We start from the raw sequence: 71,879 nt of genomic DNA, 5'->3' as shown, positions 1-71,879 counted from the left end.
GCTGTGCCAAACAGTAGCCAAGCTGAGCTGTGGTGAATACTATACAGTTCATCCTGCATTGTGTCACCGTCACATGAGCACACACTGCCTTCCATTAGGGCAGGAGATCCTTATGACTCACGAAAACACAAGTCACATGTCACTACACAAATGAACCATGCTACTCAGGCTGCTCCGTTATCCACGGCAAGCTTTTCAGCGCGCCCAAATGAAATCACATCATAATGCATCTCTTCATTAGGAGGGTCGAGACCGAGTGGAGCTCTCCCTTGTCTTCCTCTAGATGAGCCGAACAAGAGCCGCAGTGTCGTGTGTCGTGGTGTTTGGACACAGCAGGGAACGAAAACCTCCGCTGCAAGAAAAAAGTTGCCACGCCGGGGCAGTTTTTAGTTCAATGTAATTTGATTTCATGTTCGATGACTTGCGTGCATGCTTGGCTGTTACTCTCAGCTGCTTCTCATTCAATGAGGAGTTTTACGGCTTCTTTTCTTTTTTTTTTTTCCTCTCTCTCTCCCTCTCTCTCTTTTCTCTCATGTGATCGCCTTTCACACCACCACCAGACATGGCTGCATCACATCAAATAGACAGTAGCACAAGCAGCAGCTCACAGCACACTCACAGAGGTTAAAAGCATGGGGCTTTGAGCAAATCCTTCTATTTAAGTGGAAAAAAAATATCTACAAAAGAGTGAAAGACAACCTTTGAAGACACTCCCAACAAAAAGGTTGGCTGAGGTCAAAGGTCAAATTAAACCAAAGGTAGGTGCCTGAAACATTTTGTGGCTAAAATGTCAACCTAAGGAACCAGAGTGCATCAGAGTATGAATTGGGTTTAGTTTACACAAAATTAGATTTTTCACACATGCACACAGCACATGAAAATATCTGAACATTTTAAGAGTGAGCTGCTGGTGTAAGGAACAAACAGGTGAATTTTTTCAACTCGCCTTTACCAGACTTTTCCCTGCAAACCTCTTTGTAAAATTTGTCTGCAAAGTCGGAGTAAGTCGTTGTGTGAACAGGCAATATTCAGGAAAATTCACGACCAGTGGGCAAGCAAGGGTGATGTCATTTATATAACGTGATCCGTGAGCCACTGGTGCAATCTTCATCCTCTTTCTACAAGCCAGAATTTTCTTTTCCACAAATTTCTTGTTACTAGCCTTTATTTTAAAGTGTGATTCTGCATCAGCGCTGTAATGAAGCTCCTCCATCACTACGTCTTTGTACATTCATATTGATGACGCAATGGCGTGATAATATTGCTTTCCCCGTCTGTGAATTCACATTGCCTTACGGTGTTGCTGAAGCACGATGTGTGGAGAAACAGCAGGAGCATTCACATCCGGGTCGTACGTGCATGTGACAGCAGGAGGCCGTCATGGTCATTTGAAAAAGGATCATGCGGAAGTGTGCGAGTGAAGCAACAGAAGCCGAGGCTAGGATTACAATATTTTTCACAATACTAACAAAAGAGTGGAGAAGGACAAAAACATGATAAAGCAGTTTTCTTTAGGCCTATACGTGATTGCATTTTTCAAGCACATACAGTCCGTGGTCGTGTGCTGGACCCAGGATATAAATATCATCAACTTGCCCCCGCTCTTTTGCATTGAATTTCTCTGAATATTGCCTGCTGCGTTCACACATCAGCTCAAAATTAGCTAGATAGCTAGTGGGAAAAAACCTGGGTAAACTCGGAGTGAAAAACGAGGGCTATTTGCATTCACACATGCAGCTCACAATGAAAATGACAGGACGCTTTCTGGAGTTTTGTGCATGTGTGAAAGAACCACAAGTCATGTCCTGCCTTCTGAGACCCCATCCTCAGCTCCCATCTGACAAGGCAAATGTCACGCTTTGAGGGACATAAGGCCACGCTTACACATGAACGATCCTCTGGAAACATGTTTTTTTTTCTTTTTCTGAAAAGTTCTGCAGCAAAGTTTTGATTAAGTGCAGTGCACCCGGCTACGCTCAACAACTAGAAAAGCTGTAGTTTATATGCCATTACATGCCAGTAGTTGGCAGCGTGACTTTGTAATGAAAAAATATTTGTGTTGGATTGGGGTTGTTACTCCAAGTGACCCTACACTACAAAGACAGTGAAATTCAAATATATGTAGACTGATAGTGAGCAGCACAAGCGGAACTCGGGAGTCCGCCACTGTTGTAAGTCGTCCATCTACTCGCACACGGCTAATGACTGGAAGCGTAGTGTGAAAAAGCACTACTCGTGTATGGCTTTTGTGTGGAACCGTAATAGGCATGTGCGTAAGGTCACTGTTTCGAGCCATTCAACATTCAACAGTGCCATTTTTAATTTTTTTATTTTGCATTCTGGGAGGTTTTCAAAACCTTCTTTTTTAAGGCTCCCAAAATGCTGTTGTCGGCCATCATTTGAAAAAGTTTTTAATTCACTTTTAGAATAAAAACACAACAGCTCAAATCAAGTAAAAACCAAAGCTAAGTTATTTCCTTTCATATTCAAACCGAAAAGTAGAAAATCTCCTTATTTCAATTCGTCATCAAGCTGTTTAAATACAGCTAATATTTGTGTGTATTTGGCTTTTTACACCAGAAGACAAATCCCTCTGAAAATACCACAAAACAGCCCAGCAGTCAAAGTGAGCAGCACTCTCACACACAGTATAAGAGACTATAGGCTTACTATATTAATGTGGCCTATTCCCTCGTCTTGGTCTTTAGAGAACACAATGAGCCCCACTGAGAACTCCAGACTAGAGAGAGACTCTCCATTGATGTCTCCTCAGCTCCCCTCCCCCTCTCTCTATGAGACATCTGTAGCAGCTGCCCCCTTGTGCTCCTGTCAGCAGGGCACAGAGTGTGTTTTTGCGTGTGTGTCGAGGTGGGGTTAGCGGAGAGGTTAGTGCGGGGCGTGTTGTGACACCTCCCCCTTTGGAGGGGTCCGGCCCGCACACTTGTGGACATCACATTTATCAATGGCTAATAGTCACTAGCAGGTCACCCTGAAAACACAACAGCCACCTCTGACCTCTTCTAAGCACAAAGGCTGTGAGGTGGTGACACTAGCCCCTGGGGGTGGGGGTGGGTGGGTGGGGGGGGGGTTAAAAAGTGCAAACACACTCACACACACACCTCTTGTTTTAACATCCAAATCAGAAATGTTTCTTGTCTTTTTCTCGAACAAACTTTGCTTTAACTTAATCCCATGACAAAAAGTTTGGCGTAAAAAAAAAAAAAAGAGTCCTATGTGAGGGTCCTGCTAAACGCTGTCACATGCTCGGCCAGCGAGATATTACAGCACAAAAAGCCCTTTTCATTTAGTCTCTGTATAATCTTACATTCTCACACATAGCAATCAAATTAAGAGAGTATAATTCATCGAGTAGTCTGAAATGAAATTACAAACAGGGACCAATTAAGGGGAAAAAGCTGCATCAGAGAGAACGATGGAGGAATAGAAGTATTTATAAAAGATAAGGCGAGCGGATAAGAGACAAACGATGTTCCACTGTAAGAAAGGCTTTGTGTGGAGACGTGCGTGTGGAAATAGAGAAATAAGAAGTAAAATGTTAAGACATAGACGGAGAAAGCTGCTGAGACGGGTATACTCTTATTTGATGAGATCGTCAGGAGCAGCTCGATTTACCTCAAACATGTGAATTTCAACTCAAATAAAAAGCTCACAGCATCTATACGGCCCCTCTTCTGAACAAAACATTTCCAAAAGAACCAGATCCCATGCAATAACCAATAACCTGACTTGAATATAACTTGAATAACCTCACAGATTTGCACCACTGCACCCTGTGCCCACGATCACTGGACATTTCAATGCGTCAAACTGAGAAGCGGTGTTTTCTATTCTAATGAAATGCTCTTTATTTTTACGGACAGATCAAAAATAAACCAACAACACATTGTTTATGTCTCTTCTTAGTCTTGCAGGTTTTTTTTCTTCCTCACTGATTGCCCAATTCCTTTAGTGTATGTTTTTGTCTTTATTGAGGCGGGCTGCTGAGAGGGATTACTGAGAAGGCTAAACATAAGCAAGATCTAATCCCGAGCATGCAGGGTTACTGAAAGGCCTTGAAGAATAAGTTTTGGATGGCTGACATTAAAGGAGTTATTTTATTTTTTTCTATAACCAGAAGATTGGTGATTTAGGATATTATCTTCCTCCTTTCTTCATCACTAAATATGGTGACAGTTGTGCCGAGAAATGAAGCCACGCACTGCACGAGCAACACTGCAGAATTAATAATCTCCACTGAGACATGGAGGGGAAAAAAATGTACATTAAGTTAAAAAAATACAAAAACGAGGGTGCTTCTGAATCGATAAACTGCGTGCTAAAACGAATCCAGTCACAGTGAGAGACAGGTGTAAGCAACAAAAAAAGGAATACACAAAAATCACGGAAGACTGTTCAACATCCGGACTGCCAATAGACATTTTGTAATTATTTATTATTGCAGCTGCAGTCTAACTTTTTTTGGGGCTCTCAAGTTTAAAATTCTCAAAGTTGCTCAAATAACAAAAAAATCTAACATGGTGCTTCAAAAAAAAAAAATGTTTATGCGTTTATTTAGAGATAGGACATTGGATGGAGTCAGAAATCGTGGAGAGAGAGAGAGAGAGAGAGAGAGAGGGGGGAATGACATGCAGGAAGGGAACCACAGGTCGGATTTAAGCCCAGGGCCGCCCGCTTGGAGGGACCATAGCCTCTGAACATGGGGGGCGCGCACTCACTAGTAGGCTACCGGGGCCCCCCAGCATGAGATGATATTAATTCTATCTGTTACAAATCACACAGAGACCTCTAGGGCTCATTTTATAATCCATAGATGAGCATTAAAAAGAACATGAAGCAGGTTTTCCTCAATTGCACGATTGTTGTTACATCATGCCGTATAAATATCATCATTACGATCACAATAAGTGAGATAAAAATAAAGCACACACTCATTCACAAATGATCCTGAGGTGTCAACTCATTACAGTAAAATCTGAGACTCCATTGTGAGTGGTGTTATTGTGACAAAGACGTATTGTAAGTTCAGTATGAGTTATATAAGTCGCCTGACAAATCCAGTCAATACATAGCTGACTTTGAGGTGATGCTGAAAATTCTATGTTTCTCCACGCCGCACACACAAATATGACAGCATAGTAAATTCATTTTTCTGCAGGGGAACTGTATTATATTCTTTTGCTTTATTTTTTGGGTTGTACAGCTTATGGCTGCTTGCAAGTTCATTGTCTCTTGTTACTTTAAGACAATAGTCACCCCGGATTTTACTAAGACGTATAGCCCTAAAAAAAAAAATTATACACAAAGCCCACATCAAGACTTATGCTGGATCATTTTGCCCCACGTTTTTCTTTAGTTGCACCTTTCATTCTCATGCCAAATCCTAAAGCATTTGTAAAAATTCTTGTGCTGGAAAATATCCAGTAAAGACAACTTTGGGGGACGGAAGACGATTATGTCTCTCTGTGCTGCTGTAAAGTCACAGTTCACTATTTAACAGAGAAAATGTGTAGGCCATTTCAAACTAAAACAGCTCCTGATTAAATACATTAAAGTGTTGATTCTATTGTTATTGAAGCAGCCATTAATCATTTCTACGCACCCTTTCAGATAGGCAAATATTTACAGAGTAGGCTGTTGTCAAGAAGACATCAGCTCTTTGAGTGTTTCATAGCTGAGTATTATTAGAACCGAGATAGCAGCAAAGTATTGACAGATCGGCTGCTTTCATTTATTTGTTTTGACACTCTCATATTAGATGAAAGACTACATGACCCAGCCTGTGTTATCAACAGTCCCACAGTAAATAGCAGAGTTAAAAGAAAACTATAACGCCCACAATATGACAGAGAAAACTGGTTATAACCTCTAAAAAATCCAGACATTAAGCTCCAAAAACAAAACTAATGTATTCATTGTCCTGCTTCTGGACTACAAATTGAAAATCCCCAGCGGAAGTCCCGCCCCCTCACCCCCCCACCCCCCCTCCACAGTCCTCTGTTGCACCTCGATGATGTAACCACTTTCCAAATATAGCGTGTTGCTGATGGCTACGCGGCGCCCCCATTGGCCGCGGCTCGTTGTCAGTCACCGTGACGTCAGCGCGGTCGTGTTATTATTGTAAACAGCCCGCCTGCTCTCTCCACCGACGCTCTGTGCCGACTACTCCATCCAGTCCTTTGTTCATGCAGCGAAAAACACCGACGCGACAAAGCACCCGGAGCCTCGTCCGCCCCAAACTGCGGACCCAAAAAAAAAAACCCTCAAAGTAAAGTTTAACACGATGACAACGCGTCGGTTCCGTACATTTATCGCCGCTACGTTGCCGTAGTTGATCGCCGGGGATGTTCATGCAACCGGCAGACTGCTCCGTGCTGCTGTATGAATAACAACAATAAACTGAGAGCCTGTCAATGCACGACACTTTGTAGTATTTTCTCTTACACTCACCTCATGGAAAATGGTTTGAAATAAGACGGAATAAAGCTAAAAGCACTGTTTTTTTTTTTTTACATTAACAGCCATGATAAAAAAAAAAACCTCCTTATCAATTGCCCCTGAATGTCACATTGTTTATGAAGAGTCGCCTACTTGTCATTTTTGAAAACAACATGCACACCACTATCAAAAAATAAAGGCCTACAACTTATATTTTTTTTACCTCATCAATTCGGCAGTGCTGCGTTCAGGGGACTTTACTTTGTGCCCCTTTCTCGCAGCGAATCCTTTTCCCCAAACGACTTTATTCCGGACACTTCTATTTCTACAAACAAACTGAACTAGCCGCGAGGTCACACGGCAAAAGTTGAAATGACTCCACTGAATGTTTAATGGCACTTACTCGGTTTGCCCTGGGTTGCGTTCCGGAGTGGCTCGCCTGCATCTCTCTCTCTCTCTCTCTCTCTCTCTCGGCTGCTGCTGCTCCGCCGGCCACCGGTGACACCCTCCTCACCTCGACGTTTTTTTTTTTTTCTCTCCATCCAGCCCAAGTTGACAACAAGCTTCCATTCTCCACACCAAGTGCAGTTTCAGCAAAGCTTCAAGGAAGTTGTTTCTTTTGTTCCAGTATTTTTCTGGTTGCGTCAATGTTGCGAAAAGGGGGGGGGGGGGGTAGAGAGGAGGAGGCGGAGCGGTGGATACGAGGCAACAGAGAGCGACCGGGAGAGAGAGAGAGAGAGAAAACACTCACACACACTCACTCACACACACTCACACACACACACACACACACACACACACACACACACACACACACACACACTCACACACACACATCTGAGCGCACTAAAGCCTAGTTCGAACGCCTGGCCATTAAACGCATAGAAACCCCCCCCTCTCATCCAAATCCGTGCGGAGAGGCGCGGATGCATTCGCAACAGCCCGGGCTCCGTAACTTGGATATCCTACCAGAACCACATGTGTGTTTCTTTCTTGCTCTCTTTTTTACCCTTTTTACCTAATCGAGGTAATATATCCAAACGCGAGCGCACGAAGCCTTCCCGCGTTTCGATGAAAAAGTCTGCTGTAGTTCCCGGACGGTGCTGAGTGGTAACGAAACCCCCCCCCCCCCCCTCCCTCCTCCTCCTCAACACGTTACCACCAATTAGCAGTAGCAGTATTGAAACTTAAGCGTTCCTTCATTTGCTTTCACCTGTTTTGATGTTGAATCTTATTCTTACTTTTTTACAGATTGACCTGTCACAAATTCTATAGGCTGCAAAAAAAAAAAGTTCACTCCCCTCTTTGTGGAAGCACATTTTAGTCTAATAGAAAAAGATGCAAAACAAGTTGGAGAGCCATGCAAAAGGGCTAGGTCATTAGATTCCTGCTTCCTGGTGCCAAAGACAAGGACGGTAAAGCAATGCAACAAGTAAGAGAAACAAATGAGGCGTTTTCAGTAACTAAAAGCCCCCTCAAAAAAAACAAAAAAAAAAACAGTTTGATGTTACGCCTATGTTCTCGTGAGTCCAGACGGCTTACTGTGCAGAAATAGGATCACGTTGTTGAGGTTCATCGGATAAAAAAAAAAAAAAAGGTGAGCTCCCTGTTTCCCCCGCCGCTCTTACAGTAGCGTTGCGTCAGGAAGTAGTCTGGTGTCAGTGAAGTCACCATCAAGACGCCCTGCTCTCCATCCAAACCCCGTCGACTGGCTGCATGTGCTAAAAAGGAAGAGAGCGATTAGATCACTTCTATATCAAATGGAAAATGCCTTCAGCCCCCCCCCCCCCTAAATGCCCTTGAGATAGTTGACCTTACTGCACCAGAGGCTGTGACAAGATGTGCGGGGAGTAAGTGGGGTGCATTTTTGCAGGTTACAAGTGGATTATGAAGAGTGTAGCAATTAAAGAAGAGCATTAAGTCAACGAGCTCATCAGAGACTTTTCTGGTGCAACTGCAGGCCTGGAGTTTCTGGCATCCCTCTGTTGCATATTACGCTTGGACAAATTGAATATGAAACGGTAACAATAAAAAAATAAAGGAGAGATTCTGCAAAAATCAATTCTACAATGAGTCAAACCTTACATTCAAGCGGAGTGTAAAGAAGGTAAAGCCTATTGTTCAGTGTAGGAGTAAATTATCTGCGTGCGTAAAAGACGTCATTGAGAAGCATTTTTCAGAGTTTGTGAATTGCAGAGAAAACTGTCTTTAAAAGTCCTCCTTTTTGTTGCATGTAATTATTACTTTGGCTCCCAATTATCCACCTTAATTGTTCCATCTCCTTTTCTCTCAAAGCAAAGAAATTGTTTGCAGCAATTCAGGTTGCATGATTCTGTTATGCAAGAAAAATAAAAGGCGTAAATAACTTGGAATCAAGAACCCAAGAACCTAATTGGGAACACATTAACGTGACACACATCTTCACTGATAAGGTGAGTATGTTGTTACAATCTAAATGAAAGTTTTGCACGTACATGAAATGATTTGATCCATACTGATAGCACATGTTATCCCTATAACAGCAGGTGCAGCAGCCAGTGTGAGGTGTGAGACGCATGGGTGACGTGTGTCTTTACTGTTCTAGCTGTGGATTGATCAGACAAGAAAATAAAAATATCATTATAAATAACGATTAGGGGGAAAACAGATATGTATAAACAGATATGTATCTGTAGATTATGACTTTAAAACATACAGGCGAGTGTATTATATAAAAAAGAAAGAAGCATGAAACACTATTAGTGGTCTTAGACTTGATAAACATTTGTCAGTGCTTGTTTGTGGTCATTTATGTTTCTGAAAGTGCAATTAAATACAAGCAGTCGACATTTAAGTACTGAAGTGGACTTTTTGAGGATTTTTTATAGTACGCATGAAACGACCCCGTTTTGTCTTTGAGAAAGACGGAATCTTTTCCTGAAAATGGGACTTGATGAGCCAATTAGATCATCACTGTTCAGTATTAAAAAAAAGTCTGACAAAAAGTGTGAACGTTAAATCGTCACTTACCAGTTTCATTTTTTTTGAAGTTTGAAAAGAATTTGTGCACGAAATCAAGTTAAAACTAAAGCTGCGAGGTGCTGCAAACGCAGGATGACAAGTTCTAATTCATACATCATGAAAATGTCATGGCTGCTTGCTTTGTATTTATCACTCATAATGCATGTGTTTAAATGAACTTTAGTTTCCCCGCATTCTGTGCGTAAAAAGAAAGAAAGCATGCAGAAAAGTCACCAGTATTGTTAAACGCACTCTCTCTCTCTCTCTCTCTCTCTCTCATCGTGTGTGTTTTTGGGAGTGTCACGCTCACAGTTATGCAGCAGGATTTGAATATCTGCCCGAAGTGTGGGCTGATGCACAGTCAGAATGCAAAGAAGAAACAGTAAACAGGCGCAATAATCTGATGGGCTGCGGTTCTCCCTTAAAGGTCATCGATGAAGAACAAGACTGCGATGAGTGCGCCGAAATAGATGGTGAAGATATTCTGAAATTCCCACTCAGAAATCTGTCCAGCAATCATACTATTCTAAAAACACACACATGTAAGTGAGAAAAAGGTTTCACTGTCTGTGTTTTTTTAATTCTTTGACTTCAAACTAATGCGCATAACACACACCTTTAAAACAGTTTGCTTAAATCCGAGTTGCAAATTCAACTTCTACCCTCTCTTAAAAGTGAAAGAAAACGGGTCGTGAACTTTGCATTTATTCGAAATACAACTCATCATTAAAATAAACGTAGAAGAAAATATCCATCGTATCTAGAAAATGTCCAATATTCGAGTTGAGCAGTCCAATTACAAACGACAGAAAAAGCAACAACTGTTAATTAACTTGTGAAGCAATTGTTTACAAATTGTGCCGGAACCGTTATCTATCTGAAGCAATTTTCAACACGCAAATAAAGCAAAGAGCACATACGGAGTGCGATCAATTATGCAAGAGCAGGGCAGTTAAAAAAAAAAAAAACACATCACACCTTTTGTTTAACTTGGCTCAGATATTTAGAATATGAGCCGCAACTGAAAGGTCATATTGAGTGGGAGGAACCTATATGAGTCAAAATGAAGAACTCAGTAGCTTGTTTGTCTCTCTCTCTTACTCTGTGCATGTGTGTGTGTGTGTGTGTGTGTGTGTGTGTGTGTGTACATGACACACTGATATAATTCATCAGCAGCTGCAGAGAGGTTTTAGGGTTATTAGGTGTATGAAAAGTTGATTAAATTCATACTGTTCTCTTAAATGAAGTGGTCTAATTTGCAAAGGCAATTAAATCACTTTTAAATGTATCGTAATCAATACCTCAAAGTGAACTTTTGCTCAAATTTAGACACCTGTCAGGTCAATTCACTGCATCTGACGGCTTTGGAGTGATTTTCCCGTAAACAAGGAAGTTAGACCTAAGATTGCAAAGTCTTGGACACTTCATGTGACAGCCATGCTTTTTCATTCATGTTATAGACTGAAAATGCACTCCCAGCAAGCAAACATAATCAGTGTCACTCTGTCAATGGTATCCTTGTCAGCCAGGGACGCATCCAAGATCAATGATGTTCACTCAATTAAAGTGATGGATAAAATGCCACAGAGGGTTATATGGATGTGAGTGTGTGAGGCTTGCTTTCTCTGAGTGAATATGTTTACATCCTCAGCTTCTGTCTTTTTCTGTGTGTACGGGGCCCTGCAGAGGAGACCGTGGGTGAGGCCTGTGTGTGTCCCCGTGTCCAGAGCAGAACTAGGTCAACAGAGACCGCTGGTTGGTGAGTTGGAACGATGCGGCTCTCTCACTCACACAGAAAAGAAAAGGAGAAAAAAAAAAAAAAAAAGAGCAAGAGAAGAAAATCCTTGCCTTAAATTGAGGGATAATTAGAGGCTGTTTGACCTATTTGTCCCCTTAAATAAACTGTTGGCCACTTAGTCAGGAGTGGGTTGAGAGCCGAGGCCCTTTTACTGGACCCCTCCAATTAGGCTTTTTTAAACGCAAATTGCCAGACTAGTTCAAAGGTCTCCCTATTCTCTTTTCAATCTTTTTCTCTGTCACGGATTACATTCAGAGATGTTCAGTGTTCAAAAATGCAATCTAAATATGTTTGACGTAATAAAAAAGCAAGGGGGAGTATGTTTAATAGTCCAGCTTCAGCAGAGGCAGACTCAGGCTGTCTGAGGGGGCAGGGGTGAGGAAAAAAAAGGATACCAACTGTATATGATGGCGCACCAGTGGGCAACATGTTTGGAGTGTAGTGCAGCACCGTGTTGAGTTTTCTCCACTGGAAAGGCCAACCTGGAGGTCACATGATCACGATTTTACCACTGGAAGATGACTCTTGAGGGAAAATGATAAAGTTCCCCCACTGGAAGAGCACCCGAGAAGGCCTTTCAAACTTTTCTCCTACAGGGTTCCTCTTTATGTTATCTCTGTTTTAAGAGCACCCTAGAGGTCAGTTTTTGAACTTTGTTTTCTCCTCATGGAAAGTCACCTTGGTGGACTCATTATCAAGTTTTCTGCACTGGAAGGTTGGGATGGGAGACTTTTGTCACATTTTCCCCCTTGAAGGCCCTTCATGACATCTTCTCTACAGAAAAAGCACCATGAAGGATAAGTTATCCCTTTTTCCTTCTACCAGAACGGGCTTTTCTTGCATTGTCTCCAGTTAAAGGTCAACTTAGAAGACATTTTTTTTCTTCTTTTTCTTCACTGTAAAGGCACACTGTGGAAGTGTTTCCACTGGAAGATCACTCTGGGGGGGGGGGGGGGGGGGGAGTCATTGTCTCAGTTTAAGCGCCCCTCAGGAGGGCACGTAATCATCTCTTCTACATGAAAAGAGAAACTTAAGTGATGCTTTATTTATATGTTTTTCTAAACTGGAAGGAAACTTTATCACATTTTACTTGCTGGCTGGAGTTTCATCCTAGAGGGAACTTTATTACATTCTGTCCACTGGAAGGACCGTCTACAGCAGTGGGGGTCGTGAGAGAGTGGGGGGGGGGGGGGGGGGGATTCGTGAGATTCCTTCCAAAAAGCATATAAAAATCCCAAATTAAATATCTTATCCATTATTGTGAAAATATAAACAAAAGAGTAGTTTAAGAGATTACGGGCGTTCTTTTTCTAGCGTTTCTTACAATAAATTACTAAAATAACATGACGTGTTTTGGCTGTTCTAATGCTACTATTTGGATAGATTAAATGTTTTAAACACATCCAGGGACAATGGGGGTCACCACTTGCTGACATCATTATTTTGGGGGTCGCGTGCCAAAAATATTTGGGAACCCCTGGTCTACAGGGCTCACCTTGTATCGTCTCTATTTTAAGGTCATCTTGTAAGACACTTTATGAACATTGCATCCACTAGAAAAGGACCCAGGATGGGACATTATCACATTTCTTGACATGGCATGTTATCGCTTTATTTCTATTTCAAGGGCACCCTGCTAATGCTCGGGGCAACCCAGAGGGTAATTCTCAGGTTTTAGCTGTAAAGGCAGGTTGTTAAGCTTTCTCCACCTGAACTTCATCTTGCAGGACATACTAGTACATATCACTTTTTCTCCACTGGAAAGGCATCTGGGGGGGCTTTCCAACTTTATGATAAAGAGTTCTCGCAGGCAGTTATGATCCCTCTCCATCTAAGAACAACCATCAGAGGGAGTGGCGGGTGGACTCGCAGTTGGCTCGCGCCCCATTTGCGGAGGCTGTGGTCCTGTAGGCGTGCGCCTGGGTTTAAGTCCGACCTGTGGCTCCTTTTCCCCGCATTCCTTACTCTGTCCACTGTACTATCCAATTAAGGGTTAAGAAACCAAAAATAAAAAATGTTTCATAAAAAAAAAAAAAGAACAACCATCAGGACTGTAAAGGGATTTTAAGGCCAATTACCGTCTAATGTCATTACGCCTTAAAATCCATCAGATTAATCTCAATAACAAAGCTTGCATGCAACCCGAGTTAGAGCTCATTAAAAAAAAGAGGTGACGCAGCTGACCTTTGTGGATGTAGACGGGAGTGTCAGAAAAGTATAACGTAACAAAGAAGATTTAACCCAAGCAAAGATGCAGTTATTGAGCCACAAAGGATTGAACCATTTACTCTTTGAATGACAACATTTCCTCCTCGTTATCTGCTGTTACTTGTATGGTTGTGCAATGCAGACTTGCAGACAAGCTGACAGGAATTCACACGTATGAAGACCCTCCATGCAACATGGCTGCACAATATGTGTCCCATATTCATCGAGTGAGCATGGGTCGGTTGTCCAAAGGGACTGCGAGTGTTCCTGTGATCGTTTTCCCTTGACCCGCTCTGTCAGCACAATAGAAATCAACAAGTTACTAAGCGACCTGAGCCAAACAAATAATCTGCAGAAAACTTAATCTCAAAGGCAAAATCAAGACAGTACATGCTACATGCAAGCTCACCTCCAAAGAGTCTTGTACGAAAGTATAACCTACCTGAAGAACCAGAAGAAACGACGAGACCTTCTAACTGAATCCTCTAAATTCTCAGTTGGACTCAGGCACACGTGGACAGTGTGTGTGTGTGTGTGTGTGTGTGCAGGAGTGATAAAGTGCGCAGAGAGAAAACACACGGAAGTGACCAAACATATCTTCTGTTGGAGGGCTTCAGCTGGTGCCTCATGAGCGAGGCCTATGACTAAGATCGGAAGAGAGTAGGAGTGCGGCTCTGCCAATGTTGCCATACCAATACTGCAGGAGAGAAGCTGGGGAAGAGTGGACCGTGATAGGCCCGTGTGTGGAGTGGGATAATAGTGAATCCCTCCCATGTATATGCACAAATAACCCGTGACCCTACATGATACTTCAGCATGTTGTGTGTGTGACAGAAATCAGAGAGTTGTTCATACATTATGTACGATGTGTGTGCAAATGCACGCCTGTGGTTGTACATAATGAACTCATTGTGTTCATTAGATAGCCTGCATGACATGCATTGTACTGTTCCAGTGATGGGATATGCACGCAAGCTTTCAACCCGACTAAAAAGAACACGAAGTGAGTGGACTTAAAGGGGAAGTAATCACTAAAATGGTGCGCTTCCTCTTCTCTGTTCTAAGTATAACTTCTTGTTAAGTAAGATGATTGCAGCGATGATTGCACTTGAAACACAACTTCTAAAGTAATACGTGCAATCGAACATGCACATCCATGCAGCTGTTTCAAAAACATCGCCGTGAGTAATACCCCTGCTTAGAATAGACGTGGTCAGGGCGATAAACCAACAAACAAACAAACAAACAAAAAAAAAAGAAGGAATTTCACATCTTCATTTTTTTTTAATGCCTGACCAAATTTTTTCCTCCATTGTGTGGACTCACACCCTCACATCACGACGAGCCCTCCCTCATTCCCTTCCCTATCTCTCATCCCTGCTCCTCTCTGTCCCACACTACATGCCTCTCTATTTTTACTGTTGAGTCAGTTTGCCACCGACAGCAAGCGAGCGATAAGGAAGATTGAATCATCGCAAGCTTTTCATCTAGCAATGCGCTGTCATTTAAAGGGAACCTTTTGAGTGTCACTGGCAGGTCTTCAAAAAGTCTTTCAAAAGATGTTGTCCAGCTACAAAACGCAGCGAATGAATCATAACCTTGCCTTAGAGAAATAAAGTAAGATTTTTTTTTCCTACAAATACTACATCACTGTATGCCAAAGCGTAGAGTCCTCAGCATCTCCAGCGGCTCCAGCGATGTATCACTCCTGCAGGGATTCTGGTCCATAGGTGTCTGGTTTCAGATGGCAGGCCTGCTGTGAGCACAGTGTGGAGCACAGCACAGCCAAGTGGACAACAATGGAAACACGCAGAGACACAGGTGTCCCTCCTCAGAACCCGAATTTGTGTGAGAGTGTGTTTATTTGAGAGCCCATGTCTGTCATTGTGTAAATATTATGACATGCATATGTTTGTGTATTTCCGCACATGTTTGTATGTGCGCGGTATCTGGTATAGATATTATGATGTGTATGATGGGTTATTACCCAGTATGGGTGTTTGTATATTAGCTCAGTGGTATTGATTCTCTTGCACTCTAGCTGCACTCATGCGTACTTCCCTCAGGACGCTAACACCTGCAAATGGGGATAAAGGATGTACTCCTTAAAGAACGACGCATGATGAATACTGTCAGAAAAAAAGCAAACGATGTGCAGAAAACTAAAAAAATGAAAATCACAGTTCATTGTTCATTCCCGTTTTTATCCTTCCCTTTATTTACAAGACTCTCTCCCTTTAACTCACTGGAGGATGCGAACCCATCAGGTCCCTTGGCTCCCCTCCATGAGATGATGTCATTTTAGATGACATCACCATGCAGTGTAAGTGTGTGTTTGTGCCCCCCCCCCTCCTCCAACACACACACACACGCTCCCCCTCCTCCTCTTGCAGCCCTCCACTGTTCCTTTCCTCAGAGGGAAGGTGCTGTTTGACACACACCCGCTATACCCAAACCATCGGCCAAACCTGCCGCGCTAACACAAGTGCAGAGAGAGAGAGAGAGAGAGAGAGAGAGAGAGCGAGAGATGCCAGGAAGAGAGAAACACTTCCACAATAAAAGAGGCGAGCTGGTCTTTGGAGCAGGGGTGGTGTGTGTGGTGTGAGGGAAGAGAAAGAGGAGTGGGGTGTGGTGGAGAATCAGGGAGGGGATGGACTTAACAGGGGAGACTTTAATTACACAACATTGCAACCACCACAACACCATAAATCCCAGTCATACACTGTCATTAAGATTAAAACTAGTACATGAAGGAGTACCGCAGAAAGTCGGAATTCTGTTTGGCTTCATTGTCTGTCGTTAGCACAAAGACTTCCCAGTGTGGGCCAAAACTATGTAAAAAAATAATAATTAAGCATATGAATAAAGCTAAGGTCATCATTGAGGGAATCAAAAATGATTGAAGATTGATACATCTAATGTCTGCTTGCTAAATAACAGGCTACAGTCTGAAGCGGTTTAGATCACCTTTAGCACAAAGACCACAATCAGAGGGAAGCATATTCGAGTCATTGCTCCAAAGCCGAGAAATATTCCTCTGTACAACATCCTTTAAAAAATAAATCCTTGTGCTGACATTGGCATCTCTGGTGTTAATTACTGAGCTTAAGATGTGCAAGTAGGCAGATTTTAGCCCCTTACAAACCCAGTAACCCCCGCCCGCCGTTACGCCTCATCTGCAATGTGTAACACACTGAGGTGGAATGGTAGGATGACGCCGTGCCATCCCGCATCCGACCTTTAGAGGTAGTAACAGAGCAGTAATGGGGGGGGGGGGGGGGGGGGGGGTAATGTCAGAGCTAGTAGGGCGGATCAGGGATGTGTTTGTGTGTTCATGCCTGAGTGAGTGTGTATGGGGAGCGCCTACTCTTCAGCTGTGTCCGAAACCACAAACAAAATGACTTCCTACTACATACTCACACAGAATATTCTGCATTCTGCCTAGTAATCCGGCGGTTAGCAACATAATTAATTACTGGTAACGCAACGTATTTCCGATCCGAGCTATGTTAGATAAGCTAGTGCAACCACCCGAACAACAATTAACATCAGTTGACTGCTAATGCAACTACGTAGTCATTTATAATTACTTGACAACATATAAAATCTATTTCAGTAATGTTACTTTTAATTGTATGCTGCTAGCTGGCTGGCTGGCGAGCGCCGCCATTGGTTAGTCTTTTACAGTAATCCCTGTACTCGATTACTCAAATTACCTAATGAACGAGTACTCGAGTACCTGTCGGACCGTCGGACACGGACCTCCCGGACCGAAATTGTAGACTTTATGCCTGTAAAATGACATAAACATTCAATATTTAAACATAAACCCTTTTCACACATACGGAAATCTCCTGAAAAACTCCAGAGACTTGTCTACCCGGAGGTTCTTTAGGCTATGTGTGAACGCAAACAGAGTTTCTCCGGCCAGACCTCTAGTATTTTATCCGCAGAATATCCGAGTGAGCTGATGTCTGAACGCGGCAGCATATACTCCGGAGATTTCAATTTGAGCCAATAGAAAGAGAGTGACGTTTATATACAGTGACTGTCTCAAGTGTCTGCACGCGACCTCTACGATCTCCGTGCACGTAGTTAAATGTCTGCATTCCATTGGATTACACATAGCATTGATATAAAGGCAAATATTCTCATTATAACGTCGTGTAGCGGACTCTGTTGCTTCGGTCGCTACTTCCGCGTTGTTTATTTACGTCACGTCTTACCTCGGGAAATACCCCGCCCTGTTATATTTAGTATGAATATAATATAAAAGAACACGGTTTCAGACACAGCCTTTGATGACATAGTCTGCCTCTGGTGCTTCTGAACGCAGGACAATGTGAAATCACTCCCTGGGATTCCAATATCACACCACTGCAGATGCAATGATTACTGTAAGTACAAATGCCCAATGACGGATGAACTTTGTTATGGCTCTGTTGCAGAATTTCTATCTGAAAAGGGATTTCGTGAGCATTGGACGTCAAGCTGTTTCGCATATTTTAAGCTAACCCTAAGCTGTGGTAAACTGCTAATTTACTGTAAATTAGAATCTGTTCCTAATGAAAGTGGTAATAATCACTATACTTGCAGAAGGTCACAGGAGTATTTCCAAATTTGACACCCCTTGACCCCACCACAGAAATTGACGAAGCTCATATTTGGTTAAAATGACGACTACCGGGGCGCTGGTGGCGCAGTGGTTGGTGCGCGCGCTCCATGTGTGGAGGCTGTGGTCCTCTGGGCGGGCGGCCCAGGTTTGGGTCCGGCCTGTCGCTCCTTTCCAGCATGTCATTCCCTACTCTCTCTCTCCCTGGTATCCGGCTCTATCCACTGTCCTGTCTCTCAAATAAAGGCACAAAAAGCCCAAAAATAAATCTTAAAAAAAAAAAAAAAAAAAATGATGACTGCCTTAAAGGTCCCATATTCTGCTTTTTCTGGTTTTATATGCTCTTTAGTGTGTTTTCCAAGAGTCCTGTGCATGTTTAGGCACATCTATGTGCAAAAATTCAAAGTCCACGGAAACGCGGCTTCTCCTACGTCCTCCTGTTAGCTGTAGCATTAGCCGCATGTAACGCTCGGTTCTAGCCCCCCTCGAAAAAAATTTGTCAGTGTGACGTCTTGTCAGTGTGAGATCACTGATCTAAGCCCATTGGCTCGTTGTGGCAAGCCCAGCAGCTCATGTTGCACGCCCGTTAACTTCTGTAGCACGCCCACGATATGCCGTAGCCTGCGGTAGCACAGTAGTGCTAAGGTGCTAATGTTTTTGCTCCCCTCGGAGCCAAAGTGGCTGCATTCCCAATATGGTAAAAGGGGCGGGACATTTACGAGAACCGTGCTGAGCGACTGACCAATTACGGCAGAGCCGACAGGCCGACCAATCAGATCAGACTTGGCACACGTGGGGACTCTGAACGTGGGCACTTCAGAGCCTTAGAGAGACTCAGAAGAGAGCCGGTGCATGGAGCAGCAGTTCATGAAAACAGACACTTTTTTATAACTTCAGCTATTGTGAACATACTTTAGTAGGTACATAGATTAAATATATGAACCCCAAAAAGGGCATGATATGGGCTCTTTAAGCTTACCCTAAGCTGTGGTAAACTGCTAACTTTACTGTAAATTAGAATCTGCTCCTAATGAAAGTGGGTATAATCACTACACTTGCAGAAGGTCACATGAGTATTTCCAAATTTGACACCCATTGACCCCACCATGGAAATTGACGAAGATCATATTTGGTTAAAATGACGACTACCTTAATGTATTGGGCCTTCACCTTCATGTGATCACGATTTAAAACATATGGCTCAGTCTTTGCAAAAATAATAGTTGTGCAGGGTGATTTTTTGGATCTAAATCGCTTCATCCAAACCAATTTTTCTTACCTTCAAGGACTTTGTCGGCCAATAATTACATCACCTGACCCTTTGCTTAGCTGCTTCCATCAATCCTAGTGTAGCATGAACATACGGCGTTTGGGGGTGTATTTTTATTTACTGATGTTGTTACTCTCCTTTGGTTCTTGAACTACCTACAATAGTTTAAGGGTTAAGGGTTAATAGTTTTTTTCAAGGCATCACTCGGCAGTAGTTTATCTTTCTTCGCTCAGCTTTGGACACTTACATTTACTGGAGGTTGGAAAGGATGTTCTTATGTTCCTATATTTACTCAGTGAATGTTGGTGGCGAGAAATACTCTTCTTTTTTTTTTTTTTTTTGGCCATGGCTAATTTAGTACAAGGATCTTCTCACTCGAGCCTTTCATACGAGTCTCGGTGCAACAGAGGCACTCCCACACTGAAACACACGCCTGGGCTTTATTGAGCACAGTTGGCATGGTGTGAGCCAATGATGTCATCTCGGTGAATGGGCCAGCAATATGGGGATCAGCAAGTTTCTGGAATGAGAAACGGTGGGGAAAGACATCATGTGTAGTGGAAGATATTGGAGTCATTCTAGTGGAAAGGTAGAGTTGTAGCATTTTTGTGTTTCTTTTTTTTTTCTTCTCTGCTTCTAAAGAAAGGGACAATTGTGAGCTTTTGGAGACTGTGCTGCCACTAAAGCCGGTCTCAAATTACACGTTGCAAGTCTCAAAATATTGAGGCATGGTTGGAGGTTTTCATTTGGCGCTGCTGAGGAGTTTTGATAAGTGGTTTTTTAGAGTCTGCCAGCGAAAATCTGTTGTTTTCAGCCTGGGACTGTAACATTGAATGACAAAGATTTTAACCATGACTCTGAGGCAATAACACAGTTTGTGGCATTTTTTTTTTTTTTAAAGGCGTGTTTGTGCTGAGTTGGTGGATATCATTATCAGTTCTATTACTAGATTGTGAGGTCCGGAGCTTTTGGTCATGGAGTTCACCCTTCTGTCCCTTGAGTACAGGCCAGAGCCCCCGTCACCTCCACCTGCTCTACCCTCCAGAGGGGATCAGGGCTAAATTTAGTCCAGTGAGGAAGCTCGTCTTTGGACATGAAATGTGCAAAGAGATCCTCCAGATTGTTGGAAAACTGTGTTCTTCACATTTCAGCCAAGCATATAGGGAGGCTATTTACTGCAAATGTATATCATGACTAGAAATTTATTTTTTTGTACATTCTTAATTTTTATTTTTTTTATTTAAATTGTACTGTGTTCACTTTCTGTTTGCAATCTTTGCTCTTTGCTGCTGTAACAATGTAAATTTCCCCATTGTGGGACAAATAAAGGATCTTATCTTATCTTATCTTATTATTTTCTACATTCATATTTTTTTTTTAACACATTTTTGCTTTAGACATGGCCTTCAAGCGCGATTGCTATTGGGATTTCAATGATTGTTCAATGATACTGTTATTTAACCTGAAATATCTCATCAACTGATTACCATTACTTATTGTTTAGACATTTATGGTTGCCAGGTGGTAAATTTCATTTTCTGTGGTGGTCAGGTGACGCACATTTGCACTGTTTTACCGTTGAGGTGGTAAATTTACAAGCCTGCAGCCCCAGAGTGTGTCCAATGGTGGCCTCCACATGAGCTCTTGTTGCCCTCCAGGCCTCTGCGTCAGTCACAAGAGAGAAAGCTATGGATACTGATTTCTAAGAAGATATACTTTCATACAATTTTACCCTCATGTTGTTGAACATGCTACACACACATAGGCTGAAACACACACACACACACACACACACACACACACACACAACAGGATCCTATGGACATGAACTAATGTCGTGATGTCAGAGTGAGAGGGCTGCCCACAACGAGCGCTCCTGAGCCAGTGGGGGTGGGGTCAGTGCCTTGCTCACGGGCTCCTCTCCAGCTACCAAACCAGTTTCCAGAGTTGGTCTGCACCAGGACTTGAACCGGCAACTGTCAGGTTCCTATATCCCAAGTCATTACAGACTGAGCTACTTCAGCGTGGTGACATTTGTTGGATTTGGTTCAACTGAGACAAAGGACACACGCTCAGCAATTGCAGGTTACTTTGCCAAGTGGCCACTGTTGGTATTGCAGCTACAGTTGTTACTGTGGCCCAAAGTAAATTAAATCACAGGCCACTGATATTAAAGAAAAACAGTTCTCAGGAATTGTCCAACAACATGTCAAACACTTCAGATAAGGCCCGCTCTATTAAAACTTTTGGATCCATGAAGGTTATATTTATAAAATTGTACTATGTCAAGGTAACTTCACGTCATCAAAATGTAAAGTTAAATGGGAATGGAAACATGCAACACTGCGTAGTGAGTGGGACACATTTCCTGCATGTGAACCCGGTAAAGCTAGAATCTTTCTGGGTGTGTGTGCCATACAAGGAATTCTTGATGGACTGAAAAAGGCGTCATAATTAGCTTGGAATGGTTTTCAGGCAAAGCTCTTATTAAAACATCGTCATCTTCTTAAAGGCAAAAATGTGTTGTCCTTAGCTAAAAATGACTGCATTTTTCTTATCAATCATCTATGCTAGCAGGAACTATAAAACATACACACACACACACACACATACACACACACACACACACACACACACACACACAGACTCGTGCTGAACTGCATGTGCACTCCTGCCTTGTGTGCACCTGTTGTCTTCTATTGGAACATACAGCTCTCTGCTGAACAGGAGGTAGAACACTCAGATTTTCCACCTGTGTGTGGGAGGTGTGTGCATGCATGTGTAAGTGTGCGTGTCAGATAAAAAAAAAAAGGAGACAGTAAAAGAGGGAGGAGAGCACCTGTGATGTTTTATTAAGGGATGGCTTGAATGAATGTCCTCCCTTTAAACACGCCGTCTTTGACCCACTCCCCTGCCCTTCAGCTGGCTCCTCGTCTACCCTTTCGATCCCCGCCTGCTACACCCCCAACCCCCCACACCCACCCCCCTTTCACCCCGTGGGCCCAAATGTTGCCCTAACATTGACATGTTTTGGGTCATTTCACCTGATGGGATCTCCTGGGAGGAATTAGCATGTGCAAAAGAAAAGTCCACAGTTTTAAAAGCTCAGTGTTTCCAATTTGCCGCCACATGCTTCAAATTAGCCACGTATTTACTAAGGTCAGGCACTGGGCACAGAGCCCGCGGGGGGGGGGGGGGGGGGGGGGGGGAGCCTGTGTACGGGTTTGAGCGAGAGAGACAGAGAGAGAGAGAGAGAAAGAAAGAAGTTACCGCTAAGTTTAAAATCCAACACTGTGACTGACACACACTTTCCAAAGAATCACACAGAAACACAAGAATTTAAACAAATAGTCATCCCAGCAATCAAGAATTAAAGTTAAATTCGAATAATATGGTCATTATAATAATCACACCATAGAACTTAAAAATATGTAGGGGTTGTCACATAAATTTTTTTTTATGACCAACACTGAACTAGCGGTTACCTGCTTCACAGTGCTATCAGTAAAACAATATTACAATTTCTGTCCCCGAAAATACTGGAGCACAAACTTCTTGGACAGCCTGTTAGCAAAATAAACCTCATGGACCTCAAGCCTTATGATTTGTCAAATTTTTGCATTAAGAAGTCACTTAAAGGCTTTATATGCGATTTTTTGATCCAGCAGATGTCGCCCTTGAGCACCAGCATGAAACCAAAACAACTCGCGCTGCATTGTTGTGTTAGCATGCTAATGCTAGCGATCTTTATTATGCTCGTATCTTCACACTGCATGTAAATTTACCTGAAATGAGCGTGATCTAGAAACACAGTTAAGCAGTGAGTACAGTATGTTATTCTTCTTTTCTCTAGTCCCTCAATTAAACAACTTTTATACACGAGGGGAGGAGTCAGCCGGCCGTCTCGGCGATGTAAACAAAGTGAAGATAGGACTCTGAAAACTCTGAAAACATCACAGACAGTGGGACTCGGGTGTTACACCCATTGTAGACAGTCATGACTCACAGAGTTATTTTCAGAGGATATACTTGATTTCTATTATATTTAAGTGAGAAAAATCACATATAAAGACTTTAAATGCATCAACAACACCTAGCAGACAGCTAGCAGCATCCACCTGTCACTCAAAGTGACCACGCCCCTAATACGGCATAACATTCAGGTGAGTTATACTAAAATTCAGCTCCTGTAAAGTTGTCGTTAAATGAGAAATCTAGCCATAGAGTTCAAAACTGGTCATGTACCAGCCTGAAATGATGTTAAATTGGGCATTTTAATATGGATCTTTATGGGGATTGACTCCCTTTAGAAGCTTGCCTCTTATGGCTACATGAGGAACTGCAGCTTTTTTCGGCCCTACATTCAAGGCTTGATCTCTCAGACCAGGAGGTTGCAGCTTGATTTGGACACCAGAGGCACAAAATAAAGCTTTACCAGAGAAGAAAAGAGCTCGGTTGCTTCCTTAACACACTTCTCTTCGAACACTCAAAGGTCCTTTTTTTTTAATCGCCAAGTAGTTTTATTTTTTATTTTGTGGGGAAAATTAACACAGTGGTTACAAGACAATTAAGCTGTACTTTTAGTGGTAGGATTATATTAAGATTCTGATTAGTAGTAGTAGTTTTTTTTTCTCCTGGCATGATAGAATACATAAAGCTGTGGCCTGGCTTCTGTCAGAAACCTGAAGTTTAACAAGCTTATTATTCGGCATTTGTAGCTCTGGAGGCCAAATGACATCCTTATCGCATCTGTTGTGTGCTCGTCTTGTTTATATCACGACTCAGTCTTGGGTGAGGCCCCTCGAGTGGATTTGATGCGTGTGCGCGTGTGTGTCTGAGTGTGAGCGCAAGCCTGTTAACATGCACACGCTTTTGTGTGTGCGTGTGTGAGTGTGAGTGTGAGTGTGAGTGTGAGTGTGAGTGTGCAGCCAAGCCTAAAAGCATTTAACCGGGAATGGGAGAGGGTCTGGAATCCTGGGATGACATCATTGTCCATGATGTCATTTCTGCAGGGTGACTTTGGCACATGTGATGGTTTGGGTGAGGTCACACTTTCACTTCTAACTCAAGTGTAATTGACAATGAAACAGCAGGTCACGATGCAGATTGAGCAATGTCAAATTTAGCAGCCAATTAGGTAGTCAGGACAAACAGTGTTGGAAATGTGTGACTAATTTAATCATCTGATTAAAAGGCATAAATACAATCCTTGTCAAACTCATTGTCTAAGCCCGTTCGCAGCCAAAAGAATTCAATAAAAATCTTGATTTTATATTTAGGAGGAATATTGATTCAATCATTAAGATGTGGATTTATGATGTGCTCTGTGTGGGTCTTTGTTCCCCCTCTAGCTTACTGCTTTTGCACAGTTATTGTATGAAAGTGTGTCAAAATATTCTCCATATGTGAACTCGTAAAAGAGTTCAAAAAATTCTTATCCTTGCTTGCCAACTGTTGCTATAAGCTTTATATAATGGCAATAATTTTCACATTAAATGGTTCAGAAATTAAATGATTTGTCACCTACAGGGCAAAAGAAAATACATCACACCAACCAAGGACAAAGAGGCAAAGTCAAGGATGATTTTCTCCTAAGAAAGGGAAAGCCAAATAAACTTGCCGTCTGTTAATTTTCAATTATATTGTGAAAGAAAACATTTATCGCAAAGGTTTCTTTCAACATGATGTTTTAAGATGTTATTTCAGTGGTAGCTTTTTTTTCCAATTCGAGCTGTTACAAAGCATAGAGGGAGTGAAGTTCATGTTGAAGCCCATAAGCATACATATTTGTCTCAGAAGTCTAAACAGTCTGTCCCCTCCTTGACCCTTGATAACCTGAAAACAATTCCCCCAAAATCCCCTTTAACATGAGAAAATAGGGTTAGTTACCCCCCTTAAAGGTCGCTCTATCTGAAGTCTTTTAAGCATTCAGTTTGCACAATGTGTAGACTCTTTACAGCCCTGATCTCACATGCACAGAAAGTCATATTTCCCGCAAGCCCCCTGGAAGTCCGGGTGAGCCAGTGTGTGATCACTACGGAAGAGGATTAGGGCCACTGAAAAAAAAAAATGTTTTGATTCTGACTTTTTTTCCCAGAATTCGTGCTCAGAAAAAAAAGAGTCAGAATTCTGACTGTTTTTCTCGGAGACAAAATTCTGAGAACAAAGTCATAATTCTGACTTTTTTCTCAGAATTTTGTCTCCGAGGAAAACAGTCAGAATTCTGACTCTTTTTTTTCTGAGCACGAATTCTGGGAAAAAAAAGTCAACAAATATATATCTGACATTAAAGTCAGAATTCAATACAAAAAAAAAAGTCAGAACCAAACTTTTTTTTTATATAATGGAAATTTTACTGTGAGCAACTGGCTGGGGTTGATGACGTTTAAATCACGCGGCAACTGCGATCTTTGTGCACGTTTTCTGTTTGCCTGTAGATTTTTCTCCACACAAAAATATATATTTTGGTTACATTTCATTACATGTAAAAAGAAATTGCAAAAAAACTGTGATCATAGTGTTACACTGTGTTGCTCTTACCTATGACAACCCTAATACGTCATGTCTTGCCTCCTGAGACCCCCCCCCCATCCTCCATGGGGTTTTAATTATTTACTGATGGTTTTGATGTTGTAATCTACATATTTCTTTACATGCTTGCAAATTCCAATGATGTTTTTGGAATAAATTAATTGGAAAAAATAGGACTTTATTTCCTGAACTTACACATATTTTGTCCCCTTGTTGATTTTTATTCAGAACGAGCAACAATGAAACAGTTAAGAAGCTTTAATTTTGTACATGATCAAACTAACTAGAAACCAGAAAAACCCCAAAATACACAACACCTCAGGCTTTACCGTGCAGCTCTATTATGGAAACTGATTATGTGCAAGAGATTGTGGCGATTGCTCATAACCACAATGTGTGAATTTGGAAACCGACTCAACCCAACCGTTGGGTCATGCTGACTGACTCAGTTTACAATGCGTTTCATCTGCTTGTGGTTTAGTGTTGTCTGACTTTGCTTCATGAGGCATTGTCTAAAACAGTGTGTGTGTGTGTGTCGGTGGAAAAATGAATCAGATTTGGTCAAACTTGTAAAATGAAAAACTCATGTTTTCTTTTTGTGTGTCCTCCTCTGGCTTGTATACCTGTAGGTCATTTGCACCACCCTTTCGTGACTACACCATTCAGCCAATAAGGACCAATTTATAACAGCATGTGCACTCCGTCTCTCACACACACAAACACACAGACACACACACACACACACACACACACACACACACAGATAGCTTAAGGCAGGCCATCCATTCTCATTAGTACCCTGTTTGAGTCGGCTGACGGTAAACTGAACGTGTGCCAAAGTCATAAACTTACGCACCCCTCCCCGCCATTACCTCATAATTATGATATCACACAAGTGTCTCATAGTGATGACATCACGCAAAACCAGATTCACGGCCTTGCCTTTTTTTTTTTTTTCGATTACATTACACTCGGCCAGATCACGCCAAGACCCTTTATCCCTGAAAAGCCAAGGACAAAATGCAGACTGTGTCCGGCCGGGAGAGTAATTACCAATTTTACTATTGAGATTAAAGCATCTGGCTCGGCTTTTGTTGTCCAGTTAAAGGAGCTTATTGGTTGAATTTGAAGTTCTTGTTCACACACTCTGAGATAATGATGTTGGCAAGTAAACTTGTCATTACCTATACAGAGTGGAAATGTGCCAAAACACTTACTGTATGTCACATAAATAACGTTTTGGTGCTCCTGGTCACGGATAATGAAGTCATGGGTCTTACACATCGTCTACACATTCATGTCCCTATATAAATATTTGCTGACATACACCGTTTCCATGCATTACTTAAAAGCGATTGTGTTTGAAATGCCAATGTGTTTATTGGACATTTGCATCGGGGTCTCTCTAATTCAGTGCTCTAATGTGAAGTCCTTCAGAGCACATGAAAGCAACAAGGCGAGTCGTTTTAGCTTGGAGGAAAAAAATGACAGTTCTGACATAAAAGCATAGATCCATCACGGGAACAATTTCACTAAAAGTCTGACTAGTTATTTTATGAAGCAAGCCCGGTCAATCCATCTTCTGAGGTAAGTTAAAGGCTACAGACACGACGGGCAGTCTGCCATGCGTTACCTGTCACTGCTGTGTAGACACTCTTTGTCCCTCATCTCATCCAGCATCTGTTTTTCTGTCTGTTCTCAGATTATCTGTAAAAAAAACATGACAGCAGTACTGTGGTATTAAAATCAAAAGTGCCCTCCTAAGCTGATAATATTTCTAAAAACAAGAGAAATTAAACGTCGTAAAGGGAATATGAAAATAACCACAGACATGTCACAGCACATAAACTTACACTACACACATTTCCGTTATGGTCATCTCCACCTTGTAGGTTTAAAAGGAATAAACATAATGATTTTTTTTTTCTCTCCCAAATTATCCAAGAATGCCTGTGGATGATCCAGATGATCTTTTAATGGTCCGAGTTGTCTCATCGTGCAGCTCATAAATCTGGGCGTGGAGAAAGCGCCCCTTGGCAGCTCTCGCTCCACTTGACTGTTTTGTCTCTGACACTGGATCCTATCAAAGTGAAAAGGGAAGCGTGCTACACCAGTGAAGAAGAGGAAACTTTTGGTATTCTCTTTGTCACTGGTATTTTAAATACTTTAAAAAATAAATATACGTGCACATTTGCAAAGCAGTAAGATATTTACAAGAGTTCCTTAAAGAGGTCATATCATGCCCTTTTTGGGGTTCATATATTTAATCTATGTACCTACTAAAGTATGTTCACAACAGCTAAAGTTATAAAAAAAGTGTCTGTTTTCATGAACTGCCGCTCCATGCACCGGCTCTCTTCTGACTCTCTCTCTAAGGCTCTGAAGTGCCCACGTTCAGAGTCCCCACGTGTGCCAAGTCTGATCTGATTGGTCGGCCTGTTGGCTCTGCCGTAATTGGTCAGTCGCTCAGCACGGTTGTTGGAAATGTCCCGCCCCTTTTACCATATTGGGAATGCAGCCACTTTGGCTCCGAGGGGAGCATAAACGTTAGCACCTTAGCACTACTGTGCTACCGCAGGCTACGGCATATCGTGGGCGTGCTACAGAAGTTAACGGGCGTGCAACATGAGCTGCTGGGCTTGCCACAACGAGCCAATGGGCTTAGATCAATGACTCAACACTGGCAAATTTTTTCCGAGGGGGGCTAGAACCGAGCGTTACATGTAGCTAATGCTACAGCTAACAGGAGGATGTAGGAGAAGCCGCGTTTCTGTGGACTTTGAATTTTTGCGAATAGATGTGCCTAAACATGCACAGGACTCTTGGAAAACACACTAAAGAGCATATAAAACCAGAAAAAGCACAATATGACCCCTTTAAAGTGAGATGGAAACTGAGTTTCACTCAATTTTCCTATTCTCTATTAGTGAGATGAAGTTGATTTATTGGTGCCACGTCCAACACCCATAGACTGTAAATATTAATGCACCAAACCTGAGTGACGTCACCCATCTGTTACGACAGGGGGCGCCGGAGGCTCATCGGTGACAGCTGCCATGCTGGAAATCCTGTTTCACCCTAACTTTCAGTCAACCTAACGACATACTCAGAGCTGGAGCTGAGGTGGGTTTTAAGCTGGCTGACAAACTGTTACATTGAGAGTCCTACCGCAGGTCGTTCATACCATCTGCAGTCAGACTGTTCAACAGTACTACCACCTGACTCTAATAATGTTCACAATCACAATCAGTAATTCTACACACTGTGTGTTTTTTTTAATAAGAACTGTCCTCTGTCTTTCCACAAGTGAAAGTGTTTATAGTATAGTATTATTTTATCTCTATTGTAATTTCTTGCTTTACTTTACTATTTTGACTAATTATACTACTGTTTTTGAGCTGTTTATCTTTATCTTTATTGCGGCCACCTGTCAATCAAGTCTGCTACACTACACGCCTAACTATGGTTACCACATATCATTCATGAAATCAAAATTCACCCCCCCCCCCCCCAGTGTGAGCCATGAGGACAATAACTTTCCAGACCTATTTTGTTTTTTTCAACCAGGCTATAAGTGTTCATTTATTCTGTAAAAACTGGCTTTTTTTGAATGTGGTGTGTATGTGACTTCCGTAACTCTCGGAGCCAGCCTCAAGCGGACCCTCGACAAACTGCAGGATTTTTTTCACTGCCGTATTGGCTTCATTTTTCAACACCGCAGGCTGCTTTACAACACCTTCTATCCTTCGAGAGTAGACCAGAAAAGGGAGGCAATAAAAGGGAATCATTCTTTGACAACTGCAACTTCATTGGTTTAAAGAAGCAGTTGACATTTCGAGAAATTATAATTTTTTTCCCCACACAGAAAGTTAAGTTGCCTCTGTTCAGAAGTAACCCGGCACATAAAAACCACCATAATCACAACTTTTAAACTTGTCAACATTTTGAGATGCTGACATCTTGCCGGTTTTCAGTTTTTGCTGTGAGTTAAGCAAACGGCTGTTGGCTGCTGTTAACTACACATTTAGTATACTGTCAGGTGGTTGGTATCAAATGAATTATGTATCTGAAAGAAAGTTAAAAGTGGTGTCTGATTTATTGTTATGGGAAATATATCTCTCCTGTGTGAGTAAAACTTACTAGAATGTTCTGCAGACATGATGCAGCGCATAAATCTCTCTTGATCTGTCTTCACAGCAGAGTTTTAACAGATTGCAAAAGCTAGTTCTAGTGCTCTCCCATCTGGGGCTTCTGAGGCTCCAAGGTGGAAACATAACTGCATGCTGAGTACCAGGGTAAGTTTTTTCATGCTAGCCTTTCTTTGGTGGTAGCCAGGGTGAAGTTGGAAACAGGGGACATGTTATAGGGGCTGTTATACGGAAATGAGTTATGCTTATTTATATGGTTTTGTTTTTTTCTCTGTTAATGTTAGGCTACTTTTAACATTCTTTTAAAATATGATGACTACAAAAACCACACTTTAAAGTAATTAAATCAACACCTCCAACATGTGGCGGGTTGTCAACTAATGGCTTGAAGTAAAGGCCCCGACACACCAGGGAGACCGTCGGCTGGTCGGTGAGTCTTTGCGGTGTGTCCAGCGGTGTCGCAACCGGTCTTTTTACAGTCTATGGTCGGCCCCAGTCGGCCTTATTTTTGGCCGACTCTACGTGTTGAATCGGAGGAGCCGGCGCGGTTGGGGGTAGGAGTCTCCCTGATTGGCTGTTCGGCTAAGCGAAACAGGAGAGCCAGTGCACGAGAAGAAATACGGAAGCACCTCTTCTATTCTTCTTCCACTAATAAAAGACCAACGGCTGACAACGCCAGTGACATTTTCATATTTTTATCAGATATGATTCTCGATTAGAAGTACCTATATTACGAGTGTTGACCAACTGTGAAAAAATTGTCCTCTCGTATCACAAAAACGGTTTATTTATCTGCGTTCTTCTTCGTCCTTTTCTGGTTTCCCCCTTTTTGGAATGACGATCACACACTACCGCCGCCTGCTGGCATGGAGGGTTATTGCTTCTCGTGCATGCGCAGAACGTCCGTTGTTGTTTGGCTTTGCGGTGTGTTCTAGTGCAACTTTCTGGAAGAGACAAAAGACGTTGCCCGCCGACGTCACGGGTGGCCTTTGTCGCCACCAGTTCTTGGCAGTCTGCTTGGTGTGTCAGGGCCTTAACATCTAATAACCAAGTTGGAAAATGTTCCAGTATGATCCAGTGTCATATTATCAACAGTTGGGTCGAGTCTTTAAAACAGCAAACATATTATATTGTTTTGAATTAAGTGACTATTGTAAACTTAAATTAGCCAATATAAGATAAACTAAGCTAAGCTAAGCTAAGCACAGAAAGAGGAGAGTATTGAATTAGATAACTATGCTTTTGCTCATGACAGGAACATGAGGAATACAATACCTGGCGGAGCTAAGAGCTGGTCTCCTCATGTGTACTTCAGAAATCTAAGAAAAGAAAGATTTCACATAGGCCTAAACAAAAATGCAAAACTTAATACCACTTGCACACAGTCAGAATAAGTACATTTTTAAAGCATTAAAGATACATCCTCATTGTTTAAAAGTCTGTCTTAAATACTCAAATGCCCTTTTGTAAACCGAAGCAGGCGAGTTATTAGTCACTGTAATCTTTCCTCCTGTCTTTGCGGGCCCTCAAGAACCATTTTCCACTAGAAAAGACTAAGACTCCATAAGGTAGATGGATAATTCAGACTGCTGAAACCTCACATTAACTTTAATTACACTTTAGAATACATTTCAGCGCAGAACAAGCAGTGTGGATCTCGTCTGCCATCACTTACTTTGGGAGCACTTTAGCAAAGGAATTCTTCACAATCCGTCTGGAGAGGAGGAACAATTACAAGGATCAATAACCCTTTTAAGTCCATATGGGCATGAGGTAGCCTGGCATCAACAGACCAGTGCGTTAATGTGAATTAGTTTGGAACCTCTTCTTTGTTTTTTTCTTTTTTATTTCTTAGGCGTGTTGTCAATTTGGGCTGACTGAAACGGCTTGCAAGACACTACAACCAATCAGAGCAACTAGATCTGTGACAGAGGGATAGGCTTGGCTAGGTGACATTTTAACATCTAATTAATATGGAATCAAAATCAAACAACGAGCATTTTATTTGTCATCATTTAATAGACAACATTTGAAATTAAAGTGAACTGCTGACCAGTTTATCTGACACAATCTTGTAATTTATTGGCTATTGTCTAAATATATTGTGATATTGTTTCTTCCAGTGTGGCCAGTGGATTTTCAGAAAGACAGCAAGAGGGACTTCAAGGCCATCTCAACTTCCTAGAAAGCTAGAAAAACACCTGTGACAGCTGTGGACTTATTGTGCTGCTGACATCATACAAACTCTGTAAATCTGCATTTTCTTTTAGTGGAACGCCGTCCAGCAAACTCTAAGGATCGGAGTTCTTCCCTCTCTTCCAGAGCTTGGGAATTTGATTTTGAACGACTTGTTTCAAACTGTTTTAAATGATCTCAGTGGATTTTGTCACAGATTCTGAGTGTTTCATGTGTTTTTTTGCTTGTTTTACTGTGCTTGTAATCTCGACGACATTGGAAATGAGGGGAAACCTCAGTGTCTCTTTTCGAGAATAAATAAAGGTTTGAAATGAAATGAAATGAAAATACAGAGCCAGGACATGCATGAAAAGGATCTGCCTGGAGGAGCTAACCAAAGCAGTCATTTAACTTACCGATAGAGCGGCTCAGGTTAGCGCGGTCCAGAGCAGAACGGATCCTTGAGTCGGGAATAAGACGCTCAAGGTTGTCGAGGTTATGACTCTTGTGTTACTGTTTGTTAAGTTTCCTCTCAGATCTTCTCCATTACCTCGGCTAATCGGGGGAAAGAATACTTCAGGAGTCCCATTCGTCAACAGAGCTGTCAATCATGACGTCACATAATGTTCTTTTTCACAATAAATAACAAATTCAAACTCAAGTTCTCTGAAAAATTATGAATCACATAAATCACCATGGCTCCCACTTCATAATACCTATTTGAAAAATGGAGGAGGCGGGGTTTATTACCCGTCCTGCAGCCAGTCAGTATTGGAGGGTTTCTTAATCTTTTGGTTTCACTTTAGGGAGCAGCTGTCTCGTCCATCTTTTTATACAGTTTATAGTTTTCACACTGTAGACTGCGTAGAGAGATGACGTTTACTACGGACTTGTTATAAACATATGCAAATGTTTATGTACATTAATAAAGAGCTCAGTCATCATCGGATGAGAGGAACTAAGTTAAGGTTTTGCATTAAGGCAAAAGTGTTCCTCTTCTCTCTACAACCTGTACTCACAGAAACACACGCCGACAGTTTTAATCTACCAACAGAAACCAGAACGCTGCTAAAGCCAAATACTGACAATTGGCCCTGATTAAGAAATGAGTTGGTCACAATAAACAAAACCAACTATATCAAAACAATCAGTGTTGTCGTTATTGGTTTTCTTTGCTTTTGTTGCTCATATGAGGTATCAGTATTCATTTAAGTCTGTTTCATACCCAGCTAAAAACTCCTCACAGGAGCTTTAAAGAGACTAATGCTGACAGGTTAACAGACTGAAAATGTTAAATGTCAGTAACAGCCAGCTTGGTTTTTAAGGAAATGCTCCATCTGCATAAAGTATCTGTATATCAGTCCTGTTACTAATGGCCTCAACAAGTTTTGTTATTAGACTTGAAAATGGAAATGTTCATGTAAATTATCTGACCATCATTACAACGTCATTGTCCTGATTTTGTTATATTGTCTACATACTGTATGTCCTGTTTTTCTCTATTTTTATGTTTTCAATGTTTGTTTGTAATTTTCAATTGGGGTAAATTTTATTTGTGATAGTAAATATTCTTACTTTGTTATTTTTTACTGTATTTTATTTGAACTTTGTTTAATCTCTTAAGGTGAGGTTTTGAGATAAGACCTCACCTGCGCATGTGCTTTATTTTTTATTTGTTTTAATTTTCTGTTTGACTCTTCTGTCAAAAAAATGTGCAAATAAAATAAACTAAACTAAACTAAATGTCACATTTGATACAAAAAATCTCACTCTAAAATATCATCAAACTGACATATGACAGACAACGGTACTCAACAGACGATCAAATACTAGCCTACTCCTAACAGCATTCTGACACAGTCTCTAGTGCACATCCCCTTACATGACCCAATCTTAGAAAGAAGAAGAAGAAGAAGAAGAAGGGCCGTGGAACTCTGGGGTCTCATAAATAAACAAATAAACACATTTCATACACAAAGTACTTATTCTAATTACAGCCCTGGACATGTGCTGAGCAGTCTCTAATTTCTCTCCGAGCGTAGAGACTCGCGGAGCCGTCTGCGGCAGACAAGCAGTCGGCAGATGTAATTACCACATCATCTCTGGTCCCTGGTATAGAAAGAGAGAGAAAGAGAGCGAGAGAGAGGGAGTGACAGAGAGAGCGAGGCATTGATACCAGTAAACAATAATTAGGGTTGGGGATGGTGTATTGTGGAACATCTACTCGGCGGGACAGAGCAAAGAGAGGGAAAGGGAGAGAGGAGACAGGCAGCGATGAGGGGGCACATGGAAACTTCTGAGATAGGATAGATAAGTAGTGTAACACATTTAACTCATCTGTACTTTGTACTACAGGGGCACGCTGAGAGGCCATTGCAGCCCATAGGCCAATAGTTCAGTCTGACTTTGAAGGTTTTTCAGGAGTTGAATTAGATCCGGTCCAAAATGTGATGGGTTCGTTCTTGGCCCAGGCTACAACCTTACATCGAGTTTCATGGTAATCATGCCATTATTCATATTTTTTTGGGATGGGACGGGAACATATGAATTCCTTGGTAGAGCTACAGTGTCTGACTTTCTCTACTCCAACCGTCCTTTGCGCAGTGTGTGTGTGTGTGTGTGTGTGTGTGTGTGTATTGTGGAATCACAGGCAACAGCTAAATAACCCTGTTGAGTGTTTCATCACTTTTTACACTATTTGACCAAAAGGTGCACTCAAAGAATAGTGGTGATCAGACATTTTCAGTTGTAAAAACAATGGCAGCATTTAAAAAAAAAAGCAGTCATAAATGTAAAAAAAAAAAAAAAAAAAACTAAAGCCCAGAGGGATTCTGTTGTTTTATGTATTCACCATTGTGTGACTCTGATGTTCCAGTCACAATTAGTGAATCAACACGAGCAAGGCTACAAAGCCACATGTTGATGATGGGTTCCTGTTTTGTTTGAAACCCCGGCACACCACTGGGGACGAATCACACGCCACACATGCCTGCCGGTGGTTTCACACCATTCCTCTGATTGCGTGTGATGATGATAGTGTGCCAAGTAAAAGTAGCACTGGGCAAAATGAATTAAAGGAAGGAGTAAGACTATAGGGATGGAAAGCATCCTCAAAAAAAAAAAAGATTCATTTTGTATGAGAGGGAAATGCTTTTAACACTTTAAGATAAATAAAATGCTTTTTGGTAACACACTTTACATTCCAGTAAAACTCTGCTTACAAGAAAACACCACTTGGCTTTTAATTTATTTTAACTGAAGGGAATTTAACGTACGACTTAATAAACTTACATGTACTATAAAGCATTTTATATTAAGTAAAATTCATTTTACCAAACACTTTTTTCTGAGATCTGTGTATCTCTTCATTTTGTATTTTTCAGATTTCCCAATTCAAAGTGTATTTTATGATGCAGCCAGGGTAAAAAACGATTATTAAAAGTAGCTGATTGGTCATTCTGCAGTAGTAACCAATCACCAGTGGCCGTTTCACCAGCTCCCATATAAGTTTTGTCTTAAGTTAAGGTGTAAAGACCACACTAAACCCTACGTTGAAATAAGTTATTTTGTTACTTAAGTTGCGTCATTGTTTGGTTGAACCATGAGAAAGCAAAGTACATCTTGACTAGTAGAGCGCAACATCAAAACCATCTCGGGACCCTTCGTCGTCAACAACAGATGGAACAGATGTGAAGTTCTCCGTAAGATCATCAGACATGGGTGTCCTGGCTGTTCCCCGCTCACGGCTCAAGCCAAAGGGAGATAGGGCCTTTTCAGTAAAAGCCCCTAAACTGTGGAACAGCCTCCCTCATTCAATCAGGTCTGCACCCTCTGTTGACTCTTTTAAGTCCCGTCTCAAGGCATACTTTTATATTTTAGCATTTGAGTCCCCTGGTCCTGAATAGACCATTTCTTTCAGGTTCCTTTGTTGCTTTCTTTATTTTGTTGCTTTCTTTATATATTCTTTCTTTTTATTTGTATATATGTATACATATATATATTTCTCTCTTGTGGACGCTGTGATCTGAAGTTGTTTTTTCTTTTTTAATGTATTGTACAGCACTTTGGTCAGCTGTAGCTGTTTTTAAATGTGCTTTATAAATAAATTTGACTTGACTTGACTTGTAAGACCAGTGAAGCCAGCGGTTGGAGTTAAGACTTCCAGACTTCTTTTTCGGTGCGGCAACGTACATAAAGTCATTTCTTGTTCCGTAACATCCCGGAGTAACAACCGTTCATCTTTACGCCTCGTTTCCACTTACATAAATGTGACTCCGTAGATCTGTTAAATATACAGATGATGCCACTCAAGGGGTCTTACTCACTGAATTGCATTTCTTTACGGATGGATAGAAACCTGACAGAGGCTACCTGCATCCAGGGGAGAGGCTAATGTTTGTCACATTTTAACAAACTGATAAAGAGGATGACTGTGTTTCATATCAAAACCGACAAATCTGTCTGTATCTGATATCAAACTGATAAAAACTGTATAAAATGTTTAACCATATTTCAGCTGATTAACATCACACTGATTCACAATGAGATAAAAAAAAAAGTTATTTTGAGTCATATAAACTCTCTTTTCTTTTCTACAACCAAAATCTGAAGCAGCTGAATCGAAGCTAGCAACCTTTTAGCTAAGCGAGCACGCTGTCAAATGGTTCCACCAAAATCCAAACAAACGCACATTCCAGGCCAAAATATTACGGAGGCGAGGAGTTTCACAGGCACGTACGATATCATGGAGATTCCTACGGGAATTAATTGACTTCTGGTGGACTTCTCCATGACTGTTTGGTTGAATTAGTAAGTAAAATGCAGTTTAAGTTGGACAATTTTGGTTATGCTAATTTAAGTTTATGTATTTTGTTGAAACTTTATGTGAACTTAATGATTAAGTATGTATATTGTTACTTTAATCATTACATTGGTTTGAGATCCTAGGTTAATTTGAATGACTTTGTTTGTTTGAGAAACAAGTAACGGTAACATTTATTCTTTAGGAAAACTTTGAGGGAAAATGTTTAGTGGAATTTATTTGAGACTAATGCATGTCTTTTCTGTTTATCTCGAAGGTTATCAACCTATTCCATTCCCTCACATTCCATCATTCTGTTTACGTCCACTGAAACCATCAAACCCAAAACCATCTTCAAGAAAATAAAAATCGAAGAATAAGAAGAATTGAGTTGTCCTTTGCGTCCTTCAGCAGTTGATCAAGCAGTTTTTCAAGTTTGGGCAGAGTTGTGGTCACAAAAACACACAGAACTTGACCAGTTTGCACAAGTACGTCTGTGGTCATCATTGTAACACAACTGAGGGGCGTGTTGTATCACTGCCGCCAAACAGCCGGTAAAACCCTCTACTTCTCATCATCCCAATCCCACCTTTCAAAACGATACAACCAAATTTAATGTTTAAAAATAGTTTGTGTACATTATCCCTTACATTAACAGAATGTGGTATTCCAGTCTTAAATTGGTCGATACGTGGCAGCACTTGATGGGACTTTTAAGGCGACATTTGTAAAAGTTTTTTCGCCCCCGTGTGTATTTATGCCCTGGGGCCGCCTGGCAGGCTAAACTTGCCATGGAAACTTGAAGCTACATGAGGTTACTATCATGTTTTTTGAGTCTAAAGATAAATGTACCGGAGGGATGAGTTAAAGTTCACATTAAAATGTAGTTTAAAAGATTACCACTGTAGTAAATGAAGACGGACATATTTTCTCAAAAAAAAAGGGGAATACAAATTTTGTATTTCAAAGTGCAAGTTTGAACAAAGAGCATACAACAGATCACGTTCAGACTGTTGGATTATTTTCTGCCTTTAGAAGGAAGGTTCAGCTGGAGGCCTCACACAGAGCAACTGATGCTGGGAATAAGGAGTCACCATCCTGTGGGGTGGGTGGGTGGGTGGGTTGGGGGGGGGGATAAGTCTTTACGGGAAGGAATATCTCCTTAGTGACTGGCGAGCAACATGACATTTGTGTGTGTGTGTGTGTGTGTGTGTGTGTGTGTGTGTGTGTAGGAGTGCACATTAGGCATCTGCGCTTAAACTCTGATTTTAAAAACATGCATGTGGGGAATAGTATTTCGGTGATTCTGGCATTCCCGACATTCCATCCCTGCAGATTTCCAGTCAGCATGAGGCTCACTGTTCCAGAGCTGTGACATCATGAGGGGGTTCCACTCTGCCTTCCACATTCTGCCTCCCTCTCGCACACAATCCCACCCATATTTGGAAGTGAGAGGAAGGGAATCCCAGCTGATGACTCAAAACCTGCTGCTGCCAAGGGGGAAAGCTCTCCACATCTGTTTTTTCTCCGTGTGTGCGTCTATTATTAAAGTGTGTCGATGTGTACATTACCTCTTAAAGCTGAAGATGGAGTTTGCACACGGAGGGAAAATGTGACGGCTTAAAATAACAGCCTATGTCTGTATGTATAGGGAAAAAAATGAGTGATGTTGTCTTTCTATTATTAACATCCTCTCTTGGCAGCCATGACTGTTACAATCGACTGTGCTGTGGTGAATGTGTATGCTCCTGAAATCAGTTTTTTTTCCCACTCTATAAATCCTGGAGATAGACGATGAAGTGGGTAAAAATAGTCCCTTGTTAATGCCCAGCACATGGCGGTGACATGACAGCCTGAGGCTGAGTCGATATGTAAGCTGTAACCACCAGTCAGCCCGCGTTGGACCTCCACAAATGAGGCCACAGAGATAGATGGGACCATGGGCAGTTCCAATGTGCTCGGCAGAGTGTGACCGGCCGTCTACAGCCTGCTGGCTGCAATAAACTCCTACCTCCACAGGGAACTTTATTGGAATCATCTTTGAGTGAATATGGAAGAAGGAAAAAAAAAAGGGGGAGATTGAAAGAACAGACACAACTTGTGCTTGTGCTGAAATTCTCTTTGTTGAGGATTTTGGGGTTTTGGAGATGATAGAAGGGTCCAGGACTCTCGGTCTAGGAAGTCATATCGTCGCCTAAATTTAGAACCCACTTTGTTCTCGTCCTGCACGCTGGTGACAGAGGACCGGGCTCTCTGGGGGTCGTCTGCGGTCCAGTGTACCAGAAAGACCGCTGTTGTTCTCCCTGGCAGTCAGAAACACAGACGTTCCCTCCAGCAGCACCCCCCCCCCCCCAAAAAAGAAAAGAAAGAACGCTTTCATGGAATATTCTGTATAGCTGCACAGACTTTTTGTGTGTGATACTCCCGGGACCTATAAAACAAGTAATTTACAGACAATATCTCACCCACGCTCTCTTTGCCACAGACTACAGCAACATAAATCTAACTGATCTCAAGGAGGAGTTGAGACGATGTTCAAAGAGTTTGAAGCATGTGTTGCTCAAATTTTGGGCCTGCAAGGCAACGTTATTTTATATATGGACAAAAAGAAAAGAAATGTTTCAAGACACAATAAGTAAGTCAAAGAAACATGGAGTCATAAGTCATGCTGTGTAGACTCTATGTTTCCTCTATATCATTGCACCCCATGGGAACACTGAGGTGATGTTTAAACGCTCAGTCACCACCAGCGCTCGAATCCCTCCCTTCCTCATTAGCAAAACAAGCTAATTAAAAACCTGCAAATGAGCTGTGCTGTGGGTGTCTTAAAAAAGAGAGGGGGAGTCATCCGCTCTATAAAGCTGTGTAAACATATCAGAGGGACCCCTGAACAAATTGATGACACAGCTAATCACACAGGTCTTACACATCCTGGTTCGAGCATTCACATAAACAGTAGAGAGGGGGGGGGGGGGGGGAATAACAAGTGAGTCACTGAAAACCAACTGGGACACACGGTGTCATATCCTGACACAGAGAGAGAGAGATGCCCTCCTCGCACTGAAGGACAGATGGATCCCCCGATCTGTTGTGTGCCAGCCTGCCAAAAGACACCAAAACGCTCTGCACCTCTAAGAGAAGAAAACCTGTTGTCTTTCTGTGAGGACTAAACCATTTTTCATGTCAGAATTTGGCTTACTGGTTGAAGAAACTAAGAAAAACCCAGAATGTAATCATGTAAAAAACAACAACAACACAGCTCTTGGGCTCCCTCTAGTGGCCTTTCTGTAAAACTGCACTTTTACGTGACGTCACGGCGGATTGTTCCACTGCGTCAAAAAAAACAGGGTAACTCGGACGAGATTAAACTCTACCACAATGTGTTTAAACTAATTTTCAAGATGGTTTGGACGCAGGAGTATTGTTTTAAAAGTGTTTTTAAAAGTTGTTTGTCACGGAAAAAGGATCAAAATGAACTTGGCAGCGCAAAAAAAAAATATATTTATTGGTTTCTCCCGTGTGACGAACGCAGGAAGTGAGGAGAGACAGGCGCCTTTTCTGAGCTCATGTTGTCAGGCAAAAAGTAGCTGTAAAATAAGCATTCATTTTTTTAGCAGTAGAAAACCACATTCAAAGATACACACCCCCTTAAAACTGAAACTACACTCAATGGCTACTAAAAAGAAGCGGACTCAGAGTGCACACACTGACAGCTGGGTTGTCATGGCTGCAGGTAAGTTTAATGTTATTTTTTTATACTTCCTTCTGAACCCTAACATGACCAGCTTAGCAATAGAGAGATGTGTTGAAATCACTGTATTCAAAGCTTATTCACTTTCAAATGTTGTGTTTTTTTGCGTTACCTTAAAATAAGCCCATGATGTCTGCAGAGTGAGAGGTCTCCCTTTGTGGAAGAGTTTCACTGCCATGTTTCTACAGGAGCCCAGAAAGGACAAAAACAAACACTAATTTGCCTTTAAGTTCCATAAACAGGAGCCATATATATATAGACATAGCAACCAAAACATGCAGTACTTCTAAGCGCCTACAGGGGGCAACTTCACTGATTAAATGGAAACAGATAGGAACATGTAAAACAATTTAAGATAAAGTTGGGATTACTAGTGTATTAAAGTGACCTTTCAACCATAACAAATATGCATACACACCTTCTCCTCCAAATATGGCCACTATGTTCCACCAAAAAGCTCTTAAAGGCTTAATATGTGATTTTTCACACTTAAATATAATAGAAATCAAGTATATCCTCTGAAAATAACTCTGTGAGTCATGACTGTCTACAATGAGTGTAACACCCGAGTCCCACTGTCTGTGATGTTTTCAGAGTTTTCAGAGTCCTATCTTCAGTTTGTTTACATCGCCCGGACGGCTGACTCCTCCCCTCGTGTATAAAAGTTGTTTAATTGAGGGCCTAGAGAAAAGAAGAATAACATACTGTACTCACTGCTTAACTGTGTTTCTAGATCACGCTCATTTCAGGTAAATTTACATGCAGTGTGAAGATACGAGCATAATGAACAACAATGCAGCGCGAGTTGTTTTGGTTTCATGCTGGTGCTCAAGGGCGACATCTGCTGGATCAAAAAAATCGCATATAAAGCTACATGAATAGTTGATGTCATTGTGGCTACTTCCAATCTTAAGCCACTTAGGGGTCTGCAACAGCCCTGGAACAAAGTTCAGCTGTAATGAAACATTTGTACTTACATCTTTGCATCAGCAACGCGGCTATATTGCTTTTCCAGTGTGTTGTTTTCCATTGCATTACGACGTTGTAGAAGCGTGAGATCACACAGCTGGAGCTTCACATACACACACAAATGCACAAACACACACACAGCGCTGTTCCGCCCTGTCAGCTGTGATGTTACACATTGCCTGTGTTACTTCTGACCTTTCAAGCTAATTACTATGAATTTCCATCATATTATTTCTTTCCTTCATTCTTTCCTTCCTTCCTTCCATTTTAGTTTGCCAACAATGACATGATACTGAATTATCACTTTTCCGTTTACAGACTCTGTCATCGACACACAGAAGGACGACAGTGACCCAGCTTTTGTGAGGTTAAGAAATCCTTCTACAGGTTGGTAGACACAAATCCTTGTCTACAACCAACAGTTTGATTACTTGAAGGCCTTTTACACTGCCAGAATATTGGAGAAAATATGCATTTTAAGTTTCTAGACTTTGAGGCAACATCTTCAAATTTACTTGTTTTGTTCAACCAAGTTCATAAAACCTGACTGTATTCAGATTCAGATTCAGATTCAGAGTTTTTACTGTCCCACAAGGGGAAATTTGCATTGCAACAGGAGCAAATAGAAGACAAGAAACACAAGGACAACATCACCATAAAACATAAACCAAAACAAATTAAAAAAATCAGACAACACAGCAAAATGTAAAACCAAATAAAAACAGCGCAATATAATCAGTCAAGAGCCCTTACCCAGAATGGAAATTCAAGTTATTAAAGTGCAAAGTGGAGGTGTGTAAATGTGCAATTCAAGTGCAAAAAGAGCAACAAATACCTAATTGTTCTTTAACATATTAAAAACTTGGTAAAAATTAGACCTGGAGTCTTTTAGTCTTCCTCACAGGAGCTCTAAAACGACGACCTGAGGGTCAAAGGTCAAACTCACTGTGAAGTGGGTGATCTGGGATCACAAGTATGGCCCTAGCTTTCCTCAGGACCTGCTGTATTTATCTAACTATCATAGTTACATATTACAGAATATATTCTGTGGAGATCGCTTGGCATTTCTATTAAAAATAACTTAGTTATTTAAATACATCATGAGGAATAAAGCACCTGCCTATGGATCCCTTGTTTTTGTGGGTCCTCTATTGTTTGTCCGATGCACAAACATGTTGACCCCCTTCCAACACACTCAAGTTATCAACTGGGGGTCGTAAAACTTCCACACGAGCCATCCAAACAGTAATGCTGCATGTAAAACTCTTTAAAGCAACACTTGGAAAATGCTGCTTCATGACAAATAAAATGGACTCAAGATTGACAGACACACACACACAATCACACACACACAGTGATGTTTAGTGAGTAACACGATTCACAAGATAATTTTGAAATTGATTAATTCTGTATTCTCTGAATTGAATTTGTAAATGTCGTTCTGAAAGTGACACACTTCCTAATTCCTCTCTATCTCACAGATGCAGCCTCTCTGTATTTGCTCTGTAGCGGAGACGTTCAGCTGTTTGAGGTCAAAGCGTTTGAAGAAGAATTCCACTCCTGGTTTGTTGGTCAGACGGTACAGAGAGGTTAGTCTTATTCCTCTTTACAGAATAAACTTTGACGCTACCTAAACACCGCATCAGAGGTGGCTCACATAGCCCTTAACCCATAAGCAGTAAAACTCCACTGTGAACGAGGTTTTGGACGAAACGACTGTGGTCAACTAACTAAAACTACGTCAGCATACACCAAGCACAGACCATAAAACAATGGAGAAAGAGGAACATGGTGAGATTTGGCATGGTATATAAAATAACCTGGCTTTGTTACAGTGTTCCAAACACTTAAAAAGTGATTACACAGTTTTACTTGCTTGTCATGAAGTTTCTGTTAAAATACTCAATTATTTAGACATCCTCCAATTTCTATTTTTCCCTTTTTTTTTAAGTCCACTTGAAACGTAACTTTGAGAGTGTCAAACTGCCGTGCTGTGACACATTTCCAACTAAAACGGGATAGAACCAATCAAAAGTTAAAAGGCGGGACATAACGCGAAGTATTTTTAGTGCAGGAGGAATCATCAGACATTTGAAACCTTTTTTGCAGGAAGATAAAATATATTTATTGTGATGTGAAATACTCAGATATTGAAATGTATTTGGCAGATAAATAAACATTTAACGCAGGAAGTCTGGATTAAAACCAGGAAGATATATTTTTCATTTCCTGGGGGACATTAACTTCGTTCCTGTGTCATTATTTGTCCATGTGTTGCTAAGCAAGTGTTTGTTTCTTCACTGCTGTCTCTCTTTTTCTTAAACAGATGGGAGACTTCTGTTTGTAACACCGATGGATCCACTCTACCTCATCTTACCCTATTTGATCAAATCTGACAAAGAGGTAGGAAACAGAAATCTGCGTTTGGGTTGCAGTTGTCTCAGCGATGTTTTCATGCAGATCATTGTGGTGTTTTGCAGTTTTGTTCCGCCCCCTTTAAAAAAAAAAAAGTTTTTATGAGGGATTTGATTTGCTTTAAATCCTGAAATTTCTTCCATAGTCTGTGATTTAAATATATTTAACGTGTCTGATCATAATAATCTAAATCAGCTGTAGTAGGGGGATGTAGTAAAGGTCACATATTATGCTAAATACACTTCACCATGTTTTTCTAACATTAATATGTGTTTCTAGCCTGTCAACAAACTCCACAATCATGAGAAAAGTCCATCCTCTCTGTCTTTTGCCTGCTCCACTTTTCAGAAAACAGGCTGTTTGGAGTTTCACTTCATGACATCACAAAGGGCAGTAACTCTGCCCTCATGAGTCTGCCTTCTCAACGTAAGCACTTGGGCATGGTGCAAGAAAACACAGCTCATTTGCATTTAAAGCTACAGACACAGAAACAGCCTGTTCTGAGCAGGGCTCTAATAGAGGGGTTTATAGACATGATCAAATTTTGTGAAGCTCTAAGACTTAATTAAACTTTTTGAAGAGGATTATAATTTGTGACCTGTCAGGACTCGAGACTCTGTATATGGGTTGCGTTCACCACTAGGCCACCGGCGCCTTGAGATGCCTACATTTTCTCACTTATTTTGACCGACTGCAGATCCCAGCGTAAGCACATTTGAAGTCCCGACTAGTAACCTTGACATAAGCGTGTAAATCTTGTTATTATTGGATTGTAATCCTTGTGTCAAGTCTTAATCAGGTATCTGTGTGATATAACTTCTAATACGGGCAGATTGCACTTCCAGATCCGTTATCAGTGTTTACATTGCATTTCACATGAGATCTGACTGCACACATAAAAGCTGTTTCACCCTCATTCTACCTCCTATCTTGAAAATAACTCGGGAATGGTGAGATATATCATTTTTTGTGTTATCCAGGGTGAGAGGGGATCAATAAATCTATATCCACACCTCCAGCACTGGTGGGCACATGCACACGTCCATCTGTCTTGGCTTAGTATCAATATTTTGGAGGAGGGAAAGTATCAAACTTAGCTTATATAAAGATAGATGTTTTTTTTTAATGTTTCTTTACCAGCAAACAGGACGGGCAGCATTTCAAGAGGTCTTATCCTCATCATAAGGTTGTGTTTCTTCTCAACGCCAAAGAGCGATGTGTGCTCACATAGTGTTCCTGGCATCAGCTGCTGTGGCTGGAGGTGTTGTGCTGGAAAAGTTCTTCATGAACAACCACTTCAAGAATCTTTAGTTTTCTTTGGGGGTGCACAATATTTCATGTATCATTGGTATCAATCTATACAGCTTAATAAAATAATACATTCAATTTAATAGTGCCCCAACTGGAAGATTATAATATAAGATGCCCTTTAAATAATATTCATAGGATGCTAGAGGGGGCAGTCTGCAACTTAAGAATATAATAATATTAATAGTTAGGTATTAAGATGTGCTTACGCTGGCATCTGCAGTTGGTCAAAGTAAGTGAGAGAATGTAGGCATCTCATGGTGCCAGTGGCCTAGTGGTGAGGGTACCCAAAATACAGAGGCTACAGTCATTAAAGGTCACATATAATTCTCCTTTTCAACAAGTTTAATTAAGTCTCAGAGCTCCCCAAAACCTGTCTGTAAAGTTTCTTGACAAAAATCCTCTCCGGTTCTGTATTTGATCATGCCTATAAACCCCTCTATTTCAGCCCTGCTCAGAACAGGCTGTTTCTGTGTCTGTAGCTTTAAATATGCAAATGAGCTGTGTTTGACTGAACTCTGGAAGAGCTTGGGAGGCTTTGGATTTCTACAGTGGAAAGGCAGACTCAGAGGGCAGAACAAACACCATGCTGTGGGAGTGTCACCCACCTGGGGGAGGGGTTACTGCCCTTTGTGATGTCACAAGGGGATAATCTCCAAACAGACTGTTTGAGCACACTTTTTCTGAAAAAGTGGAGCGGGCAAAAGATGGAGAGGATGGACTTCTCTTATAATTTTGGAAGTTATTAGACAGGCAAGGTCACATATTAGTGTCAGAAAAACACAGTAAAGAGTATTTTGCACAATATGTGACCCTTTAAAGCAGCCCGGGTTTGAATCTGACCTGTGGCTCTTTCGCCGCCTTTCAGTCCCCACACTATCTCTTCCATATTTCAGACTCTATAAAACCTTTAAATAAATAAAATAAAGGCATCTTGACATGAAACCTTGTATTTTGCAAATCAAGTGTAAGATGAAGTATTTCCTCACGCACCAAAGTCGAAAGATCTCCTCGTGACGTTTCCTTTTCTGCTCAGGGGAAGTTTCAGCCCATGGATCAGGTTGTTATGGATGAAGAATTCGCAGCTTGTTCGAGGCTCCTGAGCTGCACACGTTCCCTGACCTCCCTGCACCACGTCGCAGAGGAAAAAGGTGACGTTTACTTTGAAACAAATATGAATCATGTACAGTACACGACACACCTGATTGGAATGCATGTTATTATCTCAAAGACATTTTGATCTAAAGGCTTACATGTTTAACATGTGTTTCTTATAGAAATAGTGAAGTACAGTATGTATGCACTTCTTTCAAAAACTAAAATGTTTTTTTTTATTTGTATTGTTTTAATATCTACTATTATTCTAAAATGTTGAAAATAGTCAAAATAAAGAAAAACCCTTCTGTTAGTAGGTGTGCCCTAAACACAGCTTACAGTAGCTATGAGCTTTTGACCGGTAGTGCTGATTATTTTGTTTTTTTGAAAGTTGTTTTGTACTTTCAGAGGTGGGAAACCTGAAGTTCCATCGATACAGTCAAGAGAAAACATTGAACTGGTTGAAGAGAAAGGTACTCATCACTTCTGTTTTTACATTAACATGTTTCTTATTCACAAGAAGAAGTGGGAAACTCTTCAGTCAGAGTCTGATGAGATTTTTATTTTATTTTAGATGCTAAACATTTAACAGTCCTGTCTCGACAGTTTCCTCTGTTCTGTCAGCTAATCACCCTATAACGGTTCAAAACTGTTTTTTTGTCCCGTATTTGCTGCAGTGACATCACTATGACATCACTGCACACATGGAAACATTTACAGTTTCTGTAACAGATCCCCTGAAAGCTTGCACTGCTCATCATAATTTATAATAATTTCACGATGGCTCTGTGTTTTAACAACATCTTCCCCTCTCGGACTGAGGTACATCATAAACATGAAGACTCACAGATAATAGAGTTCAATCTCAGCTTCGAAGCATTAAACGTTAAAACAATAAGTTCATGTGCGAAAGTGAAAAACTGAAGCCCATCTATGAACGCGGCTCACCCTCAACATTGAGGACTAACATACACGCTTTAAAATTCAGCGATCTAGTAGATCTAAAAACTGCTCAGATAATGTACAAGGCGTACAATCATTTGCTTCCCAACAGTATTCAGAGGTTTTTTGAAACTAGAGAGAGCCGGTATGAACGAAGGGGAATAGGTGTGTATAAAAAAACCAAAGGTAAGGACAAACATAAAGAACAGGTGTATTTCAGGTAAAAGGGGTTACCTTATGCCATGGAATTAAGAATGTGTCGTTCACTTTCCAGATTTAAATTTTTGTTTAAAAAAAAATGGTGTTTAACAAATATAAAAGGTCGGTTTGATTATTTTTTGTGAGTGTGACTTCTGTTTAGTTTTTTGTTTGTTTCAAGAAATTCTTGGAACAGATTTTGTTCTGATGTGTTTTGTTTTTTGTAACCAAACTAGTAGTGTCTTAAATAATGAGTTTTGTAACACGGGGAGGTGTAATAAGCTAAAGATTCAGCCTACACCCTTCAGTCAAAATGTTTTTGTTTTTTCTTGTGACTGAAATGAATGATTACTACTACTACTACTACTACTACTAGGACTCAGACTTGAGCACTGGGGACTCGAGGTTTGGTGACTTGACAACAACACTGGGTGATTGTACTCTGCACTATATATTGACCCGTGTCGATGGATTTTTACATCCCTAGTTTTGGAATGTTTTTTTTTTTTATTTACAGGAGAATTGAAAAGTTTCTTTTACTTGTTGATGCAGGTGGAGAGAACGGTCACTGCACTTAAGAAGAGACATATCTCAGTTGGAGAAGGAGTCAAATCCTCAACTTATGTGAGAGTAAAGTCCGAGTCAGACTATAATGAAGGTGAGTCACTGTTTTAAGACGAACCCTCTTTAATCACTGTGTAATAACTCCACTCTTACCTTCTTATGCAAAGATAACAATTCAGCTGCATCATGCCCATTTTCTCTCTCACTCTTTGATTCGATGTTGACCAGTAGATGGCAGTCATGTGTCATAGTTCATGTCTTTTAGTTTGAATCCTAGAACATTTCCCTAACCTGAAAGTATGTTTAACATAAAGTATCGCTGATTTACCTGCAATGGGTTTCTTTCCTCTGCATGATTCAGAGGACTACCTACGCTACGCCCATGGCCTGATATCAGAGTACATCAGTGAAGACCTGAGCAAAGCCCTCCTCTCACACTTGCAGTGAGTGACATCTGACACGTTTGCGAGCTCTGATGTTGAGTACGTTTTTGTTGAAGTATGCAAGTTAAAGCAGATCTTCTTATCATACTCCACAGGTTACCGGAGCTCACAAGCCCAAAAGAGACAGAACCCCCTTCAAAGGTGTGTTATCATTTCATCAGGTCATATTCTCTCCTTAGTCATGCTTTTTAAATCCTACTGAGCATGTTTCTTTTCCTCCACCATCCCTCCATTGTGCTTTTTTTTTTGTGAGTAAATGATCAAAGCTCGTTGCCGTGTGTGTCTCTGGTGAAACGTTTGCTTCTCTTTCTTACTTCCCCGTTTTGCTAGAAGCGAAAACTTTCAGACAATCCAGTGGAGGCCGGAGAGGACTACACCAAATTCAACAGTGCAGACTTCACCCGCAAAGTGAGTGTATGCCGCAGTCTGCCTGAATAGACTGAACAAGTTATTGCAGGAACCTGTGGCTTTGATAATTTCTTCTTGATTTGATCATCATAGTCAGGGTGATCAGTTGTTTGCTTTCATCTTGGAGTCTTTTTTCCAGGACCTTGAGCGATTGTTAGTGCAGCTCTTGTTTGCTGACTGCTTTCTCTCAGCTTTGTCTGTCTCAGTACAAACACACACACAGGGGTCAAAGGTGGCTTACCTTGTACAAATGTGTGTTTTTTTTCTTCTTCTCCCTGCCTAAATTGAAGTTTAGATGTAATGAATTCTCTGCTTTCTCTGAGCTTTGTCTGTCTCAGTAAAAACACACACAGGGGTACAAAGGTGTTTTTTTTCTTCTTCTCCCTGCCTAAATTGAAGTTTAGATGTAATGAATTCTCTGCTTTCTCTGAGCAAAGTGAACCTGTTTTCATATTGATTTTTTTTTTCTTTTTCTTTCCTCATTGAAGCCGCCCAAGAAGATGACTACCGCTCAGAAAACTCTGGCCAAGGTGGACAAGTCTGGCATGAAGCCCATGTCGTCCTTCTTCAGCCCCAAGGTCAAAGCAGAGAAGAAATGAATGTTGTGCAGCTGCTGGTTTGTAGATGACGCATTTGTAATAAAGGAAAGAAAATGTGTTTGACATGTGATTTTTTATTTTTCTTTACAAGATATGAAGAAAAAGTCATTTAGCTTTTTTTTTTTCAAGCCAGATGAATGTTTGTGATATGACAGATATTGTTTACCTGAGACATTCAGGGGCAAGATTTAACCAAGAATAAATCCAATTCAGGGCTTTTGGTAAATTTAGACTGGAATGGAAAAACAACGTTGCACGTCGACTTCACAAGACGAGTGCGTATGAGAGCAATGTGTCAAAAACATAAAAGTAAACTCGTGCACACTGTCTAACGTGCAATCAAACCTTTACTGGCAACGTTTCAGCACTAGACCTTCATCAGGCAAAAAGTTTGTCAGAATGGGCACGACATCTGAAAACAAGGAAGTGGCTACAGCGTCATAATGGTGATTGGTTTTCAGGCTTGAAGCCACTTCCTATTTCCGATGTCATGCCCATTTTGACAAACTTTTTGCCTGATGAAGGTCTAGCACCAAAACGTTGCCAATAAATGTTTGTTTGCAGGTTCAACAGTGTCTGGGAGTTTACCTTTAAGTAAATTTAGATCAACATATTTCTACTCAGTCGGTCTTTATAGCCCTAACACCACTTGAGCGTACTTAAATTGCAAATGTTTTTTTTTTCCTCTAACCTGCAAGGATGCAAAAAGTTCAGGGTTTATTTTCATTAAATGATGTAAGCTGCAGTAAAAAACACTGACATAAATATAAATGTTGCCATACAGCACATTATCCTCCTTTGACCCTCAAAGTTAAAATCAGGATGTGTTAACTTTGTAATAAGCTGAACCCTCGAGTTTAATATCGTATTAAGTTCTGCAACAATAACCAAAGCTGCTTTTGAACGATCCAGCCGACTCAGCCCTTCAAAAGGCCTTACAAATCTGAACCTAAACCTTTTAAATTAAATACAGGCATTCAAGCAGCACTCTGCTTAATGTTTACCTCGGAGGTAAAAAAAAAAAAAGCTGCAAAGGACACTTTTGCATTTTATTCTTGGCTTTGATACGTCGCTGAAAGCAGTCTGTGCAGATCTAAACCTTCAGCTCTACTCCACTAACATTTCATAACGTTTGCAATATTAGACGTTTCCTTTTTGTGAGTTCAGTTGAAAACTGCACCTGATAGAAACACTTTTAACAACGTGTTCGGTTTGAGACGTAGAAAGAAGTCAACCGTTTCTTATTTAAGTTTGAACACTAAAAATAAAAAAGTAACATAAAAAGGTAACCTTATTGATACGTATGAATCACATATATCCTAAAGGATAGGCTATTTTCACACTGGATGTTTTGACTCATTCCAGTCAGGTGTAAATAATGAAATACATCATGGCTGAATTCCATTTGAGCTGCTCCTGTTTCAGTGTCCTGGTATTGTGCATGCTGGTTCTGTGTCACACTGTCATGACTTACTGGGACACTTCAGTGCTTCAGAGCTATGGAGATTCAGGTGCTTTTTTTTTTTTTTTAAAGATATGTTTTGGCCATTTTTGCCTTTATTTGGAACGGACAGTGGAAGAGAGACAGAAAATGTTGGGAGGAGAGAGCGGGGGCGATGACATGTCTCCAAAGAGGCAAAGGGCCAAGGTCAGATTTGAAGCCACAGCCGCTGCAGCGAGGACTATAACCTCTGTATATGGGACGCAGTGGTTAGTGCGCGCGCCCCTTGTATGGAAGCTGTAGTCTTCCAAGCAGACGGCCCAGGTTCAAATCCAGTCTGTAGCTCCTTTCCCTCATGTCATTCCCTACTATCTCTCTCTCCCTGGTTTCTGACTCTATCCACTGTCCTATCTCTCAAATAAAGGCACAAAAAGCCGAAAAATACATCTTAAAAAAAAAAAAAAAAAAAAAAAGCTAGGTATCCGGCTCCCCATTCAGGTGATTTTCTAACGATTAAATTAAAAACATCAGCTGTGAAAAAGATCCGTTTGGGACGTATTTCGTTGACAAGGTCTTGTTTCTTTGCACAGTATTTTCTTTATTGAAATCTTTCGTTACTTTGAAAGCAAGTATAAATAGTCTGGATGGATATGTGTCAGTGCATGGTGTCTGTCCATACAAAGTAGGTTAGGCTCAACGTGCTGCCGGTTTCAAATGTCTTATCAAGCCTCACTGCTTTTTTAATTTGGGCTTGAAGCGCAGAGTCTGGAACGCGCTCTCCACCACTTTGGGCAGATGGATCGGGTTCCTCTGCATCCGCAGTCTGCTGCTCGTAGACCCGCTCTGGTTTTTCTTCTTTGTGGCTTTCTTATTGGCACTGTCGTGAACCTCGTTCTGCTTTGAGTCCTCTGCGACCCGAGGAACCCGCAGGACCCAGTTCGAGTGGAGGTCGTGTTCGGCCGAGCTGGACGCCACTGTGAAGTAGAGAGAAGCAACCTGATAGAAACTATTCAGAGGAAGTTAAATGGTTTATTACTCTGTTATCAGCTTCACCCAAAGACAATGAGAAATGTTTATAAAAGTAGCCCAATCATTTGTTGACATCTCCACTTCTTAATGTGTCTTCACCTAACCTACCTCATCAAAACCAGTGTTGGAAGAAAATTGGACTAATACTTGACTACATGATAGGCTCATAACGCTGTACTATAAAACAAAAATCCCGTCAGGCAGTCGTTTTAGAGTTCCACTGGGGAAAAAGAAAACTTACAGAAACTCTTTTATTCCCACTGCAATACGCATTTTAAACAAGGCTAGATAAGCAATGTTTTTTAAATGCTGTGCGTATGTGTTTTTACCTATTTAGGGTACTTTTAGCTATTTATGACCTAATGTATGTTTTCATGTTGAGCCTCAACAAAAGGTAATTTTCTGTCACAATGTGATAGACAATAAAGTTCAATGAGAAATTGAATTGAATTGAATTGAAAATGTTTGCTTTTAAAAATTAGTTTTAACTGCGCTAAGCCCTAAGGTAGTAGTTTAACAGTTGTATAATGTATCCGTACATGTTATTACTGTGAATTATTGAAGCAATTGTATCACAAGTAAAATGATTTATGTTGATTATGTTTTTGTAGGTTTATTGATATAATAACATTTAAGCAGCTTTTTAATATTGCAGCTGCTCCAGATTCATCTCTCTACTACTGCACTTAAAAACACAACTATTACTAGTACTACTTTTTTTAAGCCTCATATAAAGCAATGTAAATTATGACTTGAATGTCACATACAAAAACTGCAAACTAGCAAGTAACTTTTGAATGAAAAGTGTGATATAGTAGTCATTTTATTCTGCCTGTAGCCAAACTGCAGCTGCACACAACTGACATTTAAAGAGATGTCAGTCCAGCTCTACACACATGCTCAGTCCTAGGAAAAAGGACTAATCAGGTTCAATAAGTAAAGAAAGAGGCCTGTGTGGTACAGCGTGGATGTTTAGAGGAGCTTCATTACTTCAGTGAATTTAAATCTTTGACCTCTGACATTTCAGAAGATGCTGCAGTAGATCAATGCAAAAAGTATTAACCCCTTAAAGAGGCTATAATGCTTTGCTTTGAAGTTTTTATGCATCATGTTGTGGTGGACTTTCATCATATACAGAACAGGTGGGAACTTTGTTTTGTATGTCATATCTTCATCTATAAAGTGCCCACAACTTTTAGGTAAACGTTGTAGACAAGATATAAAGTAGGCTTCTTTAAAAATGGAACAACTCAACTATTGAGTTATACAAACTTTTGGATGTACAACCATCCTTTATTGTCTCTATGGCTGATTACATTTGAAAACTGTTGGGATATTTGGTAGGCCTATGATGTTTTGTGGCCTGTCACTGTGGACATCCTGTTACTATTTTATAACATATTATATGAAAGGATGTTACGTTAATTATAGGCTACCAAAAATGGTTTTGATAGGCTACATTAAACTTTACAGCATCTGAATAAATATCAAATACACGTTTATTTTAAATGCTTTGTATGTGATTTTTTGATCCAGCAGATGTCGCCCTTGAGCACCAGCATGAAACCAAAACAACTCGCGCTGCATTGTTGTGTTAGCATGCTAATGCTAGCGATCTTTATTATGCTCATATCTTCACACTGCATGTAAATTTACCTGAAATGAGCGTGATCTAGAAACACAGTTAAGCAGTGAGTACAGTATGTTATTCTTCTTTTCTCTAGTCCCTCAATTAAACAACTTTTATACGTGAGGGGAGGAGTCAGCCGGCCGTCCTGGCGATGTAAACAAAGTGAAGATAGGACTCTGAAAACTCTGAAAACATCACAGACAGTGGGACTCGGGTGTTACACCCATTGTAGACAGTCATGACTCACAGAGTTATTTTCAGAGGATATACTTGATTTATATTATATTTAAGTGTGAAAAATCACATATTAAGCCTTTAAGAGCTTTTTGGTGGAACATAGTGGCCATATTTGGAGGAGAAGGTGTGTATGCATATTTGTTATGGTTGAAAGGTCACTTTAATACACTAGTAATCCCAACTTTATCTTAAATTGTTTTACATGTTTACATTGTTTACACTCCAAACACTTGAATCCGAGTGGGAAAAAGAACAGATGATTTGTTCCGATTTTGACCTTAATGTTGAATAACTCGCCTACAATGATTTCTTTCATTAGCCCATTATATTTCCAACTCACCTATGAAGTCCACATCTGCGTGCCCATCATCCATATACGGCTTCCGTAGAGTCTCACTGTCACAGCTGGCTATGACCGCATCGAAGAACTGCAGGGTGTCCTCTTCATCCGGGACTTGAGGTGCCGAAGGTTTCACTCTTGATATCTGTGTTTGAAAAAAAAGGGAAGAACATTTTACTTTTTAACATCACCTACTTACAAAGTGTGTACTTCTGTTGCCAGCTGACTCTACCTGTTCTTCTCTTCTGGGCGGCGGGGGCGCAGGCTTCTTCTTGGAGGACACCGTGGCCTTGCTGTCTCCACTTTTCAAGTCACTCACGCTCTTTGTGTACTGCCGCCTCAAAGCCACGAGCGCCTCCAGGTACTCGAGGCAGTTCTGATTCTGTGAGTAGAGCCATATCCGGTCCTCCTGCCTCTGATAATAGTACAAGGTCGACTCGATGCTCACGGTGCTTTTGCTCCGTTTCAGAGTCGAGCCCGCGGCCGCCGTCTGGGTTCTCTCTCCCACCACGAGCATGGAGGTGCTGCGGACCAGCCGGACGGTGCAGGCGCTGTGGTAGTCCTGCTCCGACCGAAACCTGTCACCACCTCCTCCTCCACCTTTATTACCCCGACCTTTGGGCCCTTGATGGTTGGGACGAAACGCATTATTAATCTTTCTGAACATCCCTCTAAACTCTCAGGGTTACAGAGGTGTCCTTAAACTCCTTAGTGTCTGTGAAGCAGCCGTCCATATTTTTTTTTTTTTTTTTACAGACAGTCAATGTTTCCAGTCAAAAACAAAGAAATGAACAAAGAAAAAAAAGAAAAATTAAAAGTGCTGAACCGGAGTTGATTATATTCACGAACCGCTGTCCAGGGTGCTGAAATTGCCAAATGACTGCGACAAAAAAAGCAAGCAGCAGGTCCGACTTTCTCACCTAACCCGAGCTCAGCATGTCTTTTAATGTTGCTATTTGTTGCCTAGAAACACTGCTGTAGCAACGGGCAGGTAACTCTACACCTTGTGATACCATTACTACAAGGCTGTGTCAAATATCCTGACACATTAAACCCAAAATAACACAGACATCACTTAAAGAAAACCTTTGGCCTTTGGGTTTACTTATTTTGGATATGAAGCAACCTTATGTTTAAAGGGATACTTCACTCATTTGCATTAATCTTTGTATCATTAGAAACCTGGTAGTATTTTTGAATGGTCGTGCATCCCGCCCTCATTTTCCCCCTGAGATGGGAAATCTTTGTATTTCTGAGTCTGAAAAGGAGCTTCCAGTGACGCAAAATGACGATTTTTGTGTCACTGGAATCTGTTGCGGTTAGCGGGGTGAAACTACAACGCTAGTTCCTCATATTTTCGACCCACTGAAGCTACAGACCAATCACAGATCAGTGGGTGGGAACTCACTCCCAGAATCCAAACTTAACGTCCGTTTTCCCTCTGGGATTAATAAAGTATTTCTGATTCTGATTCGGACCGTAGTGGGAGTGGCATGCGGTGCTGTGCATTCTGGGATTTGGTGTCTTTGATCCACATGAGCCAAAAAGACACTTTCTGCCTTTTCTCGGCCAAGAAGGCACCAACTTCAACATTTATTTCACATTTCTACTACATGTATGACCCGATGTCAATACAGATTCATGTTTCAACTTTGAATTGACAGCAAATTTTTTGTAAAATAATTAGTTAAAAAATATGATGGGTGGCCGCAACTTCTATGTTAAAGATTACGCCTATATATGAAAAGAAACAAAAGATCAAAACTGTAAATTCGGTTGGTTAATATAACGAACTAGACAAGTTTTATGACGTAAACTTCTGTCTAGGTTTTTTCTCGCCTGATTAATAATACAACATGTTTTCTCGGATTTCATCGGCCTCTTTTGTTGGGCTTCCCCGCTGCAAGAGGAGGAAGTCTGATTACAAGAGGCTTAACTGGAGCGAGTCATACATGCAGACAAGGAGCCATAAATAAAGCCTGAAAGTTTCCATCACTCTCACCAGGTATCTGATTTAGATCTCACCTTGGTTCGCCAGGGAGAGAGAGATTAATGCCAATGTTTTGGCTCAAATCAAGCGAGGAGCAATAACAAAATCATGACTAGAAAATGATCATTCCAAGGTCTCGGGAAAAAGTCAGTTTCAGAGTTAAACATGTATGAAAACATGATGAAGAGCAGCCATAGTTTCATGGTAGGAAATGATGACTGCATGTGGCTGCACAAAGTAAAATCACACTTCTGCTTTTGTGCCATGAACAGGTGGAGGAAAGCTCTAAAAAAACCAGCTAAAAAAACAACCTGTTCACTTAACTCAGAGAGCATCAGAAAATGAAAACAGGAATCAATATCTGACAAACTTTCACTTTCCTGATATTTTGATCATATTCAATGTAACTTCTGCATTTAACTAAACCGCCATCGCTCATTTGTTTCATTTACAGAGAAAACTAAATGTCTGTAGTTTCATTTTACAGCTTATTTTGAAGAATACCGCACCACAACACCAAGAATAAAATACTAATGCAGAGGAACAATCTCATGTGGGCTGTTAGATAGATACGAGAAAAGGAAATTGAGGGGAATATGCCCAGCAAATCTGTAAACATCCTTTAAAAAATGTGATATAACCACAGGAGGATGATCAGTTGGACTGTTTCATCGTTTGCACAGCTGCAACTCTAAGTTTGCAGAAACGAGTAAAAGTGAAGATACCTGTTATTTCCACTTCCTCTTTGCATGATAAAAGACAACCCACTTAACACATGAATGCTCTCATTCCTGCAGATCCTGAAGCAAATGCAAAGACAATGCAATATTTCTAAGAAGAAAAAGACCGTGGAAGGACACCAGGCACCCTAGGGTGAAGGCAGACTGAGAGACTGCGATTCCAGCCTAAGGTAGGGGGAGAGTTTGTTTTGTTTCAGTGGAATATGTTTTATTTATGATTGTTGGGTAAGCTGCTCTCTTTCAAACTGTTTTTTTTTCTGTTTGGGGGATCAATATGTTGACCTCCTTACACACCTAAATCAAAATAGATCATGAAAAGGATCATTTAAAATTTAGTGGCAACAGCTTCATAAGCGGTTTCTTTCATGTCGTCATGAATGATCGGGTGTTTGTCTTTGAGCTATGGGATTTTTTATCGCATTTCTAATGACCCATTTAGGGACAGGAACAACTAACTAGCTGAAGGCTGTGGTATGCAACATTGATCAACGCTGTATACAGAATACCTCCCTTTCAGAGCTGAAATGGATGAAGTACTACACACAACTTTTAAGTGCATGTATTTTATTCAAGGTCTTCGTTTTTCTTTGAAACTACATCTATAACCCACCTGAGAGACACATTTGGTTTATAAAACATTACAAGTATATTATACATTCAATAATATTTGTAAGTTTATAAACGTGGTTCCAAACTTTTCTCGTTTGTCAAGCATCACAAAAATCAATACCTCATTGTGTCCCTTTGTCACATTTCAGATTAGTGTGTGTTTCATGCAGCCTCACCAAAGCCTCATTTCCTCTAAAACATGTGCAGATGTTTCTATTCAAAAAGTAAAGTTAAGTATTTTTCCCCTGAAAAGACAATGTTCTAAAAAAATGAATCTTTTTGTTTTCTTCTCTCCTCCTTTCATTTAATCAAGACCCCTCAGAATTATCTTGTGACTCTAGAAAGGACCCCGAATCCCAGGTTTGGAAACACTGGACTAAACAATCTAACTGTAATTAAGAGGCTAAAAACTACTTCCCCCTGTACCAGCTTTAAAACAATCTAATGCATTAATCATCGGAGACATTTTTCTCTGCAGAAAAATAACTTTTAGTACTTTTACTATGATACTGTTTTTTATTTTTAAAATGCTTTAAATATGTCACATATTATTCTCCTTTTCAACCACTTTAAATAAGTCTAAGAGCTCCCAAAAACATGACTGTGAAGTTTATTTCTAAAAATCCGCTCCTATCCTGTATCATATCATGCCTATAGACACCCTCTATTTCAGCCCTGCTCAGAACAGGCTGTTTCTGTGTCTGTACCTTTAAATTCAAATGAGCTGTGTTTGACCACACCCCCTTCCTGGAAGGGCTCCGGCTTTCTTGCTTCATGCCCAAATGTTTAGGGTGAGAAGGCAGACTATGGCCCTTTTTCAAACCAAACCCTACACCCTCCCCCTCCGTGACGGAGTGCACTCCGTTAGAAGTCACACTCTCAGCTGAATGAAGTCTCCTTCATCGAGGTGTAGGGTAGAAATACAGCGGCAAGCTTTGGGAAAAACTTCCCTCTCTCAGGTGGAAACAGGAACTGTGTGTTACCATGGTTACTCAGCGGTATCTTAAGGGAACAGCTTTTTTTTTGTAGCGAATGCATTCTGTAAAAATCTTTATGTAGCCTAGATTCTTCTTCTTCTTTAGTTATATTAGTGTAGACTTATAACAAAACTATTAGATTGAGCCTACATTGTTTATTGTAATTTATAATTTCAGTTAAGTTATTGTAATTTTTAGAACAGGGTGTCCTAAATTAACAAAGACAAGGAGATAGACAAGGAGACTATCGTTGAACATCAGAGCAGCAAAAAGTGTATTTTTTATTGTTGAATTGAGATTTCACAAAGACATCAAAAGTAGAAAAATAAGAAATAAATATTAACAGCGAAAAGTTCTCTGCAACATGATTTAATATTCTTTTGTTTTTGCAACAGTCCCGGTAAATATAAAACACTTAACAATAAATAAACATGTATTTGATCCTCAGTAAACATTTGAAGTTGTTAACGTCTGTGTGATGATATTAAATGTCTATCTTAGTTGGAGCAGTGTTTGAACTCACAGGTTGCTGTCTCCATGACGACCGGACACAATAGGCGTTGCACGTGATCCGAAAGTCGGCATCGGTGCACACTCGCTGGTGGAGGGTTTAACAACCCACTACCACTCCCCGCTAGTTGGTTTGGGACGGACTTAATATGGCGGACCCTCTGCGAGGACGCGCAAACGGAGGGGTAGTGGGTAGGGGTAGGGTGTAGTGGCCGGTTTGAAAAAGACCCTCAGAGGACAGAACAAACACCTAGCTGGGGGAGGGGTTACTTCCCTTTGTGATGTCATGAAGGGAAAATCTCCAAACAGCCTGTTTGAGCACACATTTTCTGAAAAGTGGAGCAGGCAGAAGATGGAGAGGATGGACTTCTCTTATCATTGGGGGGTTTGCAGGCTAGGGACACATTAATGTGAGAAAAACATGATAAAGTGTATTTTGCATAATATGTGACCTTTAAACGTTGTAGGTTTTAAGAGGTATTGTGTAGTTTTATACTTTTTGAATAGTATTTCTTGAACAGTAATCCCTGTATTTGTATAATCATTAAATAAATAGATGAACGTATGCAAACATTTGCATTCCTTTCTGTGTAAAGTAATGTTATGCAGTGTTTCTCAACAGCTTCTGAGTATCTTGTCTGTGTTGCAGCCATGCTTTGTGAGGGCAGACTGTTGAGCATGACCTACGGGGAATTGGATTTGGATCCCCTCTGTCCTCAGCAGACTCTCCAGAGTACTTACGGGCTGCCGAGAGCAGCTGCTACACTCATACCGGGCTCCACCAGACACACTCCACTCGCTCAGCGCGACTCCCCCGAGCTGACAGGTTCTTCGCCAGAGGAATTGCGCATTTCTCCGCTGCAGTCCTTGGATTTCCACAGAGCCTGGGAGGGCAGACAGATCTCTCCAGAGATTGAGATCCCAGCTCAGGCCTGCTCCGGTGCTGATTCCCCTTATTTGGTCCCCTCTTTCTGTCAGAGCTTCTGCCAAAACTACAGCGACCTCCACATTGGAGGCGACCAGGTTTTGCTTCTTTCAGCCAATGAGGGTGATCTCCGTGTTGGTACTGATGCCCAGGCTGTCGGTCCCTTCCTCCAGTCCTGTGACGTCCTCCCGGCTGTAGAGGAATCCCCCCCTGGGAAGACGCCTCAGACCGGCCTTCTGCGCCCACTGAGAGGGGGCTCGAATCGCTGGAGGCAGGGGAGTACACGTGATCGCAGCTTTTTGTTACAGGGGCGCGAAGGTCCGTTCTCCAACTCGCTTCTGAACCACTACCTGGAGCAGAAAATCCTGGATCTGTACCAGCAGTACCTGATGGAGAACATGGCCAGAGAAAAAACCCCTGGCTCAGGTTATGACACGGGCCCTGTTTGCCCCCTGCTGGGCTCGGAACTGGTCCTCACCAGCCTGGATCAGATCACATTGCAGCTGAGTCGGGAGGGGAACCTGGAAGCCGGTATGGCCAAGGACATGGTCCTGAGCTGCCTGCTGCGTGTGGCGGGTGACATGCAGTCAAGTGAGATCAGTACACCGTTTCTGCAGATTTCAAATGAGGACTCCAGGGAGCAACTCAAGGAGAATGAAAAGGAGTAACCTCGGTGTCAAGGCACTCACTCATTTTAGTCTCTTACCAAGAAATAATTTGAAACTGATTTTTACATTTCATTTATTTCATTCTATTTCATGTTGAAAGCAAATTCTGCATGTGATCACAAAGACTGTGTTCTGTGTTACTGTAACTTGATTTTGACATGCAGTCATGCAAGCAGTGTGTTAGTGCATGACTGTGTAGTGGTTGTGAATCCCCCCTTCCAAAAGACAATAAAGACAGGAAGTGAAAATCGAAATTGATCTTTTGCTTTTATTTGCTTAATTTGTAACAGAGCAACAACTCTGCAACACAATAACATTCCTCCTTTCCTATTGCTGGCAGTGTCTTTGAATACTGATTAACACTGTTCATTCATCTTCCCCTGATTTGCACATTTCCGCGTATTCTCTCATATGCAGCTTGTACAAATTTTAGGTATAAATTTGAAACCTTGAGTGCAAAAAACCCCCCAAAAAAACAAAACGACAGAGAGTTTTAATCAAATAGGGAGGCATCTGGTATCCAGCAGTTAACCTTTAAAATATTTTTATGAAGAGGGAAAAGCTAAAGTTTTTTTGCAGCAGACATTTAACAATCTCTTTTTGTGTGAGTTTCTTCTTCTTCTTCTTATTAGAGTAGAGAGTAGGTGTTCTTAGCGTCAGAGTACTGACACATCTTTCGGGCTACACAACTGAGAAGAACAGAACAAAACTTTTTTGAAACCCAAGTCATCAGACAGGCCGCGGTTGGAGGATTTGTTAATGTGCGTGACCTTCTAAAGTTAAGACGAAGTGGATTGTAACAGATTTCATTGAAATGTGATGTTAACAAAATAACCAAATTTGTGTCCGAATTTGACTCAGTACCAAGCTTTGACGTTACTTGTCTTATTGTAATGCTTTGGAGTTTATGAATAAAACACACAAACAGATTTGAACCTTTTTAAAGTGAAACTTATTTTTTCCAAAGATGTCATGAACCATCTTTATGAGACAAGTCCTTGAATCACTTGATGTCATCACAAAATACAAATTATTCTACTGCTTGGTCTTCTGCTGCAAGGACATTTCCTTCCCCAAGCATAACCCAAAAATTTTCCGTGGCCATCCACCCAAAATAAATCTAGATAAACTGAGTTAATTTGGTAAAAAGTATTTCCCATTATACTCATAGATAGGACAGCTTAAAAAAGAACTCCTGTTCTCAATGTCACCAGCTCACGACAAATGATAAAAGATGACAGCTTTGGTGTCTTTTTTCTTTTCGTTGTTGTTGATAAAACTACTGTTAGACCGTAGACTGTATAGTATATATACTGTATATTTGAAGAAGAAATCAATATTTGATTTCTTCTGCTTCTTTGCTGTGGTGTGCTGGTGGGGTGGCATCAAGACTGGTGAGGCAAACGGGCTGAACAAGCTGGTGAGGAAGGCCCGCTCTGTAGTGGATCTTGATCTGGACAGTTTGGAGACAGTGGGTGAGAGGAGGATGAAGGACAAAATCTTATCCATCCTGGATAACTCCTCTCACCCTCTACATGACGAGCTGTGGCAGATGGGCAGCTCCTTCAGCCAACGCCTCATCCCCCCCCCCAGGTGCAAAACAGAGCGACACAATATACGGACTCACGATCGTATTTTTCATCACTTTATCAACATTACGTCAAAACAGGAACCGAATTAACAACAATGCATCTTCAGAAAGACAAAGCAACATGTTTGCATGTTTTTCTCTTTATTCCCGCGGGATCTTGTAGTTCTCCTGTGATGTGTCATGGGTGCGCTCCGCTGCGCTGACGTCCCAGAAACGGATCCAGTGTGAATGGGCGCGAGCCGTCCGACGGAGCAAGACCGCGACGCTGACGGAGTATGTGTGAATTGCGGGTTACCGTCGCCTCGTTTCCACGATACAAAAAAACAAACCTTCAGCCAACGAAAATGTCCCAAACAAATGTAGAAGCGTCTCCATGAACTATTGAACCACAGTATTTTGTTTAGTTCTTGTGTAAATTTAAATAACTGATGCATTACTGTATTTAATCAGAAACTTAAAAACAGTCAGAAAATTCAACTGCTCTGATCCAGGACTATATTAGAAATTAGTTTTCATATATTTTATGCTATCTAAAAATATATATGATCAATAATGTCATTGCAAAAATGCGAAGTCGTAATGATTAATAGTTATAAAACAGTACAGCCATTGTAGAAATTGCATTAACTAACTCAAATGATTAGACATTAGAATCTGTTGCCAAGCAGGAAAATTAGAAGTAATCACCTCATCCCATGGACGCTGAAAAAGTTGTTCCTTAGCACCTTTTTTTTATGCACAATATCAACTCAAAAGCAAAATGAGCATGCCTTTGCTTGATGTAAGTGCTTTAACACTGTGGGGTATTGATTTAACGTTCCATTTTGTCCCTCTGTTTTCTTCACCAGGTGGCAAGTGTGTCCCTCGTGCAGTGCTGGTGGACTTGGAGCCAGGCACGATGGACTCTGTGAGGTCTGGTCCCTTTGGCCAGATCTTTAGACCAGACTGTTTTGTCTTTGGTGAGAATGAAATGTGTTGTAACTTGACATTCCCATGGTGTGATAGCTGAAAGTCATTTTCCACAGCTCAACTATTCAATATATTCAAAACAGAATACCAGTTATTTGTGTGATGGAGTCATATTTCCAATAGAATCAGATCCAGGAAGTGTTGACTCTACAGCTGTGATTAATCTCTGTATTTGGATGTCACACAGGGCAGAGCGGAGCAGGTAATAACTGGGCTAAAGGTCACGACACCGAGGGCAGCGGAGCTGGTGGACTCGGTCCTGGATGTGGTGAGGAAGGAGGCGGAGAGCTGCGATTGCCTCCAGGGCTTCCGGCTCACCCACTCGCTGGGCGGCGGCACCGGCTCTGGTTTGGGCACGCTGCTCATCAGCAAGATCTGAGAGGAGTATCCAGATCGCATCATGAACACGTTCAGTGTGGTGCCCTCACCCAAGGTTCATAACATAGAAATCATGTCATTAAAATTCTATCTCGTGCCCCTCTTGTCTTTATTTCTCACCTTCATCTCTTTTTGCTTTTCTCTCTCACATTTCAGGTGTCAGACACAGTCGTTGAACCGTACAATTGCAACCCTCTCCGTCCACCAGCTGGTCGAGAACACAGATGAGACCTTCTGCATTGATAATGAGGCTCTGTATGACATCTGCTTCCGCACACTGAAGCTCGCCACACCCACATACGGTGACCTCAACCACCTCGTCTCAGCCACCGTGAGTGGGGTGACCACCTGCCTGCGCTTCCCCCGGGCAGCTCAACGCCGATTTGAGGAAATTGGCCGTGAACATGGTGCCCTTTCCCAGGCTGCACTTCTTCATGCCGGGCTCCGCCCCCCTGACCAGCCGCGGCAGCCAGCAGTACAGGTAGAGAGGCACAAGCATGCTTTTTACACACTTAATCAAACCCTCACTTTGTTATTTCAAATGCATGTGACATGAATCTTAAAGAGCCCATATTATGCCCTTTTTGGGGTTCGTATATTTAATCTATGTTCCTACTTTTGTACGTTCACAATAGATAAAGTCCGAAAAAAGTGTCTGTTTTCATGTACTGCTCCTCCTTGCTCCCTCTACGCTCTGAGTCCGTCAGCTATACTCTGTTGAGCCCACACTGTTAGACCCCACATGGGCCAAGTCTGCTCTGATTGGTCTGCCGATCCGCTCTGTCGTTATTGGTCAGTTGCTCAGCACGGTTCTCGGAAATGTCCCGCCTCTTTTACCATATTGGGAATGCAGCCACTTTGGCTCCGAGGGGAGCATAAACATTAGCACCTAAGCACTACTGTGCTACCGCAGGCTACGGCATATCGTGGGCGTGCTACGGAAGTTAACGGGCGTGCAACATGAGCTGCTGGGCTTGCCACAACGAGCCAATGGGCTTAGAGCAGTAATCTCACACTGATAATGACGTCGGACTGACAAATTTTTATCGAGGGGGGCTAGAACCGAGCGTTACATGCGGCTAATGCTGCAGCTAACAGGAGGACGTAGGAGAAGCCGCGTTTCCGCGGACTTTGAATTTTTGCAAATAGATGTGCCTAAACATGCACAGGACACTTGGAAAACACACTAAAGAGCATATAAAACCAGAAAAAGCAGAATATGGGACCTTTAGCTCCATTATCTTGTCTTTTTCCAGGTCACTGACCGTTCCTGAACTCACCCAGCAGATGTTTGACGCCAAGAACACGATGGCAGCTTGTGACCCACGCCACGGGCGCTACCTCACAGTCGCCGCCATCTTCCGAGGGCCGCATGTCAATGAAGGAGGTAGATGAGGCAGATGCTTAATGTTCAGAACAAAAACAGCAGCTACTTTGTGGAATGGATCCCCAACAACGTCAAAACCGCCGTCTGTGACATCCCCTTGGTAACAGCACAGCCATCCAGGAGCTGTTCAAATGCATCTCAGAGCAGTTTACTGCTATGTTCCGCCGCAAGGCCTTCCTCCACTGGTAAGTAAAAGACGATTTTTTTTTAACAGGACAGTGAAATGATGTCCCTGTGTTTGTGCAGGACTTCTCATTGTACCTCTAGACTCAAACGAGTTTGAGTTGAGTGTTTCTTGTTTCAGGTACACTGGCGAGGGCACGGATGAGATGGAATTCACTGAGGCTGAGAGCAACATGAATGATCTGGCGTCTGAGTACCAACAATATCAGGACGCCACTGCTGAGGAAGAGGGAGAGTTTGAGGAGGAGGGAGAAGAGGACTTAGCCTAGACCAGGGGTGGGCAAACTTTTTGACTCACGGGCCACAATGGGTTCTAAAATTTGACAGAGGGGCTGGGCCATGAACAGATGGACAGAGTGTTTGTGTGAACTAATGTAAATGACATGTAAAAGCCATTACATGAAAGGATTTGGCCTTTAAAAGCATGAATATGCAAGGCTCATTGTACAAATTGATTTCCAAATGCATTCATTTAATTAAATTACATTTTAACAAGCACAGTAGAGAAACTTACGTTCAGTTTCAGTGGGAACAGTGTTGTTGATCTCCCTTTTTTTGCCAGTGCATTAAAGTCTGGAGTTAGTTTTGTAGTGGCAATTCTCAGGATAGATCCGAGGTGTTGGTCAGTTAAGATTTAAGAGATTTAAGAAGATTTAAGATTTAAGAACTTGGATCTGTGAGGGGCTTTGTTGATGTTCATGACGCTGAATGTCTGCTCACATACGTAGATCGAGCCAAACAAAGTCAGCATCTTCTGTGCCGTCCTCCGGAGGTTTGGAAACGTGGCTTCGTTAAGTGAAGCATAAAAGTCATTCAGTGTAAGAGAGTTGAACTTCTCCTTTAAGACGGAGTCAGACTGACGATCGATCAGTTCCAATTGCAGCTCCTGTGGTGCTGTTTCAGGGTCTTCTGACAGGGGACAGGACACCAGCTGAAGTGACTTTTCAATGTTTTCAAAATCAGAAAACTCTCCGTGCAGGTCGTCAAGCGATTTGCTGTATTTCTTTGCGTTTCGCGTCGCCTCTTTCTGCATGGCAAGTGTGGGGAAATGAGCGAAAGATTTGTTTGCAATTTGTCTGGAGAATAAAGTTAGCTTGGATTTGCAGGCTCTGACATTTTTGTACATGTCGTGCACAAACTGATCTTTCCCCTGTAGTTTCACATTCAGCTCGTTCATGTGTGAAAATATGTCCACAGCAAATGCAAAGTCACAAAGCCAGTTCTTGTCGCTGAGCTCAGGAAATTCGTCGGATTTCCCCATTAACTCCAAAGATGCGCTGATCTCCTCTTTCAGCTCCCACACTCGTTGAAACACTTTGCCCAAACTTAACCAGCGGACACGAGAGTGGTACAGTAAGTCCTGATGATCCGCATCAGTTTCCTCCAGGAACGTAATAAACTGACGATGCTGAAGTCCCCTTGCTCGTATAAAGTTAACAAGTTTTACAACTGGATTCACGACATGATTAAGCTGCAATACAGACTTACACAGAGATTCCTGATGGACGATGCAGTGAAGGAAAATAACATCCTGGTCAGGGTTTTCCTCTTTCACTTTATCCTGGATTCTTTTTAGCAGCCCAACATGTTTTCCAGTTAAATTTGGCGATCCATCCGTTGTGACATTGGCAAGTTTACTCCAAGGTAGCTTCATTCTCTCGATGACAGCAGACACCTGGTTATACAAGTCCTCTCCTCGCGTTTTTCCTTTCAGGGACTCCATGGTCAAAAACTCCTCCGTTATCTCAAAACTGTCATTAATCCCTCGGATAAAAATGAGGAGCTGAGCAGTGTCTTTAACGTCATTACTTTCATCCAGCGCTAGTGAATATAACTTAAAGGACTCAGCCTTTTTGTTTAATTGGCTGGCTATATCTTCGTCAATCAGTTCCACACGGTGAGTCACAGTCCTGCGTGATAAACAGATTTTTTTCAAACTGGCCTTGGCTCTCCGGACACAAGAGACCTGCTGTCTCTACCACGCATTCTTTTAAAAACTCGCCTTCGGAGAAAGGCTTGCTAGCCTTTGCTTAATTTGAATGCCAGCAAAAAACTTGCCTTGGTAGTTGACTCTTGAATCGCAGTTTGTTGGTGAAAAAAATGTTGCTGAGTCTGTAAATTAGCCTTCAACCTCTGAGCCGTTAGCCGCCCGCTCTTGCGTGGACTGCTTGCTAGCGTGGTTAGCATGCTTCGTAGCAAAGTGACGGCTGATATTGTACTCTTTGAAAACTGCGACAGTTTCTTGGCATATCAGGCATACAGCCTTTGATCGGACTTCAGTGAAAAAATACTTCACTGTCCACTTTTCTTTTCTTTGGTCCGCTCATTTTTACAGAAGGGCTCATACAGGTTCATAGGGCAAAGCGAAAAAGTGAAGAAGGGAGTAATACACCACACTCTGAAGTGCGCCATCTATTGGGGAAACGTGGGCATTACAGGGGAAAACGAACAAGGTTTAATTATAATAAAATTTAATAATAATATAATTTGGACTATTCATAGTGTTTTTGTAAAGCACTTCACAAGCACAACACATATTCACACATGTAAACCATGTCCATTTAAATGAATTCACATTGTGAAACAGTTGCAATTTCCTTCCTGAGGTAGTTTGGACACGAAGTAAGTCTGTTAAGTCAATCTTCTCTTTTAACTAATTGAAATAATTGGATGACTTAACCTGCCTCTCTACTTACATAAGTGCTGCGTCGCCTACCAAAGGAGGGTTGTTTGGTATTACTGGCAAGAAAACCTTCTGTTGTAGCTCATCCTGCAGCACCAGCAGTGAGGAGGCGGACTAGTCCAACCTAGTTTTTTTTTTTTTTTACTAACTGGTACTCTCCAATACTAGTCGGTTCTCTCTTGTTAGTTTCAACACATTTTGTCGACCACAGCCTTAATGACGTGGGCAGGTGGAATTGTTTAACCCCCATCACATCAACACAAGTGTCCAAAAGACCTCGTGTCCAAACTACCTCAGGAAGGAAATTGCAACTGTTTCACAATGTGAATTCATTTAAATGGACATGGTTTACATGTGTGAATATGTGTTGTGCTTGTGAAGTGCTTTACAAAAACACTATGAATAGTCCAAATTATATTATTATTAAATTTTATTATAATTAAACCTTGTTCGTTTTCCCCTGTAATGCCCACTTTATTGTCCCAGTGGGAAATTTGTCTTGGACTGCATTGGAGCTCTGTGAAGTCCAAGACAAATTTCCCACTGGGACAATAAAGTTAATCTTAATCTTAATCTTCAGGCCTGCTGCAGCCACATATACACAGGATATCTTCTTCCCCCATAGAATGAAAAAAAAAAACAGATTAATGGAAGAAGAAAAAGACAAGCTTTAAAAAAAATATTCTAAATGTTTAATGAGTTCAAAAAAAGTATCTGATTCTTCCAATTGGGATGTAACTATTTGTCTCGTGCAGAATTGGTTCAGTGCATGGTTAAGCATTTAGGTGTTCGAGTACATTTATAGGGAATCCGTTATTTTAAAGCTCCTGTGAGGAAGTTTCAGTCGTCTTTGGCTACTCATGTTGACAAAATGGTACCTCTTATCTCTTTGCTGATTATGTACTGTACGTCTGTAAATCATGCTTTTGCCTGGATTATAGACAGAACAGCTTAAGAGAGACAGGAAACGCTGGGAGGAGAGAGTGGGGATGACAGGGCCGAGGCAGGACTGGCAGGACCTCCCGGCTGCTGCTGTGAGGATTATGTCCTCTGCAAACCGCTAAGCCAGTGGTCCTCAAACTTTTTAGACTGCGTACCACCTCCGAAAAATATTTGGCTCTCCAAGTACCACCATTATGGTAGATGTTAAAATACACTGTAGGCCTATTTCAACACACATTTTACGCAGGAGGTTATCTATTATTGACTGTTGGCAGCCACACTATAGGACTGCTAAGGGCTAGCGCTAGAACTGGCACTTAAACTCCAAACAACTCTGACATTTGCCCAAATCAAAAAAAAAGTGCAGCACAATACAAATGACAACTTTATACCAACAACCTGTTTGAGAATATTTAATCTCCAGTGTTTCCCACTAATAGACGATACCTGGGCCCAAGTATATTTCAAACCTCTTCTGATTTAATTTTTCATTTATTCATAAAATTACTGCTGTGTTAACACTAGAACCGCCAAGACCGTCGGACGGACGGTTTGGGTTTTTATAATACAAATAACTCTTTTTCAATAAAAACTTACGAGCCTCTCATCCAATGACTTTTCTTAAAAATGTGTCCTGTATGTTTTCTGAAGCGTGTAACTAAAATAAAACACACAAGATTTCTAAGCATTTGTACCTCTAAGCGCCGCCGCCTTCATATTGATGGCAGTTGAAAATGATACATTTCTCTGGATTGTTTTCGCGCGTCGTTTTAATTTTTATTAGTTATTGTTTCTATTTATAGACTTCATATATATGTGCAGGAATTTAACAAAGAGCGACAGATAGATAGGAGATACAAATAGATAGATAGAGACCATAGACAGATAGATACATGCTCATTCTTGAGCCGGCAAAGGAACAGAGAGAGGAACACCTGCGCGTCAAGGCCAGTCTGACGTCGGTGCCCACTGAGCCACAACATCCACAAGAGCTGAGAAGGAGGCAGTGTCAGACAAACACGCACTGCAAGAAAAATATGACCATTGACATGGCTCCGTTATGTACCGCTGCTTGCTGCCGATTGTGCTGAACTCCTATAAATAACAGAATATCTGTTAATGTAGGCCTACAGCTGCTTGCTGTTGTTTCAGTACTGAAATATAACGGAATATCGAGTGGAACTTTTCAAAACGTGAAGCATACTCCTGTTGTTGTTTATGTCTGTGCATAAATTGAGCAGATTAAAGTTGTTTGTTGCAAAAACTAAATTAATTTAGAGGGGAAAACACATTTGATATAAATACAACCCAATAGATACAAGACAGATAAGATAAGAGTATGACAAAAAAAATAAAAAATGTCGTTTTATGCTGAACGGGTTTTTTTTTTTAATATATAATGTGGAGATTTCTTTGCGTACCACCACAGGGAGCCCGCGTACCATAGTTTGAGAACCACTGCGCTAAGCCATCCGGCGCCCAAAGTTCTGTTTTTTTCCTTCTAATGAATTTTTTAACAGACAAATATATATCACTTATTGAGAATATTTACCTCTGAAAATGTTTTTTAAAAAACTGCAGTGTCAGCATTTTTTCTGACACCAACCCAATGTAAGTGGTTTCAGACATTAAACATGATCGTATATAAAGAAACAATGTGTCAGCTGAAGGTTTATTTTGTTAGGTTTCATTAACAGCTTTAATACAGTGAATATGAAGTAGTATTACCAAGGTCTGGCCCATACTCTTGATATCATATCTGTATTTTTTTTTACATCTGTTGTATATATGTATCTGATGATTTAGTTCTTATCTGATGTGAATATTTTATGTGAAGATCCTTTCCATCAGATCACAGGAAGCTTTTCAGCAGAACAGGCCGCAGATCTGATCCTACATCCTCATCCCATTTAAGGGAAACACTTTACTTTACCCAGCCATCTAGACTCACATTTATTGTTTGACCTGAGTGTAATTCATTCCTTAAAAAAGGTTAACACCAGAGTGCATCGTGAGAAAAGAATGGACCGCCCCTTCACACTGAATGAGCTCTTTGATGCATTCATGACCAGGACCTAAGATCAAACTAAACCACTGTGAATTATTGCCACAACCACTAATGAGAAAAAAATCTGGAGATGGTAATTTGAGTATCTGATGAATGTTTTAAGATGTGTTCAGGTGTCTTCAAATGTAACAGCCTTTGATTGTGTGATTTTAATGTAAATACAAATGATTCAGAGTATTGGCAGAAATCACCAGTCATCATGCACAACCTTCAACTCAGCAGAAGAACCCAGAACTATGAGGATAGGAGGAAGCCAAGTTAGTAACAAAGATGTGTGGGAATGGATTTGTACAGAAAGAGAGGGAATGGAGGAACGTTTTAAAAGTTTATTAAATAAATGAAATAACTTTATATAAAACACATGTCCAAACATAACAATACATTAACTTGGAAATAATTTAAATTGGTGGCCTAAAACCGGTGTACTCTTCCTCTTCATCAGGGTACTCTTGGTGGATACGGACAACAACGCAGGAAGGTATCACTACCCGGTTGTGCTTTCCCAGGTATCCCCAGCACCAGCAAACGAAGGATGCCAGGTAGCGAGCACGCCTATAATGACAAACGTAAAAAAGTCATGTGATTATATTCTTCAAGATTTATTTTGGGTTAAGTGGTCTTACAGTCTTGTTTTCTCATTTTGTCTGTCTTATACAGCACATCATGATCCCTAGAAGATGAAAGATGTATCAACCTGCAGCTGTCTGGATTGGCCTGGACATCTGTTTCTTTTCTTTTTTTTCTGTTTGCTTTTTTCTGATTTGTTTGCCCTTGGTGGATGACTGCTCTCTACTGAGTATATTCTCTAGTCATTTTTGGATGTTCACTAACTTGTGTTTGTACTGTCTAGAACTTTTGTGAATGTAAAACCTTATTTTGGATTATTAACAT

The 71,879-nt window shown here is 41.2% G+C and overlaps 3 protein-coding genes, 1 long non-coding RNA gene and 1 pseudogene across 5 annotated transcripts in view; 3 read left to right on the top strand and 2 right to left on the bottom strand.

Annotated features, from left to right (window-relative positions):
- Positions 1-7,104, bottom strand: part of LOC132986711 (uncharacterized) — a 21,418-nt gene extending 14,314 nt beyond the window's left edge. The window contains exon 1 of the long non-coding RNA XR_009675539.1: positions 6,860-7,104. This is a non-coding gene — a long non-coding RNA (uncharacterized LOC132986711). The remainder of the gene's footprint in view (positions 1-6,859) is intronic.
- Positions 7,105-40,522: 33,418 nt separating this feature from the next.
- On the top strand, positions 40,523-49,749 carry rnaseh2b (ribonuclease H2, subunit B). The gene is made up of 11 exons (XM_061053326.1): positions 40,523-40,732; positions 42,038-42,106; positions 43,201-43,308; positions 44,046-44,122; positions 46,479-46,593; positions 46,946-47,010; positions 48,230-48,335; positions 48,603-48,684; positions 48,780-48,825; positions 49,015-49,092; positions 49,581-49,749. The coding sequence occupies exons 1-11, from the start codon at positions 40,669-40,671 to the stop codon at positions 49,689-49,691; spliced, it is 921 nt and encodes a 306-aa protein (XP_060909309.1). The 5' UTR covers positions 40,523-40,668; the 3' UTR covers positions 49,692-49,749.
- Positions 49,750-51,806: 2,057 nt separating this feature from the next.
- Positions 51,807-55,167, bottom strand: LOC132987531 (uncharacterized protein C13orf42). The gene is made up of 3 exons (XM_061054647.1): positions 54,601-55,167; positions 54,369-54,513; positions 51,807-52,106 (listed from the first exon to the last, which is right to left on the bottom strand). Exons 1-3 carry the CDS (start codon positions 55,033-55,035, stop codon positions 51,862-51,864), a joined length of 825 nt encoding a protein of 274 aa, XP_060910630.1. The 5' UTR covers positions 55,036-55,167; the 3' UTR covers positions 51,807-51,861.
- Positions 55,168-57,169: 2,002 nt separating this feature from the next.
- LOC132986710 (TLR adapter interacting with SLC15A4 on the lysosome) lies at positions 57,170-61,326 on the top strand. Of its 2 annotated transcripts, none has more exons than XM_061053290.1 (2): positions 57,170-57,268; positions 59,817-61,326. In XM_061053290.1, exon 2 carries the CDS (start codon positions 59,846-59,848, stop codon positions 60,785-60,787), a length of 942 nt encoding a protein of 313 aa, XP_060909273.1. In that variant the 5' UTR covers positions 57,170-57,268; positions 59,817-59,845; the 3' UTR covers positions 60,788-61,326. The 2 variants fall into 2 exon arrangements, with proteins under 2 accessions (XP_060909273.1, XP_060909272.1); XM_061053289.1 differs by having other exon boundaries at positions 59,844-61,323.
- Positions 61,327-62,854: 1,528 nt separating this feature from the next.
- Positions 62,855-65,564, top strand: LOC132986709 (tubulin beta chain-like; annotated as a pseudogene).
- The last annotated feature ends 6,315 nt before the right edge of the window (positions 65,565-71,879 follow it).

The sequence above is a fragment of the Labrus mixtus genome, chromosome 13 (assembly GCF_963584025.1).
Source record: "Labrus mixtus chromosome 13, fLabMix1.1, whole genome shotgun sequence".
Taxonomy (NCBI): domain Eukaryota; kingdom Metazoa; phylum Chordata; class Actinopteri; order Labriformes; family Labridae; genus Labrus; species Labrus mixtus.
The sequence above is the reverse complement of the archived record's forward strand: the minus strand, read 5'-3'. Positions and strand labels throughout refer to the sequence as shown.

Bases quoted from the DNA above. Each gene is read 5' to 3' on its own strand.
- rnaseh2b (XM_061053326.1), top strand. From the start codon at position 40,669: ATGGCTACTAAAAAGAAGCGGACTCAGAGTGCACACACTGACAGCTGG. The intron at 43,309-44,045 runs GTTAGTCTTATT...TTTCTTAAACAG, and splicing joins TGGTCAGACGGTACAGAGAG to ATGGGAGACTTCTGTTTGTA. The intron at 49,093-49,580 runs GTGAGTGTATGC...TCCTCATTGAAG, and splicing joins GTGCAGACTTCACCCGCAAA to CCGCCCAAGAAGATGACTAC.
- LOC132987531 (XM_061054647.1), bottom strand. From the start codon at position 55,035: ATGTTCAGAAAGATTAATAATGCGTTTCGTCCCAACCATCAAGGGCCC. The intron at 54,514-54,600 runs GTAGAGTCAGCT...TTTCAAACACAG, and splicing joins CGCCCAGAAGAGAAGAACAG to ATATCAAGAGTGAAACCTTC. The intron at 52,107-54,368 runs GTGAGTTGGAAA...TCTACTTCACAG, and splicing joins CGCAGATGTGGACTTCATAG to TGGCGTCCAGCTCGGCCGAA.
- LOC132986710 (XM_061053290.1), top strand. From the start codon at position 59,846: ATGCTTTGTGAGGGCAGACTGTTGAGCATGACCTACGGGGAATTGGAT.